Source organism: Mustela lutreola, chromosome 3, assembly GCF_030435805.1.
Source record: "Mustela lutreola isolate mMusLut2 chromosome 3, mMusLut2.pri, whole genome shotgun sequence".
Lineage (NCBI taxonomy): Eukaryota > Metazoa > Chordata > Mammalia > Carnivora > Mustelidae > Mustela > Mustela lutreola.
In genome coordinates, this window is record NC_081292.1 from 195,467,288 (window position 1) to 195,539,376 (window position 72,089).

At 41.9% G+C, this 72,089-nt stretch overlaps 2 long non-coding RNA genes across 2 annotated transcripts; both read right to left on the bottom strand.

Annotated features, from left to right (window-relative positions):
- Nucleotides 1-7,368: 7,368 nt before the first annotated feature.
- LOC131828206 (uncharacterized) lies at nt 7,369-24,474 on the bottom strand. The gene is made up of 3 exons (XR_009352286.1): nt 24,383-24,474; nt 10,291-10,402; nt 7,369-8,152 (listed from the first exon to the last, which is right to left on the bottom strand). It is a non-coding gene; the product is annotated as an uncharacterized LOC131828206 (long non-coding RNA).
- Nucleotides 24,475-24,496: 22 nt separating this feature from the next.
- LOC131828208 (uncharacterized) lies at nt 24,497-39,075 on the bottom strand. Its single transcript, XR_009352287.1, has 3 exons — nt 38,856-39,075; nt 29,981-30,098; nt 24,497-24,575 (listed from the first exon to the last, which is right to left on the bottom strand). It is a non-coding gene; the product is annotated as an uncharacterized LOC131828208 (long non-coding RNA).
- Between the last annotated feature and the right edge of the window lie 33,014 nt (nt 39,076-72,089).

Consider the following 72,089-nt stretch of genomic DNA (forward strand, 5'->3'; position numbering starts at 1 on the left):
TGTCTGGACTAGGTGGGGGAGAGGTTACTGAGCTATGAACGCATTCCCCATATTGGATAGCAGCTAATGTACTGTGTATTCAAATGAGACTGTTTAAAGCAGAGCTGACTTGAACACAGATGCAAATCGCGGTGGCAGGAGCACTTTCTGCTGCCCTTTGTCCCCTCTGTCTGTGTCCTTAAGCACACAGTCAAGGACTCCTAGCTGAGATGCTTAGCCTTCTGAGAAAGTAAACAATCTTGCCCTCCCCCGCTTAATACAGACTCGGTCACGATGTGTCCTGCCTACTGAAAATGTGGTGGCAGGATTGTTCTCATCGGACTCGGGCTGTGGTTGGGGGATGGTCCCTGCAGGACTGACCAGATACAGAAAAGGAAGGAAAGCAAACACTCTGCTGTGGAGTAGAGAAGCACTGGAAAGAAAGGAAAGAAAGGAGAGCGATCTGAAAGTCATTAGAGATCAAGGAAAAAAGAAAAAGTGGGAAGAAAGAAGACTCCCTTGAACACGAATAAAACGTTGCATGGTACCTACAGCTAGCCATAATTCACTTCTCTGCTCCTTACCACCCCCACTGCGGGACTGAAAGGCAAGGCCCACACCCCAGTGAAAAGGAAGGACCCTTTCCCACTTGGGATGCTCTGAGACACGAATCAAACAAGATAATTTGCCCTGCCCTCTTCCTCTTCACAAAAGGTGGTTTATTTTTATTTCGGTGATATATTGGGCTTCAGTGTGGCTCCTGAGGGGAAAAATGTTGTGTCCACTCAGCTCACTCTCCACTAATTCCTTCATTTCTGAAAAAAAATTCCTGCCTAGCAAGTCTTCTCCATCATATGTGGTATCCCCATTTGACAAGGAAGAGACGAGCCTGCGCACACTCACCAGAACCGCACACCAGCCATCAGGGTGAAGCCAAATGAAAGTGTCTGATTCCAAATACTCGCTTGGTCTCTTGTCTTTTCTGCCCCCTCCTCTGCTTATCCCCTCTCTCACATAGGTCAAAAATTCACTGGCAGAGTGATGCTTGGCACTGAGAGAAAATTATCCCGGTCATTTGGCTGGAAACTGAGCCCTAAACATCTATTTCAGGGGGCAGTGGGAACCGTGTCTGTGTACTCTATTAGTAACTGAACCAATGTCAGAATAAAAAACCATGTGATCTCCTTAAAAAATTGCTGAAAATAATTCAGTGGGCTAATTTAAATATATGAGCTAATTATCTGTTGCATGTGAGTTAAAAATACAGAAAGTTTCACAAAGCATATTGACTAAAGAAAAAAAATAACCTTCCTTCCACTGATGAAATGTCAACACCAATGGCAAGATCCCATCATATTCTTTTCAGTTTTCACAATTCTGTTTATTATTCATAAGAGAGCTTCCTATTTCATAATTCTGAAATGAGAACTGTCCTCCTCTGGGTGGACATGAAAAGCAAAATTTTGGAAGGATGGGCCCCCTGCCCCCCGCCCCTGCCCCTGCCAGGGCTTCAACTGTTGTGCTCAGTGTGTTGCAATGTGGAATGAATTTGCAGTGTGATATCAGCTCACAGGGCATGCATATAGAGTCAGTATATACTGAGCATGCAAGACACATGGTCATCATGGGATTTAGCAAGATCCCTGTTTCTTATCCAGCGAGTTTCGGTCATGTTGTCAGGTCCGTCTCAGAAAGGGAAACTGCTGTCATGATAGTATAGAGTCTTGGAAGGAGCGCCAAGCTGGCCCTAGCTTCCTTATTTTGCCATTGCTGGTGGCTACTGACCATATTTCCTTCTCTGGGCAGAACTGGACTTCATTGAAAAAGAAGTGACTTCTTATGACTTGTGGTGAGTTAGAGAGTGTATTTTTTATGCCTGTGAAGGAAAGGATCTGCCGTCCTCCATGCCTTGTGGCATCGATGCCACTGCAATTATTTTATCCAGTGGAAATACCAGAAGAGCAAAATACCCACCAACACACTGCATCAACAGAAATCAAAAGAATGTGTATTTCTAGTCCGGGTGGCGGACACAAGGGAGGGCAATGTAATTTAAAAGACAAGTCGTGGGGCGCCTGGGTGGCTCAGTGGGTTAAGCCTCTGCCTTCTGCTCAGGCCATGATCTCAGGATCCTGGGATGGAGTCCCGCATTGGGTTCTCTGCTCAGAGGGGAGCCTGCTCCCCTACCCCCACCCCTGCCTACCTCTCTGCCTACTTGTGATCTCTCTCTGTCAAATAAATAAATAAAATCTTTAAAAAAATAAATAAATAAAAGACAAGTCGCTGACCACCAACTGAAGGGAGCAGATGCACCCCATCTCCTTCAGAGAACCCCAGTTGTAGCTAATTTCAGTGTCAGTAATGGGCAGGAATCACCACCAGCCTGCTCAGCCAAAGATAAGTGATGCCTGTCAGGTGGTACCAAGCCTTTGTTTTTGGAACCCAAGAGGAAACGTGGTGAGAGAGAGGTGGATTTTCACAGGCAACATGTAGGGGTGAACAGATTTGCCAGCTGCCTTTACCCAAATGAGGCTTTCTACTGAGCCAGAAGATGTAGCCGGTTCCCAGGGGGCTTACATACACGGAAGGGAAGCAGCAGTGGGTTCAAGAACATGGGTCTGAACGGTTTTGATAGGCTCTGTGTGTCTCCAGACAATGTAGTTTTTTCCCACTTGTCAATTAATCACCTCTTCCCAGAATCTTTCTTGGGTGAACAAAGAATGCAACAAGATATTTTGTAGGGTGGCCAGGAGATCACAGGTCAGGTACAGAAATAATGTTGAAAAGTAATTAATTAGCTGACATGCTTCAGAAAACTCTCTTTGGGAAAAGTCTCCTGCTACACTCCGAAAAGGATAGGCTGAAGGGAAGAAGAAAGAGACAGGAAAGAACACATAAGGAAATAGGGGGAAGATTTACAAAAGGAAGAAAAAAATCAGATTCCTTTTATTTCCCTTTTCAGAAGCATTTTAAATAACATTTTCTTTCAACCTGCTCCACAATACTCCTCTTCTGTCAGTGTTACCAAGCTGGTTTTTCTCCCCCCAGTGAATAAACAGCAAACTGTTTCTCCCGGAGTAAATTGTATTGACTGCATACACAATTAGCCATAGTCTCACATGTCTTTGGACTTGTTTTCATTCACAGTCTGCTTGTGTGGAGGAACTTGGGGATACACAAATGATCCAAACTCAGCAGAAGTTTCTCTATCCTCTCCTCAAGAAATTCAGTCTGCTTCCAAGGTATCGAAGAGGTCTTACCCCCTCCATGAACAATGAGATCCAAAAGCCAAAGAACAGATTATCTATCTGACTTACTAAGACTTTCCTTTCATTCTGGGGTCCACTATATCGTGATGGCCGAGGAAAAGGATGTACACCTCGGTGTGGATCTTTCCACAGCTCCTCCTGTTTGGATGCCTTGAAGGTGGCCACGTGGCTAGGGAAAGGAGTGAGGTTTAGGGGAGTCAGGTGCTATAGTCTTTCACTTAATATTAATTCTTAAACAATGAAACGGCAGTTATGGAGGTATCCTGTGGCATTTCTGCTATGTGACTTCTGGCCCATGCAGGATAGTTAGCGAAATCATTGCTGACAAAACCTCAAAAATGAGAAGATGATTACTCATGGTTAGAAATGGATTAATATTGGGGTGCCTGAGTGCCTCAGTGGGTTAAAGCCTCTGCCTTCAGCTTGGGTCGTGATCCCATGGTCTTGGGATCGAGCCCTGCATCAGGCTCTCTGCTCAGCCTCTCTCTCTCTGCCCGCCTCTCTGCCTACTTGTGATTTCTGTCTTTCAAGTAAATAGATAAAATCTTAAAAAAAAAAAAGAAATGGATTAATATATTTGACTGCTACCTTGATGGATAGAATGAAAATAATTACGGGTGGTTTAAGGATTTCACAGCTGGAAGAAACAGAGATCCAGGGTTAAGCTTGAAGAATAAGTCAAACCTAAGTGATTCTCAGATGTAAGAAATCAAATATTTAAAGAGGGCATAATATTTCAGCTCTAGTATGGGATCCTGGATTTAGGTTCAAGTAACAGTAATAACAGCAACACTAACATAGCATTGAGGATGACCCACATACTTTATGTATATTTAATTACCTATTCCCTACAATGACCCTGTGAAGAGAGTAACAGAGTTGTTCCCATTTTACAAATGAGATAACTGTGGCCCAGAGAGTTTAAGTAAGTTGAGTTTTACAGCTAGGGCGTAGGAGAGACAGACTCGAACCCAGGCAGGTTGGCTCCAGAGCCCATTACTGAGCGGCCGCGAGGAACCAACCCAGATCGTCCTATCAAGGGGATTTCCCCCACATCTTCAATTACGTTTAGCGCTTATCATTTGCTGCGTTGAGAAGATAGTTGTGACACTTTTACTGCCAAATTTTGAATATTCAATGACAGGAACATGTTATCAAATAAAACGTTAAAAGATGATCTTTTAAAATCCTCAGTGGAACTTCTTGTTCTCTGGGTACCAACTCCCAAGTCCCTTGTTACTCCAAGTCGGCTTAGAGTGACGGCAAGCTGGTACATTTCAGACAGCTCTCAGAGGAAAGACAGTCTGGAATCGACACTCATAATGCCCCATTCCTCTTCTTTAGAGCAGTTATCACAACTGCAGTGAACGAATGATTTCTTTTGCCATTTGTTCAACGTTTACCTCCCTCTCCAAGCTTACTACTGTATTTCCCACGCACAGCCTGGTGCCTGGCACACCTGCTCAAGAAGTATCTGTTGAACAAATGAGTGACTAAATGAACAAATGACCAGCTCAGCGGCAGCTTCCTGGGTTCACCAGAGTCAATTTTCTTCTCTCTAGTAGTTATTACCCTACAGAAATGGGGGCAACATACGGAATTTTTACCCTGTGCTCTTACTTGGCAATTCATCAAGGAATTTTCCTGTTCACCGGTGGATTCACATGCTTGCTTTGTTTAAGAGGGATTTCTGTGTATTACACAGGGGATTTTTTTTTTTTTTTCCTAAGGATGCGATTATTCCTGGCTTGATCCTGCTGCTGTGATACGGCCACGTTTGGCACAGAGCTCACGTGGCATGGGATTAGGCTGTCCTCATTGTGTGAAGTGACTTGGACACGTTGCTGCGCTTATTAGCGTGGGGTATTGTGGATCACTTTACAAAGGCAACAGCTGCAGCCATTACTCCAACAGTGATGTCATAATTTGCTACGTGCCACACCTCTGCACGACACACGCAGCAAAAACATGTATTCTTCTCATCTGTCAATATATTTGTGCCTCTCATCTCTCTCTTTCTCTCTCTCTCTCTCTCCCTTTTTTTTTTTTTTTTTTTGCTTCTTTTCAGAAGTGGCAGAATGCCTCAAATATCCCAAACAATTGGCTTCTCCACAGAAATATTCTTAAGACAGCTGCTTTCTTACGGCACATTTTTGAACGATTATATATAAAATATATACATTTGCTTGATAAGAAAAAGGCTTTTTGAAATGCAGGGCCAGTTTCAAAACATATAATGATATTCAATTAACCAAATACGGTCTATACCTTCGTGGTGTGGGCTAGGACACACATTCTGTTTGACTCTTGAGGAAGCCAAGACTTTCATGGGATTAACCAGGCTGAAAGATCTTGAATCCTTAAAACAGGCTAGAGGAGGGTACTTTTCATAATGTGTCCTCCCAACCCCTCCCCCAAATGATACGGGATCTGAGAGGGTGCGAGATAATCCCCCAATTATGTTCCAGAGGAAACTGAGCTGAAATGGTTTATCTTAAGTCACATAGTTAATCAACAGTAGAGCAGGATTAAGCTCAGGGTTTCTGGATCACAGCCATGTGCATATTATATTTCTTTCAAGCCATTAGTATATGAGTCAACTTGACAATCATTGGTGTGACCAGGGCTGAAACATTAGGTTTAGGTGCCCCAAGTTAGGTGTGACATGAGTATACGGCTGGTGGACAGTGGCACGTTTTCCTGAAAACTCCATTTCTTCCCTGAGAAGTGTGATGCTCTGGCCCTGTGGGCTGGGTGCCTTCCCCCATTTACACAGCCAGAAAGCATTCAAGACTTACTTTGAACATGGCCAGCAAGCTTTTCCTCATATGAGCCCTTCCAGCTGCCAGAAGGTGGGCAACCTCAGGTAGGACCGGCCATCCTGATAAAAGTGGGATCTAATGAGTGCCCAGGGAGAGGAGAACATGGCTCAAAGAGGCCAGCCAAAGCAGTAAGGAGGTAGAAGAAGATGAAACAAATGAGAAACAAAATTTAGTGAGGCACCTGGGTGGCTCTGTCAGTTAAGCATCTCTCTATTTCGGCTCAGGTCATCATCTCCGGGTGATGAGAGGGACCCCTGCATCTGGCTGTGTGCTGTGTGGGGAGTCTGCTAGAGATTCTTTCCCTCTGCCTCTCCCCTTACTCTCTCGTCCTCTCTCTCAAATAAATAAATAAATAAATAAATAAATCTTTAAAAAGACAAGACAACCCCTCCCCCCCAGCAGTATTTACTGAGTTCCAGCAAAGTGCCATGCATAATGTCAGGTGTTATTTTCTTTTCACTACTGAGGCAAGGAGACTTTGAGAGGTTGCATGACATGCCCACTTCCTGGTAAAAGCAACACAGCTTTGAACCTCAGTTTGTCTAATGCCAGTGTTCTTGACCAGGGCATCACTTAGGGCTGTGCCCTCTGTGTCCTGGTGTAGAGATGCCAGGCAGAGGAAGGGAATGGAAGATGAAATCCAGCTAAAGACCCTCTTTGCTACAGTAACCATCTGGAGGCAGAGGCACGTTTTGCTAGTAGCAGCTCCTCCGTGACTTTCATTTTACTCTATTAGCCCCACGGACTGGGTATCTGAAGAGTACGGGACAAGGATCCAAAAGCTGACTGTGACAACGACGGCCCCAGATAAATAAGAGGTTGCCTCGATACTCTGGGGAGGTTTTAACTTGCTGCCTCTATTGTTCCTTATTTTCTCCTGGGTGTGGGTGGCCCGGGGACAGCAAGGGGGTTGATCATAGTGGAAGAAGGTCCAGATCTTTCACATTAATCCTGGTCCTAATGGAAACAAGATCTCACATACCTGAAGTTGCTGGAGAATGTTTTTGCTGAGTTCTGTTTGCCCTTTGTTTTTAACACAAAAGGTTAGGTGAAGTTTGGGGCTGAAAGAAGTAGGTAGAGAGGCCTCGATCAAAATTTGTTTCAGCCACCAAGCAAGACCATCTGGACTTCTGCTCCTGAGTAGAAGCAGCATCCGACATCTGAAAAAGAAATGGAGCCTTTGCCCGAGGGTGACCAGGTTAAGTTATCTTTAAAAAGTGATTTGTATGCAAGGTCCAAAGCAGACTCCAGAGCGACTTGGAGATTATGACAATTCCATCCTGACTGGCTTAAAATACAGGGAAATTTATTATCCCATGTAAAAGGAAGTTCAGAAAGAGGGAAGACTTTATTGATTCCACAGCTCAAAGATACATTCAGACCTAGGTTTTATTGGTTTTTCTCTTTGCTATCAATCGTATCAGCTTTATTCTAAAGCTGGTTCCCCACATGGTCACATGATGGATGCCAACAGCAACTGTTACAGCATACTCTTGTGTTTATTTCCAGTTGGATGAGATAGATTGAATTTTTACTTCCAGAAATCCCAAGCAAGCTTCTCCTTGCATTCTGCCAGCTTAAATTGACTTCATTCTCCCATCTCTGAACCAAACCCTGGCAAGAGGGGTGGGACCACCTGGTTTGGCTTAGACGAATTATCTGGGGTAGGATGCGTGTTGGAAAGTCTTCCAGTTCTCCTCCAAAATGTCACTATACCCTGAAATCCTCCACTGACAAGAATATCAGTCAGGCTTCAATCAGAGAAACAAAACTGCCATGAGTGGCACAGAATAAAGAATTTACTATAGAGATTAGATCCGATGCAGTTGTGGGTGCTGGTGAGGTGGTCTGTGTAGGTTGTTGCTTCTGGGTCTCATGTTGACCCAAAGTCACCATAGGTCAGATAGATTAGCAGTTGGGAAGAAAAGCTGGTGCCCTTCAACATAAGACTCAGGGAAGGGAACAGAGGACATCTGGCAGGTGCTAGAGGGGCTGCAGGTCTGCCACCCGTGCCAACATGGTGAGCCGACAGACCAGTGACAATGTACATGGGTGGCCACGGAGCCCGGTGCTCTCCATCAACTGCAGAATATAACCAAACATATGAGGCTTCAGTCACCTCCCAAATCTTATACAAAATGTCTCTTGTAATCAATGCTAACCTTCAACCATACAACAGGGGGAATTCTGGAGGGAATTTGCTCCAGCTTAATAGCACAAAGCAACCACAGTAAGAATAATCGAGTGCAGTGATTTTCAATCAGGGGTTATTTTGCCTCCCAAGGGACATTTGGGGATGTCTGGAGACATTTTTTTGGTTGTTGCAACCGGGAGGAAGCTACTGGCATCTAGTGGGTAAAAGCCAGAGATGCTGCTAAATATCCTACAATGCACAGGGCAGCCCCATCACAGCAAAGATTTGTCTGGTTCAAAACGTCAGTAGTGCCAACGTTGAAAAACCCTGATTTGGGTGACCACCAGTTGTAAACAAGTTATGATCAAACTCTCTCCATTTCAAGCTCATAGAGCAGGAAGAAGACACTACTTAGGTTTATTTGGGGGTGGAAATTACTGGCATAGGCCTACATTTGAGAATAAAGTACACTCCCAGGACATTTGGCACCTGCCACACATAGCTATTATTAGAAGGCCTTTACCTTAAAAATAAATTTAAAAAAAAGTAATAAAATTTTATCTCCAACTTGGTTGCAAGCCCATAAAGAATATGAGCCCTCCCTTTCCCCTATACTGACTTGTTCGTAAGTTTCTTGACTGATTTTACTAGAGTGTAAGAGCTGCAGCGTTTATATGCAACCACATTTATGCATAAGAGCTACCTGTAGATAGAAATTATATACTGTGCTGCAGATGGGCTCTCAGGCCTCTTGGGACATGGCTTACTGGTACAACATGGTTGCTTATAGGAGGAATTTTATTGTGTTGAAAAGGGTTGGAAGACCAGGATTGGTATTTCCAATTAAATTCTCAGGAAAAGTTTTTTTCTGATGATTTAGTGGCACCATTCATGTCAGATACCACTTGACTGATGGGATGGAAGTTGTTGGAAAGAAATCTAAGCCAAGAAGGGTAGTGTGTCCTTTCAAAGCTTCCATTTTCTCTTAGATTGTTGGTACTTCCATGAATTCTGTGGTATGGCTTCTGTCAACCCAGGAGGCAATAGGTAATAGACACTGGTTGATGGCAAGCTGCTTATGGATCTGATGCTGTAACTCACTGGCACCTTCACAATGTAAGAGGAAAGGATCGACTAAATGGTCACCAATCCTCACCAGACTACCATGGTTGCAGATTTCATCCTAAGGATGTAGGGTTCTGGTGAGCCTCAGGAGTGTAAGGAAGAAAACCAATGAGAAAACTTGAATATATCCTCTGCCTTGCTAACACCAGGTGAAATGTGGAGATCCATTCTAGTACATTCTAAAGAAAATGTAAATATATATATGCATAATATAAAGGATGCATGTGGAATTGACAGGTGAATGAGGCATTGATTCACTGTGTCTATACGAGCTGTATATTTTTTTAATGAGGTATAATTGACATACAACATTATCTTATCTTAGTTGTAGGTATACCATGTGACTCAGTATTTGTATAAATTGAAAAATGATCGCCATAAGAGTCTTTAACGTCCAACACCATATATATTGAGAGAGAGAATAAAAACCATTTTCTCAACTTATTTTTACAATGAAACTCTTGCTTCAAAGAATTCCTATTACGTATTTCAAAACATGGTGTGGGAAATGCTGTACCTTATTGCTTCCTTTGATTTAAAGTAATGTCTCTTAAGGTTTGGGGGCTAATAATGTTGGGGTTTTTGGTTGTTGTTGTTGTTCTGAATGCCAAGAGTTTTAATTTATTATAAACTTTATGTGTATAATTTTCATAAGATTTTTTTTCACATCTTAATTTTTTTGTTTTCAGTGTTCCAAGATTCATTGTTTATGCACCAGACCCAGTACTCCGTGCAATACATGTCCTCCATAATACCCACCACCAGGCTCACCTAACCCTCCACGCACTCCCCTCCAAAACCCTCAGTTGGTTTCTCAGAGTTCACAGTCTCTCATGCTTCATCTCGCCCTCCAGTTTACTCCAGTTCACTTTTCCTTTCCTTCTTCTAATGTCCTCCATGTTATTTCTTATGTTACACAAGTAAGTGAAACCATATAATTGACTTTCTCTGCTTGACTTACTTCACTCAGCATAATCTCCTCCAGTCCTGTCCATGTTGATACAAAAGTTGGGTATTCATCCTTTCTGATGGCTTTAATAATCTTTTCTGATTATAAAGATAATGCACATTCACTTAAAAAATGAAAAAAAAAAAAGAAAAAGGAATGAAGAACAATACAAAAATCAGTAATAGTATTTCTACACAGAAATAACCACCATGAATATTTTAGTATATGTCCTTTGTCTTCCTTTCTCATTTCTTTTCTCTCATACTCTCCATTTCCATACACCTAAACATTAAGCACAAACCTGGAATAATATTTTATATACTGTTTTATAACTTGGTTTGTTTAACCATACATAGTAAAAGTTTTTCTGTGTCAATAGATAGAAATCTAATTTTCTATTATTAATGGTTAGATGAGATGTAATTAATAAAATGAGCCATACTTGATTGGACTAATTTTCCACAAATGAAATTTAGGGTTTCTTTAAAAAAATAGAATCTCCACTGAATACTCTTTTTCCCACTGAATATTCTTAATATACAAATCTTTGCATCATTGAACACTTGAATATTTCTTTCCTTAGGAAAAATTTCTATAAGTAGACTTATTGGCTCAAAGGGCATTCATATTTGAAGGCTTTAGATATTCATTTTGGAGCTAATATTTTCTTAGCAATATTATATGCTTAATTCTGGGGGAGGGGTTGTACATGAATTGCAATCATGAGTTTTATTGGATACAAGGGGCCCTGCTCGGTGCTTTTTTTCCAAAGAGCAAACGTGCCTGCTAGCAGTAAATATGAAACAAAACCTCAGTTCTGCAATCTGGCACGCAATTGTTCATTTCTTCAACAGAGCAAGGGGAAAAAAAGTGGTTTTGATAGTGTAACAAACACATTGATCTATTGAAGTACTACCACAGACATATTTAATTTCTGTGAAAATAATTGGGTCTGTGGGAATAATTATAGCTATCAAATTGTTTCTTCCAAAAAAGAAAGGAAAGGGGGTTTAAATCATTAACAATCAGAGTCATAGCTCTTTTGATCCTCAGGAAAAGAAGCATGAAAGTTGCCCTCAAGTGGGAGGGTAGGCAGGGAGAAAGAAAGGGAAGGGGTAGTCTTTATGGTTCCACCTTCCCCCAGCACACAAAGGGTTGGCAGTATCTCAAGTTCCATTTATCTGTCAGCTGCCATAGCTCTCGGCCTTGGATGAGGGGCTATGGGGGCATAGGTGGGGGTAGCTGCTGAGAGAAGAGGCAGCTTATGGTTTTGTATCTTCTACATTGCAAGGGCAAAAGCCATGTGACCCTTGGTTATAAGGCTGGTTAAGGCATTTTCACATGTTCTCTTAATCATCACAGCTATAGAGTGAAGTTTGTACCATTATATCCATTTTACAGAAGAAAACTGAGGATCAAAGAACTTAGAGGTGGACGTGGTTTGCTGTTGTAAGAGAGTGGGGAATGGAGTTGGAACCCTGACACTGCAACTCCAAACATATAATTGTCTAGTAACTTACCTGTTCCGTATTATTTTTCCTGTTACTCACTAATGATTCCCATGTACCAAGTACTTTCACATAAATAATCACATATATTTAACCCTCAGAAAAGTCCTCTGAAATAGATTTTATAATCTATATGAGTTTGCTAAAGCTGCTATAACAAGGTACCACATGCCGAGTAGCTTAACAATAGAAATATTTTACAGTTCTGAAGGCTAAAAGTCCTAGATCATGGTGTGGACAAGGCCATGCTCCCTCTGAAGGCCCGAGGGAAGATAGTTCTGGGTCTCTCACCTGTTACCTATTTGGTAAAACTTACGGGTAGTTTCTTGACTTGTGGTAGCCTGTCCCCTGTCTTCTCATGGTATTCTGCTTATGTGTGCGCATCTCCAACTTTCTCTTTTTTATAAGGACACCAGTCATGTTGGATTAGGGGCCCACCCTACTCCAGTATGACCTCGTCTTAACTACTTAAAGCTGCAACAACCCTATTTCCAAATAAGATCATATTCTGAGGTACTGGAGGTTAGATCTTCAACATATGAATTTGGTGGGGGACACAATTCAACCCATAACAGCATCTCCATTTTTCATGTGACAAAACTGGTTGATCTAAATTTGCTGAGCATGGAAATGTCAGGGCCAGGATTTGGAGTCAGCTTTTCTGAAGAGGAGCCCACAGCATTTTGCTATTATAGTTCTCTTCCTCACAAATAAATATGGATTAGATCAGAGCCAATGTGACTGAGACATAAACAATTGTCATGCAAATCGTACATTAGAAATGCAAATAAAATGTAATTACAAAGATGATTTAATCCCAGGCCAGCCTACTTGATGGACTTAAAAGGGCAAAAGTCACAGGAGATTCTTGATTTGGGGAATATAGGGCTTGCAGACCCACAAGTCTGCTGAGCAGGAAGATTAGATGATTCAAAGCTGGGAAGCGTATAAACTGATTGTCTGGCCAACAGGTGAAAAGGAGAAAACTGGGGACAGGGTACTAAGTTGGGTGCAGAGAACACACTTGTGAGGCCAAGTATCCCAAGGTGGATGACACCCCGAGACTCAGTAATCCTAAGAAAGGCACTGTTACTGTAGGGCAGTTACTAGATTACTAGAGGGTAGAATGACCAGTGCCTTAGTGGCCGGGGGCTGAGAGGTTACCCAGAATGGGATTTTTAGCCCTAAAACCTAGACAGTCCCAGGCAAATGTATGGTTGTCACTTAATAAGGAGGGAAACCTGGCAGTCTGGCATGAACCTGATTGATTAGTAAGTGGGGCCTCCTGGTTTAAGTACCACACTAGGGAGTCAAAAATTTGCCATAGGAAGCGTTCAACTTCCAGTGGAAATAATGATGTTGTTAGGTATCACACCTTATCAGTACATAGCTTCCCCACCGCCACACACACAGAGTGTACCTACATCGCTTTCCCATTAGCTGAGGAGGTTACATTAGGAGATGGTGGATTCCACTGAAAGTGAAAATCATAGACAGGCTTCGGTCCTTTGTTGGTAACTGAAATATCAAAGGCGAAGACTAGCCTCACCAAAGGACCTTTCTGTTTCACCCCCTTTTCTCCAGTCCCTGCTCTGGTCCCTTACGTGACCAGGCAATGAGAGAAGAGAATTTCTTCAATTTTTCTGATTGAAAAATAACTAAGGCCCTTATTCACAGCACAGATTCTGTGGGGCCCCTGGGAGGCTCAGTCAGTTAAGCGCCTGACTCTTGATTTTGGCTTAGGTTATGATCTCAGGGTTAAGATCAAGCCCTGGGTCTGCTTCAGGCTGGGTGTGGAGCCTGCTTAAGATTCTCGGTCTCCCTCTCCCTCTGCCCCTTCCCACTGCCCTGCTAAAGAAGAAGAAGAAGGAGGAGGAGGAAGAAAAGAGAGAAACAGCACAGATTCAGAAACAACTTTATTCAGAAGCTCCAGGGAAGAGCCTGAGAAGCTATGTGTGTGTGTATTTTCAATCCTATATATACTTAAACTAGCTCCCAGGTGATTATTCAAAGTGGGGAAGAGTTAGGAACTCTTGACCGGGAGCCACACCAGTAGGAGACCACATGCCCATCCTCTTCTCAAAACAAAGTGAGAGATACACAGAGGGGAGAGGAACTGGAAAATACTAGTTTCTGTTCAGTTTGCCTGTGCCTATTTCCAGAGGCATGTTTTTTTGTTTCCCAACAAGCACACCTAGGAAAGAGGGTGGATGGATTTTTTTTTTTTTTTTTTTTTTTTTTTTTCCAATAGTCTGGCTCTGTAGATTTTTCTGACAGCAATGTTTCTGGCAGCCCAAGAGAACTGGGGAAGGATGCGGGTGGTGTGATGTAGGGGTGAGAACAGAACCTCAGCACACGGCAGGTAAGAGAGGCCTCATCTCTCTGCGTCGTGCTCCTGTCTGTGTGGAGGACGAGGAGGGTTCCAGATTGTTAACCAGCAGCAGCTGGCAGCTTTATTGTTTTTTAATTAAATAACCCCCAGCCACAGGAGCACGCACGAATCCCCCACCCCCTCCTCCTCATGAAACCTCATTAAGCAAGAGGACTATAATTAAACCCGGAATCCACGGTTGACACTCCTACCATCAGTCTATTGCTACTGCGTCCGGCTGTGGGTAAAAAGACAGCTCTCTCCTCCACGTTTTATGGGCAGAGGGCAAATAACAGGGAGAGGCCATCTTTATCTGTCACGTAATGGGCAACTCGGCCCTTCCTTGAGGGCAACCAGATGTGCCTTTTGTCCTTAACTACCTCCGTGGTGGATGGGCGGCCATCAAATAAAGAAAGACATCTGCCCGGGAGGGCCAAAGAGCAAAGGAATTTTCCTGATGTTACTTAGTGGTGCGTTTGGGCCCAATATGTCAGGACAATCTCGGTATGATTGGAAGTGATATGGAAAGTGGTAGCCATCAGCACTTTAAAGTAGGCCTATTTTTGTCTTACCAGGGGCGGTATGGCTACACAGGCGCTTGTTTCTCCTACCTTGCCTCTCCTTCTCTTCTGCCCCTCCTTACTTGGTTGGCCCCCTTAACTGTACCTCACCCATCCCCCGCAGTCTCTTTCCTCTATGCCTGCCATTCCTCGGTCTCTGAACCCCTTGTACCTAATGTCTAATTGCAGAGCCTCTCAGTATGTAGTAGCTCTCATTGATACGTGGAATACTGCTGCTTTTTTTTTTTTTTTTAATATTTTATTTATTTATTTGACAGAGATCACAAGTAGGCAGAGAGGTGGGCCGAGAAAAAGGAGAAAGCAGGCTCCCCATGGAGCAGAGAGCCGGATGTGGGGCTGGATCCCAGGATCCTGGGATCATGACCTGAGCCGAAGGCAGAGGCTTTAACCCACTGAGCCACCCAGGCGCCCCCGGAATACTGCTTCTTAACATAGGAGCAGACTCCTTTAAAAAATCTCCTGCATGGGCAGAGGAGTGAGGGAGCAGATGAGCACAGAAAGGCAGAGCTCTTTTCAGATGTAATCAATCCTGAAAAGCCAAATTCCTCTCCCTACCCCCAGCTTGGGCAAAGCCCTGGTAATATTGTTTCCTGTAAAGTCCCCAAACCCAGTGAAAACGAATTTATCATTTACATCATTTCTCTTTGTAGCTCTGACAATTCATATTACCCCAGAACCTGACATCTCCACTTTCCTCCAATTGATAAATAATCTCTTTTTGATTTCTGTAACTGAGACACATCATAAGCCCAACATACAAAGGAAGATTCATTGGTCGTTTATTTCACATGTGAGCTCCTTGAAAAATTGAGTCCGCGTCACCATTTGGGCATTAATTCCTGACATGCCACTTATCATATTTTGATTGTTTCCAGGAGAACACCATACTTTAACTCTTTGGGAATAATTTAACTGATCAAATACACGCATCTGGTTGTTATGGTAACTAAAGTTCTAAAAATAATATAAAGAAAAGACTACCTTTAATTGAAATCACAAGAAGTTGTTATGGTAACTGGAATTTTAAAAGTAACTAGGTTAAACTACATTTCATTTTATCCAGCTCTTTACACAAACAAATTCTGATTAAAATATCAGGTTTAATTTAATCAGTTAATTAATGTCACTAAATGTCATTTATCTTATAACTCTCATTTACATTCACTGCTGAATTATCCCACTTGCTAATTTATAACCATTCTGCCTTCAATTTAACATTCTGGAACCTGGGGCAAAGTGTGTAGTGAGAAAGTGTAGCTAGGATTAGATATCAACCTAAATTCTGCCTCTGCCTCTTATTAGCCTCCTGAACCATCCATTTCTCTATCTGTAAGGTGGGGATGAGATTACCAGCTCTGCTTTTGACATATTCTCTGTATGGCTCAAATAAAATTATGTATATGAACATGTTTGATATTTGAGAACATACCACAATGGAACACATTATTATACCATGTTATTTTGTCTACACACGTTTGGTTACCCAGTTTTTAAAAAAGAAAACCATATGAAAATAAACTAGAACTGTTTACACTTACAACACTGAGTACAGAATTTTAAGTTGAGATAATTAATTCAAGAGTGATACTGATCATTCTCATCTTCCAGGTCAAAACTCTTAAGAATGGAGGGATCTGGATAAGGGTAAGGGTAGTATTAAATCCTTCACTGATATCCCCTATTTTGTCTTTCATATAAGAGGTACATGAAAGGTACTTAATAAGTTTATATTCATTCACCATGTTTTAGTAGTGGATTCCACATGTTTAAGGATCTGTGCTAAAATAAACTCTTACACCATTCAAATTATTCCCATTTTGAGAAGAGATGTAGACATGGAAACAAATGTTCTCAATCAAACTCTGGTTTCCATGAGACGAGAGGAATAGATCAAGTCTGTAGGAAGATGGGTGGTGTGAGTGGGTTTAACAAAAACTTGTTTAGAAGATAAACCTTGAAGAGTGTGTACCAGGCCTGGGAGTGTTTGGGGATAATGGAGGTCATCCCATTCATTGGGACAATGTGTAAAGGCTCACACCTGTTCCAGGAACTAAGCTTGGTGAGAGAGAGAGAGAGAGAGAGAGAGACAGCAGGAACTAAGACTGAAATGTGCAGGGTTCTGGACCGTATTTGCTAATGAGCACTACAGAAACACAGAACTTAGTGTTTGAGACCTGAAGAAAAAAAATGTATTCGCCTCAAAAATAAAACTTCAAAATTGAGTTTAATTCATGTTTAAACATCTACAAAATGTAATGTTGGGCCAACTTCATTAATTATCATATTTACTACTCCTAAATATTTCATTACAGTTAAAACAATTTGAAAGTTAAATTTTTCTAACTTTGCAAGAATTTCCAACAATGCAGAGTAATTGCCAAGAACTCATAGCCAATCTCAAATTAAATTTGCTATCTGTAGCCAAATTATTTCCTCAAGCAAAATTATATTTTTTTACCCCCCAAATAAGTGCGTGTTAATGAGTTAGATATGGTGTAGAATAGAAGCTCCAGAAGCAAGAATTCTGGAGGTCTATATGGTTTTTAATGGAACAGACAGGATTTTTTTGTTGTTGTTTGGTTTGGTTTTGGTTTTGGTTTTAGGGGGTTTCTTGTTTGTTTTTTTGTGACTTAAGGACTTAAAAATAAGAGGAAACAACTAGCAAAACAATGATAGAGACAGGGGTGAGTATGTATTGTCAGAACAATGACAGTACATGTTTAATGAAGAGAAATAAAAAAGTGTAGAAAGACTGGTGAAGATTTTGAAAGGAAGATTTGCGTTCTTTTCTTGGCTCCATTGCCTGGAGCTCAGCTTCCCATGTGCACCAGTGTGGCAGACAGCTATTATCTGTGCCAGCATTTTAAGTTCTTGCTACTTCTTCAGTCTGAAAGCTAGCTGAGGACCTGTGGTGGCTTTCCCTTGTCTTCTCTCCTCCAGCCTGTGCAACAGTTTTATCATTACCCAATCTCCTCCATTACATTCCTTCCTACTTGAAATACCTGGAGTTGACTTTATTTTTCTGACTGAGACCTGATTGGTACACTACAATCATTACAGTTTTTGTTATTGCTAGAATTATTCCCCCCAAGGTCTTAGGAACAGGACCTTATCTTATGCGCTGTAATAGCCCTTGAACCAAGCATGTACCTTCCTGCTACTTTCTCCTCCTTCTCAGTTCAGGGCAGGATTCAATTACAAATCAAACTGGCTGAACCAAGAAAGCATCTTCCTTCTCAGTACAGAGTTCCAATTAGCTACGAACAGTCAATAGGGGATGGCATTAAATATGAAATCTATTTGTCATTCCTGACCTAGATGGGGGAAAAAAAGGTTTGTGGAAAGAATAAATTAATGCATAAATGTAGAACAACCTTTAGTTTAACTCTTTGCTCTTTTAAGGACAGAATATACATCCCTTAGCCTACTGCTGATAGCTGTGCTGTGGATGCTTTTTAGAAGTAAGAAAAAGAGTTAAGAGCCTGGAGAATCATGGACAGAAAAGTCCATGATTTCTTTTTCTTCAAGTACAGAGAAGTAGAGAAGAGTTAATGAGATGGGAATTATATAAGTAAGTAAAATGGTATTTATAATACTGATGTGATTTATATAATATCTTGCAAAAGTTATTTCCAATTCAATTTGAATTTATATCTCTTGATTTGTACATGTCCCAAATATCTAAAGGAACCCTCAGAATGAAGAAAAGACTTTGCCTTTGCCTTTTCTTAAAAACTAGAAACAGGATGTCTATGAGGTGATACTTTAGTTGATGGTTTATAAATGAGGCCTATTAATGTAATGGCTTTTAAAGTTTTTGTTTTTAATCATAGAATCCTTAAACCAGAAAAGTTCCCAAGGGGTCTGAGGCTCTACCCTCTGCCTGTACCTAAATGTTCTCAGACTAATGATCATCATTTCCTCCCCTCAGTGACTTGCTTCAAAGTAGCCAATTTTTGTTTTACTTTTATCTTTAAAAAAAAAAGAAAATACTTTTTTTCACCGTTTCCCTATAATTAGCATATATGTTTTTAATTGGCTTATGTTCTCTCTCTATATTAGATTTTTCTTTTCACTGAGTTTTAAAGGCTAGTTACCCAATCTTGAGTGGAACTTTTCTCATCAAGCCATCATCTCGCCTACACCATTTTTATAGCTAGGCCTCAAATATCTGGGCAAAGGTAATTAACTTTTATGCTTTTTTATTACCTCTGTTACAAAAGAATCTGAATTACTGATATTATATAGTTCTTCTTGAACCATCACATGACCTACTTTTGTGGTAAGATTACCTACTTGTATATTAGCACTGGTAGAATGACTATGTTTTCAAAAGTAACTATCTTGTAAAAATAAAATAAAAGTATCTTGTGATTTTCATTTTTAGCAATATTATAGTTACTGGTATCAGGCTTGCCCTCCCACACTAAACAGCCAGAAATCAAGACATATTTTTCAGTTATTTTCAGACACTTGTAGCACAGGACTGTAATCCATTAGACAAGGCAAACCAAGTGAGCCCAATAATCACACTGGCCTTCTATCTTAGGCACTTCCTGGACTGTGGCTCAGGGAGAGGAAATACAAGCAGAGCAGAGTGATCTTGCTAAGTTAAAAAAGCAGAGATTGGAGTTTGAACAGGCAGAGGCAGCTGGGATTTATAAGACAGAGTACTAAAGAAAAAAAAGGATATGAAGAGAACAGCTCCAAAATTAGCTGCATCTCCGCTACGTCCTATTCTCTAAGCCTCTTTTTTCTACATGTTTTAGTGGTTGCTCTAAGGTTTATAACATGCATCCTTGACTTATTCTTAACATAAGACAAAAGTAATATACACAAAGTATAATATATAATGTCCATGTAGGGATTATCCCAGGATATATGGTTTGTTTAATGTTTGAAAACCTGTTAACGCAGTTCACCATTAATAAAATAAAAAGGGAGAAAAGCAAAGAGCCTCTCAATAGAAGCAGAAAAAAATACACTTTGATAAAATTCAATACCACTTCATGATAAAACCTTTTAGCAAATTGGGAATAGAAGAGAACTAGCTCAATTTGACAAAAGCACCTTAAAAAAAAAGGAGGAAGTATCAGTCTCAGTGATGATAAACAAAATGTCCCCTATGTCAGTGAAGTGAATAAGACAAGGTTTTCTGCTCTCACCACTTCTATTTAAGATTTTACTGGAAGGCCTAGCCAATGCAATAAGACAATAAAAATTTTTAAAAAGACAATGGCCACCTGCTTTCCAAAATGACTATGTTACAGGATTTTTTTCTCCTTTGGTGTCTATGGTTCCTGGTAGGGTTAATCAAATTAAAACGCCCCCCCAACAAGTCCATAAAAACCGGTAGCCTTAGAAATACTGGGGGCGACTCTCTCCGTCCCCTCCCTCTTCAGGAACTTTGTGCGATCCCTCAAACTTTGTATTATCGCTCAATAAACTTTCCTTTGCTGCCTACCCCTCTGTCTGGTCTACCTCATTATTCTTCCAAGTAGTGTTACCAGGAACCATGGGCACCGAAGGAGAAAAAAAATCCCGTAACGCAGTCATTTCAGAAGGCAGGTGGGAAGTTTCTATGCATTTACCATAGAACCCAGAAATTCTGCTTTTAGGTATTTACCTGAGGGGTGAAAAATATGTTCATATAAAGACTTATAAACATATATTTATAGTCACTTTAAAAAATACAATAACAACCACTGGAACAACACAAATGTCCATCAACAGATGAGAGAGGATAAATAAATTGTGATATGGCCATACAAGGGTATAATACCCAACAATATGAAGGAATGAATTACTGGCACATACAGAAATCTGGCCAAATTTCATAAGTCGTATACTAAGAAAAAGAATCCTGACACAAAACAGTATACAATATATGACTGCATTTATATGAAATTTTGAAAAAGTCAAAAGTAATCTATAGAGACAGAAAATAAATCAGTGGTTGCCTGGGGCCAGGGTAAGATGTGGGACACAAATTTTAGGGGGCGATGGTAATGTTTGGTCTGGTTTGTATTGGTTATTAAATGGATGTTGAAATGGGTGTATTTCTTCATATGCATTTAATAATGCACTTAAATGGGCTTACTTTGTTATCTGTAAATTTTATCTCACTAAAATTAATTTATTGAAAAGAAATATTCTTTTTTTTTTTAAAGATTTTATTTATTTGACAGAAGGGATCACAAGTAGGCAGAGAGGCAGGCGGGGGTGAGGGGGAAGAGGCTCCCTGCTGAGCAGAGAGCCCGATGTGGGGCTCAATTCCAGGACACTGAGATCATGACCTGAGCTGAAGATAGAGGCTTAACCCACTGAGCCAGCCAGGTGCCCCTCAGAAAGGAAATATTCTAATCCTGTTATCCTCCCAAACTCATTCTTTCTCTGTTTCAATTTCTATATGAAATCAATTACTGCATATATAGCTAATATACCTATTTGAGGTATGAAAAGTCAGATCTGTTATATATATATTACACATGGATATACATTATATATGGGCATTTCTTTTGGGGGAAAACTTCAAATCATTACTTTCTGTACTGCTGTATTTTCTTACAATTTTTAAAAAGAAGTTACTGTATTGATCTTGCCACATACAACTGAATAACTTTTACCAAAATTAATAAGATCATGTAGGACTTTTCCCCTCCTTTAACATTTGAACAGGGGTGCCTGGGTGTCTCAGTCAGTTAAGGGTCACACTCTTGATTTCAGCTCAGGTCATAATCTCATGATCATGAGATCGAGCCCTGTGTCAGTGCAGCCTGGAGCGTGCTTAACATTCTCTATTCCCCTTGCCCTATGCCCCTCCCCACTCTAAAAAAAAGGCATGAACCTTCAGCTGCATTTTTATCACATGACTTTTCCCTTTTGGCCATATCTGATTGGCTTGACTTAGGTCTTTTTATTTTTATTTTTATTTTGTTAAGATTTTATTTATTTGTTTGACAGAGAGAAGATCACAAGTAGGCAGAGAGAGAGGGAAGCAGGCTCCCTGCTGAGCAGAGAGCCCGATGCAGGGCTGGATCCCAGGACCCTGAGACCATGACCTGAGCCGAAGGCACAGGCTTAACCCACTGAGCCACCCAGGCACCACAACTTAGGTCTTTTTAATTAGTTACAGCTTAAAGTACAGGATTACAGAGTAGAGCCATGACTGCTGAAGAACCCTACTCCCATAGATTGGAGGAGTTCCCTTAAAAAAGATAGAGACCTTTAACAGGTGTATTTTCTAAAATTTCACATATATCCAGAAAGGAACACCCCAAATTTCTGCTATTTCATACCTTGATTGTCTGGAGCACATACACAATTCTAAAGACGCTTCTCCAGATAATTGTACTTCCCAACAAGAAGTAACCCAAGGTCCTATCAAAAGTGACATAGATACCGGACACGTAAATAGGTCACTGCCTTCAAAAAGCATTACCTCCCCGAGAAATGCTTTTCTCCTGTACTTTTGTTATCATTCCATCACTTTTCTCTTTAACTAGTGAATCAAAAAATATTTCAACCTACTTTATATACAATAGTATGTAGAAAAGGAGAAAAAAGATACAAAGAAAAATGACAACTCCTAATCAAAGGAGGAAAGAGAAAAGGGAAAGTGGGTGGAAAAATTAAATCTTTGGGCTCAACTAACAAGACACAGAAGTGGAAACTATAGTTCTTGATGCTACGAATGACCTCCCTTCTCTTACCCATCCCGTCACCTTCTGAGCTTTAGTCAAAACCTTATTTTACTTAGTTTCTGTCCTTGGAAGACTTCTGAGTCCTGAAAGACCCTGTTGGTGGGTTTTTGGCCCTGGGTATGATGGTAAAATTCCAATAAAATCTCCAAATTCCATCAACATTGTATAAAGTAGAAACCTTTTTCTTTCTTTCTTTCTTTCTTTTTTTTAAGATTTATTTATTTATTTTAGAGAGAGAGAGAGAGTGGGGAGGGGCAGAGGGAGACAGAGAAATCTCAAGGCGACTCCTCACTGAGGTCATGATCTCAGGGTTATGAGATCGATCCCTGAGATCATGACCTGATCCAAAAGCAAGTCAGACTTAACTGACTGACCCACTCAGGCACCCTGTAGAAACAGTTTTCTTAAGATAATTTCAGCTAACAGTATATACCTTACATTTAAAAATTAATTTGTGACATTCTACAAATTAGTACTATGAAAGGACTACAAAATTACAAATGCTTATCATAAAAAAATTGGGGCAGTATAGAATTATGTCAAAATAATTCTTAAAGATAGAAATAAAAAGCAAGTCAGTTAAGTGTCTGCCTTCAGCTCAGGTCATGGTCCCAGGGTCCTGGGATCGAGCCCCACATTGGGCTCCCTGCTCAGCAGAGAGCCTGCTTCTCCCTCTCTCTCTCTGACCCTCCACCTACTTGTGTGTGCTCTCTCTCTCTCTCTCTCCTTCTATCAAATAAATAAGTAAAATCTTAAAAAAAAAAAAAAAGAATGTAGCAAAACTCTCTTCAATCCCATCCTTGTCTTCCTCCTATAAGTAGATGTGAACTACTATTGACAGTGTAGTAAAATTTCTTGTGGACTTTTTTTGATGCATATACGTGTGTGTGTGTGTGTGTGTGTATTTATGTCCTTTGGTATATGAGAACATATCAAAGGCTCAGGGCTGGTTGCTATTGCTGCCTATGATGTATGTTTATAAGCACTAAAATAGCCAAAGAGTAAATAGTGAGAAGTAAATATGCAGAGCCAAACACTTGGTTAATTTGGTTAATCAACTCTATCATAAGTAGCCTGGTCCAGGCTACAGAACCTGCTAGAAGTTCCCAGCAGGGAAGAAGGAGGGGCTAGTGACGGGGGAAATGAACTGATCATCAGGACCCGCGGACTGTGATTCATGCTGTTGTCTGTGTCTGATGTGCCTGATTGGAGCAAGTGGGATGAGAACCACTTTACGCCCTTCAGGAAAGTAGCCATTCTTGGTTTTAGTTTGAGTTTATGAAGATTCACCAAGCATGATGCAAAGAGACATTAAAAACATTAATGTGATATGGAGAAAGGGTCTCTGTCCATTTGGCTCTGGTTCAGAGTATCATACTTGTTGGCTTGGGCTCTGCATTGTTTCACTCTGCCCAGTGGCTAGGTAACCTTGGAGAAGGCAAATCCTACCAAAGGAATAGCAATAAAATGGAATCTAGAGATGTTGCACTACAGAGGTTTCAATTTAAATTCTTAAGGACTTTTTAAATAAAATTTTATTTTTAGAACAGATTTCTAAATGTTGATTTACAGAAAGCTTTTGAAAATAAGATTTTTCCTGGGGCGCCTGGGTGGCTCAGTGGGTTAAAGCCTTTGCCTTTGGATCAGGTCATGATCCCAGGGTCCTGGAATCGAGCCCCGCATCAGGCTCTCTGCTCGGTGGGGAGCCTGCTTCCTCCTCTCTCTCTCTCTGCCTGCCTCTCTGCCTACTTGTGACCTCTGTCTGTCAAATAAATAAAATCTTTAAAAAAAAAAGTAAGATTTTTCCTGTATCCCATGCCCGATTTTCCCTATTATTAACATCTTATATTAGAATGATGCATTGTCATGATAAATAAATCAATATTGAAACATTATTAGTAACTAAAGCCCATATTTTAGTTTCATTTCCTTAGTTTTTACCTGAAGTCCTGTTCCAGGATCCCATTCAGGACATTTTAGTTAATCATCATGTCTCCTTAGGCTCCTCTCGGCTGTGACAGTTTCTCAGAAATTCTTTGTTTTTGATGACCCTGACAGTTGTAAGGAATGGCTGGTCAGGTATTTCATAAATGTCCTTCAAGTGGGATTGTCTGATGTTTTTCTTCTCATTACGCTAAGGTTAGGAGTTAAGGGGAGAGAGACCACAGAGGTAGGTTACCATTTTCATCATACTTAACCACAGTTGATGTTAACCCTGATGACCTAGCTGGGGTTACATTTGTCAGGTTTCTCCACTATAAAGTTTCTCTTGCCTCCCTTTCCATAATGTGCCCTTTGTTGGCAAGTCACTCTTCACGGACCACCCTTAAAGAGTGGGACTTGTAATTCATGTCTTCGTTAGCAGATAGATACATACATTGTTTGAAATTCTCTTGGGAGCATTTCTCTTCTCCCATTAGTTATGATTCAATACTGTTTTGTTTACTTCATTGCTCTAAAACTGTTACAGTTTTGGCCATTAAGAACCCTTTTGGGCTCCTATATCTCTTTGACATTGTGCCATCACTGTGTTTTTGAGCACTTCCTTACCCCTGGCATTACAAGACGCTCCAGGCCCATCCTGTATGTTTCCTCTTTCAGGCCTAGAATAAACCATTTTTCTAAGGAGCTGGTGGTTCTTTTCATTGGAGAGTGGTATTAGAAATGGACCCTGAGTGCTAGATATGCTTATTACTACCTAGGAATCATAGTTTTTAGACCCTGTCAGCTGACAGAGCAAATTAATTATATGTATGTATACTAACCCACGTATATGCACATAGCTATAAATACTTCTCTCTCAAGCTATGTGTGAATTCATGTTGATATCTCCAACTCTAATGGCTTTCCACATGGATCATTTTACCCTTCTCCCTTTGTCTGTAATATCACTCTCCAACAGTGGGAAACCTGGCTCCCCTCATCTGCCATCTATTGACTTAATCATTCAGTTCCCATGTACATGGACATTGTTGCATACATCCATGGGCAACAACTTTATCAACCAGCATACAGTGCCTTTGTGCAGTTCCATTTGCTTTAGAAGAGTCCACTAATTTTCAGAGTTACTTATGTCCACATTTTTTCCCCTCTCCCCCATCAGTAAAATTGTTTCGTCCACTTGTAAAACAGATTCTTTTGTCATTAAATCCTGGGATGTCCCAACCACCTAAATGATGTTTTATAAAATTCTCATACATTTAGAGTCACTCTTCCTGCTTTAAAGGTCTGTTGGTTTTGATAAAAGTGTCACATATCCACATTGATAGCACCATACAGAATGGTTTTACTAAGCAAAAAATCCCCCTGTGATTCTCCTATTCAGCTCTCCCCCACCAACAACCCCAATCCTGCTATCTACTGATCTATTCATCATCTCTATAGTTCTTCTCTTTCCAAAATATCTATAAATGGAACCGACACAGTACATTGTTTTTTCACAGACTGCCTTCTTTCACTTACAACATGCATTTAAGCTTCCTCCACTTCTTTGCATGGTTTGATAGCTCATTCCTTTTTATCACTGAAAACTAGTATTTTTTTTTTGTATGGATGGATATACCACAGTTTATCACATGACCTATTGGAGAACATCTAAATTACTTCTAGTTTTGGACAATTATGAATAAAGATTCTATAAACATTTTCATGCAGATTTCTGTGTAACCATGTATTTAAATCCATTGGGTAAATACCTAGGAGCATGAATGCTATATTTCATAGTAATAGTACATTTAGCTTTGAAGAAACAGTCAAATTGTCTTCCGAAGTGATATGGAGTGATATGATATGGAGGCTATACATTTTTTAATTCCTATTGGCAATGGATGAGAGTTTTGTTGTTATGCATTTTCGTCAGCAATTTGTGCATTTATTTTTTTAGATTGTTGCCATTTATCATAAGAATGCGCTGGTATTGTTCTGTTGTTTTATTTTAAATTTCTCTAATGACAAATGATGTTTGACTTTTTTTAAAGACTTTATTTGAGAGAGAGAGAGCAAGCACATGTGATTTGCAGGGAAGGACAGAGGGAGAAGGAGAAACAGACTCCCCACTGAGCAGGAAGCCTGATGCAGAGCTTGATCTCAGGACCCTGGGATGATGACCTGAGCCAAAGGTGGAAGTTTAACCAATTTAGCCACTCAGGCACCCCCACATCTTTTTATATGCTCATTGACTCTCTGTATGTCATTTGTAGTCAGGTGTCTGCTCAGACTTTTGACCATTTTTTTTAATTGGCTATTTTCTTACTGTTTAATTTCAAGATGTTTTTAGTATATTTTAGATAGACACCCTTTATCAGATATATGTTTTGCAAATATTTTTCTCTGAGTCTGTGGCTTTTTTTTCATTCTATCAACATTGTCTTTTTCTATAAATTAGAAAATTCGGCTCTATGCAGAATTTTTTAATTTAATTTGATTTTTTAATTCTAATAAAAATTTAATAAAAATTCTAATAAAATCCAAAATTGTTAAAAAATCCAATTTTAGTAAAGTACAAAGTAAAGTTTTTCTTTTGTGAATTATACCTTTGGTATTATATTTGAAAACTTCTTATCAAACCCAAGGTCATGTATATTTTCTTCTGTGTTTTCTTTTAGAAGTTGTAGTTTTATGTTTTACATTTAGCCTTATTAAAGTTTTAACTTTCTTATGAATTAATGTTTTAGGCAATTGGGCTTGTAGAAAACATTAATTTATTTGACACAAGGCATACTTTTCTTTCTGTGCCCGTTTTATCCCCTCAAAAAAGAATGGAGTAGAGCAGAAAAGACATAATTAGTCCATATGATGACTGATGAGTTCAGAAAGAAACTATTTTCTTTATGGATTTACAAATGGTAGTACAATAACTTCTCATTACTTCTTGCATTTCTCATATACTAATTAAGCTTGATTTAAAACACAAGATAAAAAGTTACATACAAACCCCAAACTTTTCACCAATGCCAGGGATGACAGAAGAATGGCGAGAAATATCACTCCAGCCAATTCTAAGGTTAAAATTTGAATTGACTTTTTTTTTTTGGAAGAAGGAACATAAGAGGCAGAGACAGATCTCATTTAATGAAATCATTATGACTCTCAGCATCAACCTAACCTGCCTTCAGATTAGGACATTGCTCTCATAGCAACATCAGTTGTTTGTAGAGCATTTATTTTGCCTTTTCCTCCTTAGCAAAAAAAAACAAACAAACAAACAAAAAAGAAACCAAAAAGAAAAAAAAAAAAACAACACAACACACACACACACACACACACAACAATAAAACACATTTAAATCTATGACTTTTCTACTGAATACTACTTTGGCACATCCCATAAATTTTTTCATGTACCATTATTATTGTTAATTTCTCAATTTTCTGCAGCATTAATTTTCTCCTTACCTTAATAATGACCTTTCTAACATTTTTAATATAATGACTTTACTTTCTAATCAGTATATCTAATCTATACACCTTCAAAAATTTTTATTGCTGCATAATCCTTTATTTTTGGTAGTTTTTTTTTAGTATTGGAAATAAAGTTACATTCTATACTTCTGTGCTATAAAGTTTGATTTACATTTTTTGTCAGCCATCAAAAAGAGAAAGAGTTATTATTAAAGCTTCCCATTAGTACTGCACTTCTGTCCATTTTTTTCTAATTTATAGCAGATTTCAGTTTTCTATTTTGATATGTTATGTGATGCATAAAATTTCATGACAGTTTTATATTCATTGTGAAATATACTTTCTGACAGGATATCTTCATTTCATTTAATATTTCTGCTTTAGTTTCTATCATATTTGTTATTGGTATTGTGATTATTTTTTTATTGTACTTGCCTGATATATTTGCCTCCTTTTTCATCATTGAGTCTATTTTTATTTAGCAACTTTGTATCAGATGGGGCTTTAGAAAATGTCACATAGATGGATTTCTCTTTTATTCTCATACAATCTAAAGATAATATTTTTAAAAGAAGGACACTTTCACAATCACATTTGTAGGCTTAATAAACTAGTTAATTATATATTTCCAATTTATTTTGTAATGTCTCCCAGTCTCCCATGATGTTTCCTCCCCTCTTCTTCCTCGTCTCTCTCCTCTTCCTCCTCCTCTGTCCCTCTCTCCATCCTCTTCCTTCTTCTTCTTCTTCTTCTTCTTCTTTTTACTGACTTTTACTATATAACGATATTTTCTTTGTTTTCATCATCTCTGATATTTTGGAAGAGATCCATGCTGTTTTTTAAGCCACTAATAGTTACTTTAGTTTCAAAATCTCTTTGAGTCCAGGAATGACAAATGTGTGATGTCCTTCTCTTCCCTTCCAGGGAAGATAGTGTAAATGGATTAGAGCACTTTCCCCTGGAGCCTGGATAGGACCTCAACAAAGCCCTCAGGCAGTCATTAGCAATTAACAAGAGTTGGAACAGGAAGCTGAAATCTTCTTGCCATCCTTGCTTTCTCCAATTTAATGAAGCCAGTGGTTCCCAAACGTTGCTGCACATTGGAAGTAGTGGACGAGCTTTAAGCTGGACTCCAAACCAATTAGATGAAAATGCCAGAGGGTGGAAGTCAGGCATCACTGTTTCATAAAAATTCCTAGCTGATTCCAATGCACAGCAAAATTTGACAACTACTGAGTTTAGGCTTAATTTTATGTCCTACTCCTCTTTTCTTCCCGCTTCTGTTATTATCACTGGAATTAAAACTCTCTCCCTCTTTCTCTCTTCCTCCCTTTCTCTGTCCCTTCCCTTCTTCCTTCAAACCATTACATATTTTCTAACTTGAAAACACATTTGGAAATTGACACCCACTTTTATAACCACACTTTATAAGAACCAATTTGAGTATCTCTCAGTTCCAAATGGTTCAAGGTTTGCAATCAGTCATGTTATACTATTACCTTCACATTTTGAGAATTTTAAAGTTTGTTTTCTCTCTCAAGCAGTACAAATACACCTTTAAATTTTTTTCCCAAATAATTTTTATGAATGATACAAGTATTGCATATTTGAGAGTATTTTCACACACAAAATTTGGCTGGGTACAAAATTATTAGATGACATAGTTTCTCTTAAAAATTCTGTAGATATTGGGGTGCCTGGGTGGCTCAGTGGGTTAAGACGCTGCCGTCGGCTCAGGTCATGATCTCAGGGTCCTGAGATCGAATCCCCCATCGGGCTCTCTGCTCAGCAGGGAGCCTGCTTCCCTCTCTCTCTCTGCCTAACTCTCTGCCTACTTGTGATCTCTCTGTCAAATAAATAAATAAAATCTTAAAAAAAAAGTCTGTAGATATTAACCTATTGTCTTCTGATATTTTATCTCATTTTTAAAAAGATTTTATTTATTTATTTGCCAGAGAGAGCACAAGCACCAGGAGCAGCAGAGGGAGAAAGAAAAGCAGGCTCTCCGCTGGGCAAGGAGCCCCGTGTGGGACCCTTATCTCAGGACCCTGTGATCATGATCTGAGCTGAAGGCCCACACTTAAGCATCCTGTCTTTTTTTTTTTTTTTTTCCTTTGTAATTAACTTTTTTCTTTCTTACCTTTTTTGTTTGTTTGTTTTTGCCTAAGGCCTTGCAAAATTTCCTCTTTATTCCTTTAATCCCAAAGCTGGGCTAGAAGGTGCAATTCATTTGCTTGGATGCAGTTGGTGCTTTCAACCTGTGGATACAAATATATTTTCAGCTCAGAAAAGCCATTATCTCATAGCTTTGGTTATTTTTTTTTTCTCTTCTACTTAAACTGATTTCTCCTTTAAGAGCACTGATGCTCTGAGCTGGCTTTCCATTATGTGCCTTCCTAACTATGTTATATCTGTCGTTTTAATCCCTCTGATTTTGCTTCTGGAAGCCAGGGGAACTTTTCAAGTTCATCTTTCATGAAACGGATTTTAAGTTTCATAATATGATTGAGATTTCTACTACTCGTCATGTGAATTCTATTTTTACAATTCCATTTATCCAAGGATCTTTTACATTCTCTGTTTCTGTGTTTGATTTTTAGAGTATCCTGTTCTTGTTTTATGCATGCAACTTATTTTATCTTTTTTGGTGAGATGAGTAACATTTTAATTTTCAATGATCATTTTTTCCTGCACCATGTCTTTTTCTTTCAGTTTCCTTCTTTTCTCTTGTTTTCTTCTTTGCCTTTTAAACTAGGTACTTCGCAGCTGGGTGAGGGGGTATGGAAAACTTTGATTATTTGCTCATATTTAAGAGTGGGGGTTCTAATGGGCTGATGGGGAGCTCTCCAAGTGCCTTGGTGCTATTTGTCTTCTGTGAATCACTGAAAAGCTTTTACAATACCCGTTGTCAGGATTGGGAGGGGGATTTTGGTACCATAGCATGGTCCTATCCCCTAGAGTAGGCTCATCCATTTCTTTCCTGGAAAATAAAGACCTGCATTCTGGGAGCCAATGGAAGAAGGGACTAAACTCTAGTATTCAAGATGCAAACACGTACTTTTTGCTTTTGGTACAGAACCGGGGGGGAGGGTCTCTATTTGTGTCCCCCAGCCTAGCAATTCTTCATTTTACTCCATCATATAAAATGCAGGCTCCTGCTGGGCTGAAGAAATAGCACTGAGTGACAGCATGTCAGGAGAGAGCAGTAGATGTTGGTATCTCTTAACTCTCCCAAACCTCCTAATTTTTCTGTAATCTTTCCCCCTCTTCATCCTGTTTTCTAGAAATGCTGGTGCTGCTAATTCCTGACTCTCCTGAGGCAGTCTGTGGTTGGTTGGGTTGATTATCAGTTTATCCTACCTATAGTATAGAATTTGGCTTTCTCAAATCTGTTAAGTCAATTTCCACATGTCTGTTTTCCAGTGTCAAAATTTTACTTTTATTTTCTTTTCTATTTTTTCTACCTACATGGAGATATAGGTAAATATATGTCTCTATTGTATAATAGTTTTACAAGGGCTTTGGGAGAGAGCAAAATGGGATGTTAGTTCAAAGTTCCAACTTTACCTGGAAGTCTCATTACCTTTTTAGATCTTTTGGAATCCTTGTCAATTCTGAATTTTAATCTCATTGTTAATCCCAGCTTTCTGTCTCCTTAAACTCCTGAATTACAGTGGCCTGTTTTCTTGCATTGTTTTCAAGGATTCCCAGTGGTTTCCTGATATCTGGTATCTTCTGAATCTTACAGTAGATCATTTTCAGGGATAACCTCCTTCTTCGAGTCAAATGTTAGCATTTCTTTACACTTTGTATTTTTTTCCATGAGTCTCACTTAGGTTTTTAGTATTTTCACCCCTTCTATTAGAAGGGTAAATATATCCAGAGTTGGTGTTTATGAACAGACAGGGAGCTTCCCAGCATCCTACTGTTTGGATCCCATCGGCCACTATTGGGTCCCATGTCCAAGGGAATCTGAGACAGCCGGTTAATATCTAGGATTTTCAGCCCCGGTGTATGTGTCCATGTGATAATAGAAGGCGGTGTTTGAAGCAAGGAAGAAGGTGACAGGGAATGACAAGTCATAAGCAACAAACTTTCTTTGCTTCCAGCTAGTGATAATCATGATTGTATTTTCTGTAAGTAAGCTATGGATACTGACTAGCATACATGAAAGTCCTCTTTATGTGAGAAAGATGTGTGTAGTTTTCCATCCCTGGTAGAGCCCTTCTTTTCTGGAGCGAGATCAATATAGACATTGTCAATCATAGAGTAAACCAATTTTGCTTCTGCTTTTGTGCTGGCTTCCAGAAAGCTCCAAGATAATTTCTGTCCTACTGTTGGTAAGCATTATTTCTTGTGGTACATATTCTCTGAACTTACTTCACTCCCAGCTTCATTTGAACTTGCTCTACCCTTCGTTTTTCCCCAACCCCTTCTCACGTAATCCTATTTTATTTCATTTTAACCTACTGCATGTATTTTTGCAAGTACTCTCCTGTCTTAAATCCTTCTGGAATGAGGCCAAGTCTAAATAATAATTAATTACCTATTGATGTTTTTATAGCCTGATATTAAATTATACTTGAGAATTGGGACTATGTTATACTGATCTTTATATCTCCTCCTATGTTTCCTCATACACAGCAGCACCCAATTATTGTTTGTGGAATTGGATTGATGCAGCCCTAGGGCCGCCTGAGTCCATCAGTTCTCTAGATGTGGCCTGCCTTTTCTTTTCTAAGAGATCTTAGGATTACAGGTATCAACCGGTTGATGTATTCATGGACAGGTAACTGGAAACAAGGCATCCCCACCCATGTAGTTCAAAGTGTGAATTCCCGGACTATTTTGAGATTGTTCTATCAGACAAATGCTTAAAGGTATTGATCTGATTTGACTAAGTAACAGCTCAGCCAAGCCAGCACACAGATGCCAGAGTCACGCTGGGCCACAACAGCTGGAGACAGGCATAGGAAACTAGAAATTATTCAGTTGCTGCCCCTCCAAACTATGTTTGACATGCTATTTATCTTCTCCCACTGAAACTCTCTCTTTCCAAATAAATGGGGGTGGGTGATAGCTTCGGGGTTGTTTACCTTCTACTGAACAAACAAGTCTGAATTAGGAATTAGAAGCAGTGAGTCTAAAATGATGAACGCGCTTACCCTGGCATTACTTAGAAAATGGGAAAAATAAATTAGATTACTACTTGGAAAAACTCATTGGTTTGGAGAGCAGCAGGGACTTAATTGCAGGTCTAAAGCGGCGCAGGCTCAGTTCTCTTCAACGAAGCGAAGACCTTGCTTGGAGCAACAGGCAGAAAGGGGATCCCTCAGCGGGTTCTGTGATGTGTGGCAAGCCAGCAGAGACGCAAAGAGCAGGGCAGAACCCAAGATCTTCCCTCTAAACGACACGGTGATGCTCCATTTTCATGTGCCCGGGGTTATTACCTGGTATCTTATGCAACACATTTCACAGGCGAGGAGAGCCTCAGGGCACATCTTTTTGTCCCACAGGATGCGTAAGGAGTGGCAGGGTGAGAGAGCCTGAGAAGTGAGTGAACGGATTTTTATTTCTTCGGCAGAATAAACAGGATGTTTTACTCCGTCAACAGCTGTCCTTGATGTGGTATAGTCCTTTGGAATAACACACAACAACATAATGCAGTTTGCTGGAAATTCTAATTAAAATGAGGTACTTGTCTCCTGCTTCAGCCAAATGAAATTATGGAACAAGACTTGCAAGCAGCAAGGACTCATTTCAACAGTGCAACTACCCTGAAAAATAGGCGTCCCTAACCGATAAAGTCAGGTTTCAGAAGCATGGGACGTGAGGTGACTAGCGGTCCCAGCCAGAGGCAAGTGCGTGCGTGTGTGTGTGTGTGTGTGTGTGTGTGACTGTGCATATAGAATGGAAAGCTAAGGACTCTAAAATTCAAATAGCAGTAATAGAACACGTGTTAATATTGACATGCAATATAATACACTAGAAGCTTCCCACAAGGCCAGCCTCCAGTTATATGGCGCAGGTTGACCTTTTAGGTAAAACCACCCTATAATGAGGTCCATTTGTTACTTCAGAAATGACTGCTCTGGCTGAGGCCCAAGGTCTGCTGGTTGCATGTTGCCTCATCAATAAAATCCCAACATTTTAATAAGGAATGGCATTCCATGTCTCCAGAGACTTCTCTGTGGACCTAGGTATATTTATAAACTAGACTGTGTAAGAAGCTAAAAGAGAGGGTACAGGAATCCATCGTCACTCACACCAGAAAACATTTGTATGGATGTGGCACAAATATCTTGCAATTTAGTTTACTACAAGTAACATGAACGGATATTGCCTTGACCAGTACTTTCTAAATGCCCAACACTGCGTATTATCCACTGCTTCACTGAAGAATCCCCTGACACCAGTCATCCTTCCCACTGAAAAACGATTGAAGCATATTCAGAAAGGATAAGAAACCTGCTTAAGGTCCCCCAGGTAAAGAGTGGTGGACCCAGGATTAGAATTCAGGTAGCCTGTTCCAGACTCTGGGTTCTCAGATACAAATACCAATAAGCAACATTTTACTGGTGAAATGAAGGAAGTGTACAGAGGCAACAGGTCGAGGTCACCCATCTGGCAAATGGCAAGGCGGAGGGGGCTGGAGGCTGTTTTGGCTGTGATGCTCTTCTCCTCTTTCCACTGTGCCGTTCCGAGCGCCGAGCAAGGCTTCGAGATGCCTGTGCCAAGGGTTGGCTGTGACTGTACCATCTTGTTGGTTTTGAATTACACCTTTCTTCTTAAAGCCATAAAAAATGATTTTTTAAGTAAAAGGATGCATCCTTTTATATTTGTCCCCACTTTTCTTTTGTGGATGGCAGCTGGGCACCGAGAGGAAAAAGTAGGTGAGGGAAGACGAAGAGCGATGGGGACATTACTCGACGTGGAGATTTGGAAATCGTTCCTCATTTATAAGCCCCAAATGACTTCTGGGCAATAGATGAGGGATCCTGCCTTGTCTATGACTTAGGCTGATACGGCAGATATTTCCCTCTAAATCTCAGTGATCGGGTACATGGACAGGTTTACTATAAGAGCTGAATGTTAGGACTCCAATGAGGTCCATTAATTCAAAAATAACTATTCTCTTTGCAGCCCGACCCCCGCCTCCCGCCCCCCAATATGAAGATGCCAGCAATCACAGCGTCATACAAAGCCAAGAAGCCGGGGGAGAGGCAATCGTACTGATGAGCTTGGCCGCAGAGGTGGTGGGAGAGGATGCCAGGAAAGACAACTTTCTTAGTGAAGCAAGAGTGATCCGTTAGGTTGGACATCTACAGCAGTGTGTGTTCGGGGAATGCCAGTTAACCGTCATGTGCACTTGGGAACATGTAATTAACAAAGCACAACTCCTTGCATACACACGCACGTCATATAAAATATCCAGACGTAAACTAGTGGTCCTGTCTGTGCTGAGTTTACTTCTTGAGACGGAAAGGCAGATGGAGATCAAAGATTGAGGAAGCCAACAGCGGCCTTTTGTGGTTTTGATAAGAAGGAGTTACAAATATCGACAAAATTCAAAACCAATAAAATGCGACTTCTATGGTATAGATTCATCTGAATTTCTTTCTTAAGATTTTTTTTTTTTATTTTTTATCTGAGAGAGAGAGAGAGTGAGCAGGAGGAAAGGGGAGGGAAAATCTGAGGAAGCCGGCTCTGGGGTGAGCTCAGGGCTTCATCCGACCATCGTGAAATCATGGCCTGAGCTGAAACCAAGAAACAGGCATTTCATCGACCAAGCCACTCAAGCGCCCCAGAATTTTTTCCTTTTTCTTCTTCTTTGTTTTTAATCTCAGGACATCTCTTCTATTTCTGGGAACTGTTGGTTACTGTACTTCTCCTCTCAAGGTATGCAATTCAGCTTATATATGAACTCATTAATAACCATGGCTCAGGGATGCCTGGGTGGCTCAGTTGGTTGAGCGGCTGCCTTCGGCTCAGGTCATGATCCCAGCGTCCTGGGATCGAGTCCCACATCGGGCTCCTTGCTCTGTAGGGAGCCTGCTTCTCCCTCTGACTCTGCTTGCCTCTCTGCCTGTGCTTGCTCTTGCTCTCTCTCTCTCTCTCTCTCTAACAAATAAATAAATAAATAAATCTTAAAAAACAAAAAAACAAAAACAACAACAAAAAAAAAACAACCATGGCTCACAGTACACCTACTAGGTGCTAAGTGCTTTTTACATGTTATAACACTTGTCTTCCTAATAGCGCTCAAGAATCCATAATATCAGCTTCATTTCCTGAGCAAGGAGACTGAAGCTTAGCGAGTTTAAGTAACGTGCCAGAAGGGACTGAGATGAAAACTCAGCTCTGTTTATTTCCAAAGTGTTGAGCCTACTGTCTCTAGGAGAATATATCTGGAGAGTAGTACCCTGACCACGAAACTACAAAAACCCTGATATAATTGGGGAGCCTTTGGGGAAAGCAAGTGGCTACAGTCATTAAAATTGTAAAACTATTTGTACTCTACAAACACATTCTAAGAATATACTTGCACATGGGTTCCAGAATGTTCAGGGTTTGAAATTGGAAAAATAAAGTAAAATCATAAATAATGGTCAGTAGGAAACAGGTAAATAAGTGATGATTCATCTGTAATAAGATAATTCATCTTTAATATATTAATTCATCTTTAATATAGGGCAGCTGTTAAAGGGAAAGGATCCGTGCTATACGTACTGATGTAGGAAAATCTTCAGATTATATTAGTTAATCAAGTTATAAAACAGGTTGTATGGAATAATCCTATTGCTTAAAAAATTATTTATTTATGTACTTGAGAGAGAGACAGAGAGAGAGTATGAGTGGGGGAGGGGCAGAGGATAGGGAAAGAATCTCAAGCAGACTCCCCACTGAGCATAAAGTCCAATGTGGGGCTGGATGTGGGGCTCGAACCCATGAGATCATCACCTGAGCCAAAACCAAGAGTTGGATGTTTAACTGACTGAGCTCCCAGGTGTCCTGGAATGGTCCTATTTTCTTAAAACTACGTACATACATGCATGGGTCTTATAAAATCATAGGAAAAAACCTGGAAGGAAGCCTCTGTTTTCCTGGAAAGGAGGTGAGAGTCTAGAAAGAATGGAGGGGACACAAAGGGAAACTTTCAAATTTTTCTTTATAAATGCACATAAATGTTTGCCTCTTATAGGAGCAATGACTCAATATTTAGTTACATAATTAAAAAAAGAAATGGATATTTTAGGAACTAAAGTCATCTGGTAGAAGTGTGTTTGTATTTTCCTAAACTTTTAAGATCTGTTAGGGTACAAGATGTTTTCTCTTTTAGGATTTTGTCTGTTACATCCTTTCCACCCCTCCTCCCCAGTCTTCAGCCAATTTCTGTAATTTAAGCATGTTTCAACAATAGATAATGAAAAATTGTTTCAGTTAAGAGTCTGGGTGTCGTTCTGTGATATGTTATAATATAGGATCAACAAACACTGACAGAAATCAGCAAGCTTTGGTCCCCTGTTCAATAATTCCACAAACTGAATGCACCGTTCTGGAACATTATATTGAAGTCTCTAGCAGTCCCCAGCCTAGGCAAGAGCAAGGAGCGATACACTGACCTATGTTTTGAGATGTCAGTGGACAAGTGCTGGAAATTCACTAGAGATCCTGAAGGTATCCATCTGATCTCCTCTGAGAGTCCCCAGTAGAGGCGAAGTAGAGAGTAGGATGGCTTTCCTGCCCTGGGCATTTGCAGAATCCATACCCATGGGCCTCTAATCCTTTGGGAAAGATTTACCTAACAGTTTTGCCTTCAAGCCAGGGCAAAAGTACCATGTGGGCAGGTCCCAGCACCACAGTCAGCATGGAGGGCTGGTGTCAGAGGTACACTCTACCTTAGATTGGAAGATCGTGGGACTCAAAGAAGTTCCTACCATTGCATTTACCAAAAAGAGGAAAATGTGACATTTTCTATCAATCTAAACAGCTGATCCCAGATCTGTCTACAGTGTTGCCCAAGTGACAATCCAAATTGACTAAAACATAGTTGAAATTATGAGGCAGCCTGGGCCACGGTCTCATTATTTTGATAGCACAAACGTGGCCTTTAATAATATGCTGTGTCATAGTCACGTTTGTCTCAGGAACATCAGAAGATGATGGCTATTCGTTTGCATTTTTAAAAATATGTCTGGCTATCTGACAAGGTTTATATTCAAATTAATAATAACAAGAATTCAGGTTAGTGCTTTGTCCTGCAATTGTCCAGGGCAATAATAAAACCTAGGATGACTTTCCCCCCTCTGTGAGCTCCTAAAGCTATGGTAAAAAAGATCTACAGTAATAGTTCCTTTTGCTTTTGAAATGTGAAATCTTTAAACAAACAAATAGAATGTGGTATCTCAGATACACTTGCACAACACATAGGAGACGGCTAAAGCTCTTTCCTCAGGGATAAAGACTTGTATATGAAATTATGTCACTCTTCCACATTCTAACACATCATGCTTATGACCCCTAAATTTGGCTTTTGTTTGGTTTGCTAATAGTATTTCCTCCTAATCTGCAATTATCAATTTGCCCGTCCTGTTTTACTTTATCCCATTATCCGTGTAAGTATCATCTATTTAAGGTTATTATCTCCTGTAGAGCCACCCTGGGCAATGGTTTTACACTGTACGCCAGAGGAGGAACGCTTGAATAGCCCGGGGAGGTGGGGAGAGCAAGTGGTGGTGGCGGGGGCGGGGGGGGGGGGGCGCAGGTGAGGGCAGGTGGTAAAACCATGCAGGGACCAGGCAGCATCATAAACCCGCGTGCAAGACAGGACATCCTTGATACTGCCCTGAACGCTGTCGCCGCCTTCTGCCAACGAGGCCAGGGCCCTGTCTCTCTTCTCTGTTTTGTGCAGTGCTCAACGGCGTGCCATGCACCGGCGGTTGGGTAAAAATATATAGGATGATGGTAAAAACAGATTAATATAAAGTGCTGAGAAGCCAGGCCTATTAACTCACCTTGAGGTCCTGCCCTGATGGAGAAGCCAGGCAGAACAAATGGGCCTGTAATGCTCCGAGCCAAAAGCCCCCAGTGGGAAGACTCTGGGAGCAGCGTGAGCGGAGGAATTAGCGACCCACTCGGTTTAATGTTCATCGGGATTGAACGCTGCTAATTTACAGCACTTCGGCATTTCGGGGCCCCTTAGCGTCTTTCCAATTATGCTACTGGGGAGGTGACCGGCCCATCCAAGGTCCCCATGGTGACTGTGGAAGCAGAACTTAGCAAGAGAGTCCTGGGGTTCCCGGACGCCCGTCCTAATGAAGCCGCATTATTCCCAGGCTCTTAGCCCCCGACCCCGTCCCGGCTCTCAGGGTTCCCTCCGCCCGGGTCTCCCGCGTGTGCGTCCTGGACCGGAGAAGCAGGGCCATCCCACAGCCGGCTCCGGGAGCAGAGTGTGGCTCGCCTTATATCTGTAGTTAAAAAGCAATAAATCTGAGGTCAGGTAATGAATTCCATTTTGAGTAATCTCATTATGGACATCTATTCGAAGCATCTATACAGTGCAAGCAGAATGACTGGAAAACCCGGTATAATGGGCTGGCTTTTTTCCCTGTGCCAAATTAACAGTGAAGGCCTCTAAAAGGATGCTTCATTTAGGCTCTCTTATTATCAGAAATATTATACAAGCTGGAACTGGGGCCCGAGTGGAACGGTACTGCTGAGATAACTCCCACTGTCGGATCAATGGCTGGCTGGGCTCCAGCAGGAGAGCAGCTCTGAGCGAGGCCGCCCGCTGCCCGGCGCACGGCTCTCCGCCAGAGCCGAGAAGAGGGAAGGATGAACGGGGGAACGAAGTCCAGGGAGATGTAAGTGGCAAGCACATTTCCTATGACTGTCTTGCAGGATCTGTTTCACTTAATTAATCGTAAATACGATGATCGACTTTTTCTTCCGAAAGCCCTGTAGCCTTCAGCTGTTCCCCATTACTATCTTAAAAGAGTTCAGCTTGGTCATCCTGAAATTTTTTTTTTTTTTAAAGATTTTTATTTATTTACTTGATAGACAGAGAGAGATCACAAGTAGGCAGAGAGGCAGGCAGAGAGAGAGAGAGGGAAGCAAGCTCCCCGCTGAGCAGAGAGCCCGATGTGGGGCTCAATCCCAGGACCCTGAGATCATGACCTGAGCCGAAGGCAGAGGCTTAAACCACTAAGCCACCCAGGCACCCCGGTCATCCTGAAATTTAAAGCGATCCCCAAACTTTACATACCCATCACCTGAGGATCTTATTAAAGAGCAGTTCTGATTCATAGATGGGCCTTGGCTTGAGGACGAAATGGGACATCCGTCATTAGGTTCCAGATGATACCCGTGTGGCTCGTCTATGCACCACACTTGGAATAGCAATGTTCTAGAGCATGGGTTCTCAGACTTTGACTTACATTGGAATCACCAGAAGGGTTTGTTACACTAGAGATTCTGAGCTCCTCCCCCAGAGTTTCTGATGCAGTGTGTCTCCGGGAGGACTTGAGATTTTGCATTTCTCAGAAGTTTCCAGGTGATACTGATGCTGCTGGTCCCGGGGCCTCGCTTTGAGAATCACTGCTGGAGGGTAGGGGCTCTCAAACCTTACTGCATGCACACACCATCTAATTTAAAATATGAAGGTTTTAAAACATCCTGATTCCCAGCTTTACCCCCCCCAGATCAGTGAAATTAGAATCTCTGAGAATAGGATCCCAGCTTGAAAATCTTTTTCGGCTCCTTAAATGATTTTTTTTTTTTAAGATTTATTTATTTGACACAGAGAGAGTACAGTAGGCAGAGCGGAAGGCAGAGGAAGAGGGAGAAGCAGGCTCTTCACTGAGCAGGGCGCCCCACATGGGGATCGATCCCAGGATCCTGGGATCGTGACCTGAGTTGAAGGCAGCCGCTTTAACCTTTAATGGACTGAGCCACCCAGGTGCTCCTCAAGTGATTCTTAAAAGAATTGAGACTCACTGCCTTAAAACATGGTTTCCAGCATAACTTTCCTCACACCGTCCAGAAGGAAAACAGGACGATGTGCTCATCCCCGAATTAGCTTTTTGTACTATTATATTTCAGAATTTAGGCTTACATCGGTTTTTCTTCCTGAAATAACCTCCTATATCCACTGTCAAAACTCCATCTGTCTTTCATGGTTTATCTTGAACACCATGAAGGCACGAAGCCTTCCTCTAGGCCCATGGCCAGCTGAGATCTTAATATGCTGCCTCCTAATTCCAGTCACAGATGAGCTTCTCACCCACCTCGCCTCATCCCTCCTTTCCGTTGCCACAGCCCTGCTGGGAGGCTCCCCTGTGAAGCCTGAGCCCGATCTAGGGCTCTCCCTGTGGCCACCTGCCTTTCCCCACCAGCCCGCAGGGACACTGTGGGTAGAAGCCACTTGGCCGCTCATCCCTCCCACAGCTTGCAATGCCCTGTCCTGCTCGAAAGTCCCTCACTGAGTGTCCGTTGAGCTGTTCTGCTTCTGTACCTCTGTGGCCTTGACATACACATCCTCTCAGGATATTCTTACTTGCCTGTAGATAGACTCTTCCTGAGAGCAGGGATGGCTGGCGTCATGCATATCTTTATCCAGACCCCACCCCCACCCCCCAAGCACACACTCTCCTCGAAGTTCCTGCCACTCAAAATGGACCAGCAGCGCTGGAAAACGGTGCTGGAATTGCAGACTCTCAAGCCCCACTCAGAACTGCTGAGTTAGAATCTGCATTTTTTAAAAAAGATTTTATTTATTTATTTGACAGAGAGAGATCACAAGTAGGCAGAGAGGCAGGCAGAGAGAGAGGGGGAAGCAGGCTCCCCACTGAGCAGAGAGCCTGATGGGGGACTCGATCCCAGAACCCTGCGATCATGACCTGAGTCCAAGGCAGAGGCTTTAACCCACTGAGCCACCCAGGCGCCCCTAGAATCTGCATTTTAACAAGATCCTCAGGTAATATGCCTACCCCTTAAAGTCTGAGAGGTACGTCTTTGGATGGTAAAATAGTAAAATAATGAAAAGAATGGCTTTTGGACTCCACTTTTAGACTGGGGATACTGAGTGAGTTCCAGAAACTCTCTGCACCCTTGCTTTTCCATCTGTAAGGTGAGAATGTCTTCATCTCACAGAGATGTGGGAGCATTAAATAAGGCAATGTAAATAATTAAAGAATGCCTCCTAAGTCACCACTCCGTGTGTTACAAGCCCTTAATAATAGTCTGAACTATTACTACTCAATTAAAACTGGTTAACTTTAATTGAATTTCAACGACCACCCAGACTGGGTAAGAAAGAAAACGAAGCACTATTCTGCACGGATTCCAGAAACAGGAAATGTAAAAGGCAATAAATAAAAATATTAAAAACCCTTTAGCGGACGTTAAGGAGCATGTCACATCATTCCCGCGTTAAACCTCAGGCAACTCGGTGGTTGGAGCCTTTAAAATTGCCATCCCCCCGATTTCTGCTGCGTCACCAGGTTTTTCTCTGCTGCTCAATTCTTTCAGGCCACCTTTATCCTGCTCTACCTAAAGAACAACTTCATAAGTGAATTTTGTTTCTCAGCCTCCTAAATCTGCCGCTGTCAGGATGACCTCAGCGGCCAAAAACTGAGCGCCTGGCTTGGCTGAAACATGTGCGCACACTGCCCCCTAGGGGATCTATTCTGTCATGACCCTCAAAACCGAGTGGGGGGGAGGAAAAAACCCAGATCTGCTGGGGCGTGTGTGGGGTTAGCTGGGACAGTGTGTCCAGCTTTGAGATGATTGCCGGGCCACTCTGAATGTTCAGTAATAAACAGTGCTCTGCGCCGGCTGGGGCCTCCAGGGGTTTCGCGAAGCCGAATTGATGTGCCTGAGCTGGGTTTGAGTCCCTCAGAGGTTTGGAATAAAGGCCTTGACCGCAGTGACAGTCTAGAAAGACAACCCACATCGAAATGAGACCTTAACTCTACTGTATTTAGGGACAAGGAAATGAGACATCTATGCCCCACATAAGATACCTGCATTTTAAGCTGTTAGGAGAACAACAGGGCAAAATTAGCAGATAAATATTGAGAGGCTACTGGGCGCCCGCCCGTGTTCCAGGCACTCCTGGTCCCCACTGATCAGGACAGGCGAAGATTCCTGCTCTCATAGAGCTGAGATTCTCATTAAGACCAGTGAGCATGGCTCTGTCTCCCTGCTGTGTCCTTCAGCTCCGGTCAGCTTCCCTTGGTTCCCGGTTCCGGGGAGGCAGGGGCTTGCCTTGGAATGAAAGACAAAGGCCATGTGCCCTGCCTCCGACCCTCCAGAGGCATCTCACAGACATCCCTGTCTCTCTGCGATGATCGAACAGGGATTTTTTTTTTCTTTCCTTTCTTCTTCCTTCCTTTCTCTCTCTCTCACCCTTTCTTTCTGTCTCTCTCTCTCTCTTCTTGCTCCTTGCAGGATTTTGTTGTTTGTTTTGAGAAATAAATAAATATATAATATACATTTTATTTTATATAAATATTTATATATAATATATATAATATAATATATAATATCACTATAATATATAATTAAATACAATATATAAGTATATAAAAATATATACATATATGAAATGTAAATAATATAATTATATAAATAATATTATATAAATATATTTATTTATATATATACTTATGTTTGGGGGCAGGTCCTACAACACATCCTGGTGTCTGATCCGTGTCTGGGCCCTATAGTGAGAGACAGAGAGGGTCTGTGAGGCTCCTTAGAACAAGGAAGCTTTTACCGTGAGGCACTCCGGAGACCCAAACTGGCTTCTCATTACAGGAGACCCCCGAAGGTCAACGGTGGCTTCAATTCAAAGGTCCCATTTGAACCCACAAATTTAGTGAGTACTTTTTCCTCTTAAATGGTTATCACTATTCTCATTCTGTGCTCACCTCCTGGGCTCCAAAACTGCCTCCCCTTCGTTCTTAATTCCTTCCCTCCTGCCATTCTGAAGACCCACCTGCCAGGGCGCTTTGCTGCTGATGTGTACGGAGTCCCTTTGCCTGCAAGATGGCAGTGACCACCGAACCCTCCCCCGAGGCCGTCACTGAGAGAGCGTGCGAGCAGACAGTGGGGTCCTCTGAAGGGACATCCCGCAGCCCAGCCCGGCCTCAGGCCTTTCACGTCCCGCGGGTGCTCCTGCCCGGCTCCCTCTTTTTCCCTCCCCTCCGGCTTGCGGGTGCTGGGACTGAGAACTCGGTGAAAGAATGTCTTCTTTCTCAGGGGTCAGTCCCTGGATTGACACTCCTTTCCCACCAGCCGGCCACCCTGGATCCGTCCACCGCACACTGTGTCCTGCCGGGGGTCGGGCTCTGCCAGTCCTGTTCTCCGGGCCACCTGCTGGCGTCGGAGCGCGCCCGTGCCTGGGTACGCACTCATGAAGAGAGCGGGTAGGGTAGGAGCATGGCCAGAGCACTGACGGCGTGCCGGAGCACTGTTTATTTCTTACTTTAATCCCTCTTCAGAACCAGCCCCCGTTTTGCAGCGAGCAACCTGAGGCTTGCAGAGCCCAAGTTAATTTGTTCTCCATCACACAATACTTAGTGAAAACAGAAGTTAAACCCAGGAGTCTGAGTTGAAAGCCTTTATCCACCACTCTGTGCTACTGCCCAGGAAGTGAGATACCTTATTATTATTATTATTGTATACATATTATTATATTATAGTATATATTTATATATTTTACATATTATTATAATATATTATTATCATTATCATTATTATTATTATTTCTCATATCTCCCATCCTTCCCTCTTGGACTAGGGTTTAGACATTTCTTCCCAACTCCGCCTCTGGAGCAGTACAGCTCACCAGGAGGCTCCCCCTGCACCCCCAGGCAAATGATGACATTAGCAGTGGTTTCTTAGTGTGGGGCAGACTATGCAGCGAGCGGAGCGCCCCAGAAACCAGCCGCTGGAGCAGCATCTCTACCACACACGTTAAGTGCCTGTCACTGGCTTCCTAACAAATGGCTTCATTGAGACACTCTCTCCTCCAGGTCAGTTGCTGCATGTCCACTCGAGGCTACTAAAGGCCACGCTCCTGCACTCTCTTTCCTGCTCTGGAAAAATGACACTGAAACCATAATGAGGCCAGAGGAAGTCAACCAGACAGGAAATAAATCCACTTGGGTGCTGGTGCTTGTGGAGGAGTTTTGGAAGGCCACTCTTCCCTCGGGAAGGTGCCTGTTTCATGCAACCGTGGCCAGCAGTTCCTTGCTCTCTTGTTGTTGGGAAAGGCAGGGCAGATGGATTTCCACATGAACTTGAAGTTCAGAGGGCAGGTAGGGCGTGGCAGCGAAAGGCCCCTTTGACAAGGGCTGGCGGTGATGTAAGATGAGCTTCGGTCAGGATTTCCTGAGGCAAGAGCTGTGCTGAGGGGCTTTATTTTTAGATGGTGTTGATATTTTTAGTGAAAGTCCAAGAGCATCTCCATTTTGGGGGGTGAGGAGGTGGGAGGGGGAAGAGATGATTTCCTGAGGTTAGTCATTTCCTCGCTGCTGCCGGTGAAGAGATTTAGCCATGCTCCTATGTCACAGGAAGTGCCCGGTGATGGGAAACACTGCTGACATAATGGGAACTCGCACCGCTGGTGTGTTGGAGCTCACACACTCCTTCCTGGCCCCTGGACCAGGTGAGTGGAGGCTGCTTCCTGTTTTCAGCTCTAGGAGGAACTTTCGACTTCTGAGAGCTGTTCTGGAGAATCAATCACAAGGCCTGCTGGGGTAAGCCGCCAGGACCAGACACCGGAAAGCGCGTTGGTGGCAGGAATCGTTGGCTGTGTCCTGGCAGCTCCCGGAACTGCTGAGTCATTGTGTGCTTTAGGAGGTGTGTATGGAAGCCAAGTAGTTTTGAATGCAAGATCATAAAGCAGTCTTGGTCTGAAACTTGCTTATTAGCTGGAGATCCCCTTCATGCTTGGAGCTCATCCATTCCTAAATTCCCTGAGCAGGTTCTCACGACGTCACCTCTGAGGTTACTGAATCTGGTTCCTCCACTCTACCTCTGAGATGTCAGGGACATCCTCAGCTCAAGGAGAGATCGCTCTTCCCGGCCAGGATCTCTTCCAGGCAGTTCCTTCTCAACGTTGCTGGTAGATATTGCCTGGGGAAACCCACAGCGGCTCTGTCACTGTTCCTCTCCGCCATGTCCACAGTAGACATTGCTAATCGGTCGTGGCTCTTTCACTGCTAAGCCCAGACATGGGTGACCACACCGTCTTTCTTCACGCTGTCCTTCAAGCTCTCATGACCAGTCAGTCGGGACTGGCATTTGACATAAAGTCAATTTGCCATCATGGTGCTTGTGTTATCTTCCTAAAAACTAAATTCGATTGTGTCTCTTCCCTGATGTGACACTTTTTCTGTCTCCCTGCTGCCTTCAGAATGAATTCAGCCTCCCTGGCACGGCATGGTCTCGGTCTCAACTCTCCCTAGCTGTGTGGCTTCATCTTCTCGCCTCCCCTCCCCCAACTTCCTGCCCCCAAACATGGACCCCAGGAAACTTCTTATTCTTTTCCAAAAATGTTCAGCTTTTGCCTGACTCTCGGCCTTCCATAGGGTGTTCTTGTTTTCTAGATTTTCCTTTGTCCTTTCTTCATTCTGTAATCTCTAATTTGTTTTTTCAGACCCTTACTATTCTGTGATGTCTCCATGATTCCACTTTGCAAAGCCAGTGGGCCCTCTTTTGTGTTCTCATTGGCTTCTGTATTTATTTCCCTTAAAGCACTTGTTATTGTAATATCTCATGTGGTATATATGTTATAATAAGTTGTGGTTCTCATAATAATCATATTTGTTGTAATTATGGTCAGATATTTGCTTATTTATTCAATACATTTATTGGCTACCTTTTATGTGTTGGGTTAGTAATAGGTAAATGAACACACGGAATAGATGTTTAATAAACTTTTATTCAATGAATGTTAATTGTTAATCTAAGATGACTTTAGCCCTTGTATTTTATTTATTTATTTATTTATTTATCTGAGAGCTAGAGAGCACATGTAGGGGAAGCAGCAGAGGGAGAGGGAGAGGGAAAAGCAGACTCCCTGCTGAGCAGGAACCTGATGGGGGCTCCATCCCAGGAACCTGAGGCCATGACCTGAGCGGAAGGCAGATGCTTAACCCACTGAGCCACCCAGGTGCTATATCCTTTATATCTTTCGAGTAGCTTCCTCTAAGTTCCAGGACTTAAATCTTTCCCTAAGTCCTATAGAAACTATGAAAATAAATATTTTTTGAAAGTTATTTTTTACAAATATCAACCCAGATGTCCAATTTTACCTGAATGTATATATGATCGTATAATTTCAGTCATATCCTATTTTCTCCTTTCTTGGCTTTCATTTCTTCCTTCCTCTGTTTTATAATTGGTACCTCTAGGTGACCAACCCAGTTTACTTGAGATTTGCCCGGTTTTAGCAGTGAAGACCCCACATCCTGGAAAAGTCCCTCAGTCCCAGGCAAACCACGATGGATAGTTACTCTCCTTCATCGTACCTCTCTGTTTCTTCTTCAAGCATGCAATTTTAAAAAAAATTATTATTTATTTGACAGACATATATCACAAGCAGGCAGAGAGGCAGGCAGAGAGAGAGAGGAGGAAGCAGGCTTCCCGCCAAGCAGAGAGCCCTATGTGGGGCTCGATCCCAGGATCCTGAGATCATGACCTCAGCTGAAGGCAGAGGCTCTAACCCACTGAGCCACCCAGGCGCCCCAAGCATGCAATTTTTAAAGTGTGTGTTCTTCCATATTTTTCTCTGTATTAATATACTACTCTTATAATTGTCATTGCTGTTTTATAAAATGAGGCTATAGTCTATATTGTATTAGATTCTGTATTACTATATTATATTACATTATATTATATCATGTTTAACAGTTTTCCCTTTCCTAACTCACCTACTAACAAAACTAAAAAAAAAAAAAAATCAAATCAACTGATATAGCTAGGGGTCATTCTCTTCATTACTCTATGCTATGAATATTCCATACTAGTTTGGCTGTTCACTTACTGATGGGCATTTATGTTGTTTCCAGGTTTTTTTTTGGGGGGGGGACAATGATGATACACATACACGCACACACCCATATCTTCATGTATCGATGCTTTTATTTTTATGAGATAAATAATTTTCAAGAGTAGAATTGCTGAATTGAATAGTAAATGTAATTTCAATTTTTACAATTATTGCTAAATTGCTTTCCTAAACAGCTATAACACATCACATTTCTGTCATCATATGTAAGAATACCCTTTCTATCACATCCCCACCAGCCCACCATCACTTGGTGTGATAATTCTTACTAATTTGTCTGTTTAGTGGTTATAAAATGGCATCTCATTGTTACTTTAATTTGCATTTCCCTGACTACTAGAGAATTTGAGCATTTTAAAAAATGCATTTGGCCATTTAAATGGGCTCCTCAGTGATTTGTCTGTTTGTATCTTTTACCTACTTTTCTGGGGGATTGCTCTACTTATGGATAATTTTAAGAGGATTTTGCATGTTACAGATGCCACCTCTTTTAAAATCTGTTACGTTTTTCCAGCTGACATTTGCCTGTGATTTTATTTGATTCTCTGTGATCCAAATTCTCTTGATTTTTATATATTTAAATGTGCCTATCTTTTCTTATCTGGCTTCTGAATTCCTTATTTTGACTTGGCAGTTCTCAACCCATGGATTACATGTGTAGTGTTCTTATTTTCTTAAAATTCTTTTTGTTTTATTTTTCACATTATAGTCCCCCATTTTTATCTTACATAGTCTGACTCTGTTACACCTACCCCATTCACTGGGAGAGAGGTCATTTATAGACATTCTTCTAGGTATTTAGAGCCCCAGCTGAGTCTCTCCGTCGATGCCACCTGCCTCCTTGTTCCTACTCCCACACACCTTGCACTGAGTCTCAAACCCAAAGGCTAGTATCGATCAAGACCTCTCAACAGTGCAAGTAACCTTCCTCCAGGTTGTTAAATGACCTTTGAGCTAACACAACCGTAATATCTTAGAACTAAAATTTGTGTGTAATATTGATTTTTGAATTTTGACCATTAGCTTCTATCCTCCCCTCTTTTTTTTTTTTTTTTTTTAACAGTATTCTGATTATCTTCTGGGTAAGAGCTCCTTTACGCACTCACAGTCTTCTGCTTCCAAGTAGAGTTGACTCCATCCCCAGATCCAGGGGCAGAACAAAGGGCACATTCCTAGGCCATTCAGTACATTGTGTTGCTCTGGCCGTCATAATGGCTAAAGGAAATACACTAATCACAGCCAATTAGACATAAGAGGATACTTTGCCAGACTGTCTAGGAAAGAGACGTTTTAACCTTCTCTTCTTCTTGTTGGTAGTACATAGTACAGTATCTGGTAGAGAACGATAGAATACTGGGATATGTTGGCAGCTACCCTCGTACCAACCCACCCAATCACAGAGCCAAGGAAGTGGAGGCAAGAAATGGAAGGTGAGAAACTGTGTCTTGATCTCATTGTCAGAGCCTTGGAGCAAACTCTGTAGAAGTGGATCTCTTTGCCTGTTGAATTTCATGAACCAGCAAATTTCTCATGTTTAAAAAAGCTATTTTAGATCAATGTTTCTACCTCTCATAACTAAGAGTTTTTAAAACATAAGACCTTCCTTCTCAGCTGCAGACACTTAATAAGGCTTCATAAGGAATTCTCTGTATTATGTGCCTAGTTATCATACATGTGGGGTGCAGAGTCAGCTTGATGCCACATCCATCTCAGGGACTGAATTGCCATATGTGTTTGCACCAGGGCTGAGTTACATCTTGGGAGAGAAAGTCCATCTGAGAGATGAGGAAGCCGGGGATAGAAGCTTGTCCTCCTCGGACTTGGAGGGGAGGGCGGGTGTGTCATTTGAGGAATAGCATGGGGTTGTCCCTAGTTTCCTGTGTTGGAGTCTTCAGAGAGATGGAACCATGTGCGAAGATGGAAAGAATTCCTCCCCACAAATTCTGTAAGACCCCAGGGTGTTTGGCACACTCTACAGCCTATGACATAGTTGCAGGGACCAATCCTGATGCTTTCAAGGATTGAGTTCCTAGAGCGATTGAAGGAGAAGGAGAAGTAGCCTCTGTGGAGACAAGATCTTATGAAAGCAACATCATCTTTCAGGTATTAAGAAGTGCTTGGTTGATAAGCAGGGTCTTATCTTGAGTGCAGCAGAGCTCATCCAGACTGGTAGTGGTGCCCACAGACAGCACCGTCCAGCAAATCCAAGGCTGCGCAGCAGCGGGAAGCTGGAATGGAGGGGAGGAAAAAGCAGTGTGTGCCATATACTAGCTCATCGGACTTCTCTCATGTACATACGAGATACCTCCTGGAGACACTGTGAAAAGCACTGGATGGGGGTGGGGTGGTAAATATGGAAGAACCTGCGGTCCTGTATTGGTAGATGGAAACAAGACCTTGCAAAATAAGTTACTGCTATAAATGACCTGTACTAACAGGTGAGACCATGTTGTGATTTTTCCCTTGTTGGCACCATGCCTCTTTCTCTCTTGGCTTGCCTTCCTGAGCCACATTCTTCCAAATCCTACCCTCCCTGGAAAAAGTCTCCCCTGATATCCACTAGGTAAAGTCAAGCTTGCCTTCTACATCCCTTAACATCTTTGAATAGTGCCCCCATTCTTAACACTTCCCATGTTTTCTGTAATTTGCTCACATATGTCTCACCGACTATATTCTGAATACCTACCCTGTGCTCACATTTTATTTTCCCTGAACTGAGCACCATACAAATGGTCATTGAATTACATATATATATGTATATATGTCTAGGTCAGTCTTTGAGGTAGAAAATATTTAGAGCCAGAGTCTGGTTGAGCTGAGCTGCTACTCCATTTCATACATAAGATTTTTATGGGTTCACTATTGAACTTTTCTTATTTCTATTTTACTGAAAAATCACAGTTTCTCTTGTTATTTTTCCAGACAGAAGAGGATGTGGCTAAAAATTGAGGGCATCTGACTAGGTTTTTTGATTTAGTGACCTTAATCTCCAATGCCAACATTAATCTTTCCTTTGTAAAGACCCTTTACATCGAAAAAGAGTTAATACTCACACTGCATCACGAACAAATTGCCTCATTCAGGAAGGAAAAAAAAAAAAATTCTCCCAGAAAATTGGATGTCAGTGGATTATTCCCCCTCAGATCCATGGATTAGTGTACGTGTGGGGAGGGCGTCCAAGTGGAAAAAATGTCATATCAATGTGTTTGAGGGCAATGCCTGCTCTTTTGCCCCACCTCAACTGTGGGTTTCATCCTCAGCATCACGTGATGCGTGTCATGCTGCCTACCTCCTTTACGCCTACTATGGAATTTTGTTTATTAAAAATTTGAGAGCTCTTTGGAATCACAATTCACTTACATCAGCATTGACCAATGATCCATGTTCTCATTTTTCTCACTCAGTCCAAACACTGGTGATGCAAAAATTCTTTTAGATGAGGAGGACCTTAAAATATTATCCCTCACTTTATGGCCTTATCATAAAAAATACATTTTATGCAGTGAGGATATATGGCCTATGTAAACTATATAAACATGTGTTTTTCTTAAGAAGATTCACAATTTATGATGCTCATTGAAAAAGATAAATATTAGGTTTAGTAAGCCAAGAGTGAAGTTCCTGAATCTTTAAAAAGAGAAGGAGAGAGAGGAGAGACCTTTGAGGTACGAGTGCTCATTTTCCTTGATCATTTAAATAGCCCTGGACACTTTGTGGAGATCTTTTAAATGCATTCTTCATCACTAATGACATTTTCATGAAAGCAGATATTTCTTATTTAACAGTTCATCTATTTCTCTAGCATGCTCTTCAACTTCCGTCACAAAAGGCTGAGGACAAGTTGAAGTTTTCACAGTGACTAATAAAATTATGGGCCTAATGAATGGTCCAGGATCATGGGTTTTTCTCTTAAGATCATGGATCCAGAAATCCTCAGAACGATGATCAGAGGAAATGTCTGCCAGTTTGGAACTAGACAGGGGATAGAGAACACTCTAGGAGGAGCCAGACCTATTGGTCTTTGGGCCCCGGAACGTTTCAGTTGGAGTAAATGTCTTGGTTATGCCACCTCTGGTGTTTGAAGGTCACGGTCAGGGCAGCAGGTGTGATCTTGTGATGCTGTCTTGGGATGACGATGACACATAAAGAAATCAGGGCTTCCCTATGGAGGTGGCAAAGGAGGGGTTAAGATGAACTGAGAGCAGGGCTTTGGCCAACATGGTGCTCTTGGATGCCCCTAGGGCTGAGCCGGAAACATGTAACCTATTTTACATAAAATGTTTTTTTTCTAAAGATGTCTTTAATGTGCCAGCTGTTCCATGTATGGGCAGGAGAGTGGTTTCTCAGGTGCAGCGTCCTCCAAATCGAGGAGGTTCTCCGGTAAAATGCTTCAGTAGCCATTGGCTGTTGGCACCAGGAATGCCTACGAGCCCCGAACTAACGGCCAACCCAATTTCTCACAAGGCATACTGCCCTGTGGAGGAATGGCACGTTACCAGCTCCCTGGCATCTGAACGGGTTCAGACACAAATCTCACCAGCAAGAGGAGATGAAAGCGAAAATAAAGTGTGAAGAATCAAAAGGAAGTTGCAGAACGCATGGCAGATGTTGCGAGATTTGTCTAGCAAAACCCTTGTGCCAACCGCATGATTGATGACATTCGCGCGAGAGGTTAATAGCTCTGGACGGGGCTGCTTGGGCTTTTTAAAAAGTAAGCACAGAATAAATGGTAAGGCCGCAGCAGGAACGGCGAGCTGAAGCAAGTGGGGTTTTCAAAACAAATAGCATGTCATCTGCTTACATAACATCGATGGTTGAGGCAAACGGAAGGCAAAAAGTGGTCAGCGGTCCCCGCGGTGGTCGGGGAGAGAAGGCCCTTCGCCCGCCGACTCCCTTGAAGGTGGCGGATTTTGAGTGACAAGCAGGTTCTAGTGAATTCTGCAGGAGGCAATGACATGCCTAGTTTACATCGTGAATATTTTGGCCTTAATTTATGCTGCGAGCAATGGCTGGGTCCAGGTCCATTACGTGCCCACTGAAGATGATTTATGTGAGTTTCATGTACTTGGACTTTAATTATTCACATGGTTATCAATAAAAAATAAGGGCAGAGCCGTGTTGAACGTGAACAGGTTGGCAGGGGCAAAGCGCCGAGTGCAGGGACGAGAGGTGGGTAAGGGCAGGGCAACGCTGCCTTTTTCTTCACATCAGGGCTGAGAACAAATTCATAAGCAGGATTCACACTTTTCCTCCCTTTTTCACAAACATACAAACTGCCAACCTGTTAATCAGCTCCCTGATGGCAGACAAATGTCTCTGGGAAACATGTGCCAAGTATCAATTGTTATTGGCTGAAACTCAATAGGATGAAATGAATTGATGCTGCCGTTCTGCCCCGTGCAACGCAATCACGGATCAATAGTGAGTAATTGGACATCAGTGAGTGCGGAGAGAATGCTGACCTAGGGATAGCGCAATGAGTTATGGGGCATATTAATCACTGTCTAACCGTTTCATCAATATAATTTCTGTCCAACAACCTGCTATGGTATCCAACTCGGGGGCTCCCACCTTCCCCGCAAGTATTAATTTAAAGGGCAAAGCTGCATGATCCGAGAGATCCCAGTTTTGTGCCCCTTACCCTTGATGTGGTGTGAGCCTCGTTCTCTGTTGGGCTGGAACTCCATACAGGCTGCAGAGAGGGCTAGAGCACCTCTGTAACCCCGGGAGAAGGAGAAAAAAAAGGGGGGGGACAAAGTAAGCAACAGAAATTCATGTGGAAGGGGCTCTTCCCCAGAAGTAGCATTTGGTTTAGCTCTTGTTCTCCCTCTCACACCTAAGAAACTGCCAAGGGACCAGCAGGAAGAGAAAAAAAAAAATTTTTTTTTTCAAGATTCAGGCCCTAGAAAAAAATAGAACTAATCTAGGATAAAAATAAAAATCTTCAAGAACGTTCCCTTTGGAGAACGTTCCCTTTGTCGGCGGCATCTGCCCGTTCCGGCGGTGGGGACAGGTCGGGGGGTTACTGCTGCCCGTTTCAGGAGGAGCTTATGAACGCTCTTCCCCATGGCTGCTCGCATGTTGAACTTGGTGGGTTATGCAGCACAGTTGTGGCCAAGAAAACACTGCCCTGTTCTTCTTTTACTTTGTGTTTTAGGGAACAGAGTTTTCCTGAGCTTGAAGATTTAATGGCAATTCTCATAATGGTTATGATGCTATTAGCCAACTCCTTCCATCGGGGGGAAAAAAAATTTTTCTTGTTTCTTTGCCTGGTGTTTTTAGGATAAAATAATTTTCCATTAGCAAGAGGAAAGCCTGGAAATAATTGAGATTGGATTTTTCTGGAGAAGAATCTCAACGAAGTTCTTCTGGGACAACACTGCTAAGACTTCAGACAGAGCCAATACCAGGATTCCAGGAAGTTGTCTCACCAAGGGAGGCAGTTTGGGGAAGGGAAAAAAAAAAAGCAAAGGTAGCAGGAACACATGGTAGGAGGTAGGAGAGCAGCTTCCCTTCTGTGTGAAACCCAGGCCTGCTGGGAACAGGACCCGAGGCAGGGATGTGGTTTCTTAATCAACACTTTCCCAGTTAGTCAACACGCACCAAATGAAGGAGACATTGTAAGAGCAGAGCAGAGAAGGCTGAGCCTCCAAGGGCACATCTGCAGCCTCCTCCAACAGCTTCTCAGCCAAGCAAATGGCGCCGGCATGTTGTAACGTGAGCCATTTTCCACAGCTTGTGTTAGGACTGCATCCATTTTCTCTACCTGCATCTTAAGCCATGTGACCCACCCCAACTCTTTCCTTGTAAGAGTCATTTGGGAAGAGTTGGAACGGGATGATAGCCTGTTCACCTGGATCCAGCTGAGCCAAGTGGTTGATTGGGAGCTCAGATGTCTGCCCAGGTTTGAAATTCTAGTTGGAAGGCCTTGGGTTTGTCAGACGACTGGGAAATATTCCAAGACCAGACTTCAAAGTGCAGTTCTCTAAACTTTCTTCTTGACAGTGGGCCAGAGGTGTGGCAAGAGCAACCCAGCTGTACCTTGAGAGTTTAGGATTTCCTCTGTCAGAACTGACTCTTAGGTCTTACAGAAATAACAGAGAAAGAGAAAAGTTGAGATGTTCATAGAAAAATACCCTTCCCTAATGGTGTTTTACATTTGCATAAAATAATTATGTTCACTGTTAAGAGCACTTCTATTTCTGATTGGATGTTCATAGTAACTTTGTAATGTAAGCATTATGGGTATTTGGGACCCCAATTTACAGATGAATAAATGGACCCTTGGATAATTATTCTGTCTTCTCAAGCACAAATAGCTCAAAATGGTTAAAATTGTTTGCCTTGAATCCTGGTGTTTCCTCCTTTTGTAATGTGTCTTCAACACAAATTCCATACTACATTGACAAAGGAGGATCATAGAGGATATAAGTCAACATTTAAATGTCTTAGTAAAAATAAAACATGCTTCTGAAAATGGTTCTCTAGTTTTTCAATGTAAAAGATACTCTGCAAGAGATTATCTGGCCACTTTGCCTCCACCCCCCCGCCAAGTGTTAGGCAGGGTCTTTAAATCACTCAAGACAGCTAAGAAAATCTCCTATTTTTAAATACCCCAAGAGAAAGAGATTCCTCAGCCTTTGTGGGTAACTTTTCCTGATGTTTAACATTTCTCAGTCAGGAAATTCTTTCTTGTGTCCTAAATCCCTAATGCATGTAGCTTGAACCTGCTTCCTCCAGTCGGACTTGGGTGGAGACGCTGAACAGCTGGCTGTGTTCCTTAGTGTGAGAGATCATTCCAGAGAGAAGGTGAAGGCTGTTAAACCACTCCTCAGCCTTTTCTTTCACGGGTTCAATCATCTTTACTCCTTTCACTATTTCTCAGAGGTCTCATTCTCCAGCCCTTTAATCGTCTCTATGCTTTTTCCCACATAACTCAAAGTTTCTATTGAGATACGGGCTGGGGGAGAGGTGAGCCTCTGTTCTTGAGATAGGGGCTCTGGAAAGGGGAGTAAACCACTCACTAGGATTGGCCGGCACCCACTCCCCACTCTGAATACTGATGATGCCTCTGGCACTCAGATATCCAACACTCTCAGGGACTTGAATGGATGATTAGAGAAATGCCTTTAGAAAACACAACAGGATATTTGGCAAAACCCGTCTTGAATAGTCTATTTGTACCCAATGTAATCCCTTATTCATGCTGAGAAAGTCTCTAAAATGATCTCAAAAACTATCTAAAAATGACTTACTAAAGAATTTTTCTTGGGTAGAAGGGTGCAGAGCGCCATTAGTTATTTAATATTTCACATGCTTTTTACATCCTTACTATAATACCACGTGGACCTGCTAAGGCACAGGCTTTATATAGCTCCATGATTTTGTTCCTGCATTTGATATTTAGCCATTGACTTAGTAGGTAATTATTATAAAATTCATGTGGTGAATAGGACCAAGATGTCAAGCAGCTTTATATAAAAGAACAAAAACTATGGGATAACTTTGAACTTGAAACCATTTCATGTTCTTGCTGATCCTTGAGAAATAGCTACAGGTGTTCCTTGAGCAAGGTCAGAATGCCACATGAAGGATATGGTGATGGGAATGTATCCTTTAGGGGTAGTTCCTAAGCACGGTGTGCATCTGTTATGCATCTAGGGTTGGCTGGGTAGGTAGCAGGTCTAGAAGTCTTAAACTAGGTGATTGTGAACAGCCACCTAATAACTATGGATGGGGATCAAATTGGCACCAGCCAATAAACTAAGCCCAAAGACCACTGGCATAGTGGTTGGGGTAAGATAATGGAAGAAAAATGGGCTGTGGAATGTCTAAGATTCCAGCTCAGAATGATCCCAGCTGACCTTGATAGTTGGTGATAATTTTCAGCAAAATATGCCCTCTCCCCCAACACACACATTGAATTTATTAATTTATTTAGCCAAACATGGTTGCTGAAAGCTTTTTGAAAAAGGAAAATACCATGTGCCATATAGAATTTTTATTTTTATTGAGAAAGGTAATTAATTGTTAAGGAAGACAAAATGAAAGTTAAAAGAATATCTACCCATAAGACGTATTCACAAGGTCACCTAAGTGACCTTTCTTTAGGCAGGAAACCATTACCTACTTTGTTTATCTTTATCATTAGGACCAAATGACCCTCTTCAAATGGTGTCATCTCATTTCCACTGCCTCTTTGTTCCCCCCCCCCCAGGGGATTCAATAGAAGTAAACCCCTAGAGTAGGCTGTTAACAACCTGAAATCTTATTCACATGACCCTCTCCCCACTTCCTCCTCCAGTCTAAGACTATCAGTGGGGAACTAGACTGTGAGGATAGGGCCTTGCTACTTCTTCTCGACTTCCATATTTTAAACTTGCTGCTGGGGTCCTGGCTATACCAGGTACTGAACACAATGCAAGGTAGTTTCCAACCAAAGTTGAGGACTTGTCCCACTGCCATAGAAAACAACACTAAGGACAGAAAACTTATGGAGACACAGGAGTATCATCAGAAGAGGGAGCATCTGCTGCCCCATGGACCACTGCAAATGTTGCCAACCTGGCTGAACACTGAACAACCTGGGAACTTATAAAAATCACCCATTCCCCAACCACACCCCCGGCAATGGTAATGGGAGTACCCTGCAGCCACGCTTGGGAATCACTAAGGGGATAGTGACTGTCAATGGGGTTGCTCTGCTTGGGAAGCTCCAGAATTTGGGGGTTGGATATAGGGAAGCATTGGAAGATCTCAAGAAACAACTAGATTTTATAAATCTTTAAGTAGAAAAAAAAATGACCATAAACCAAGGGGAAAGCCCAAGGCACCATCTAGGATGCATGGACATTTGACTGTTAGTGAGCATTAAGAGGCCAAGCCTGGGGTCTAGCTGCCTCCATGTCACCATTCAACCACTAACTACCATTGTGACTTGACCAAGTTACTTAACTGGTCCAAGCTTCAGTTGCTTCTTTCATTAAAGGATCTAGTAAGACTGCCCGAGAGTTGTGAGAACAAATCAAGGCACTCCAGGTAAAGTTCTTAACACACTGCCTGGTGCAAGGTAAGGGCTCAGTAACTATGTGCTATTATTATTAAAAGGTCTGAATCTAAGAACATATATCATCTGGGCCATGCCTTCCCTCCTCGGCAGCCCCTACCTCCACTCAGGTAATACGGATAAGGATGGCCTTATCCTCTGAATGTAACAACCTTCTTATCCTCAGTGTGTTCCTTGCTTAGGGGAGGTGTCCTTCCCCAAAACAGCTACGTTGACCCTCAATTCCTTCTGCTTACAGACATTGTTCACGATTTCCTCATTTCAGGCCAGGTTCGGGTTTTATCTGAATTTACCCGAATAAAACGGCTACTGTGTGGAGAAGGGGCACTTAGATTAGCTTACTCTGGACCTTGTCATGATGCCGGTGGCCAGACTGGCTTTGGAATCTTCACGTGATGCTACATCTTCAACTATTCCTTACTTCTGTAGCGTTGACTTGACACCCACGGCACCGTAGTAATTGAGATAAGTATCTCTTAGGTATTCCCAGACTGCTGGTAGGCAGTTTTGATGATTAAGAAAAGGGTCCTAAGCCGTCTGAAGGAGTACAAGGTTGGTGCTAAGTCAGCTGATCAGGGGCAAAGTGATGTGAAGCCATATATCTCCCCAGAAATTTCCTCTTAAACAATGCATGTCTTTCCTGACTTCTCGGAAGAAACTCAATATGGTATTTCCCGTCTAAAAGCAAGACACAGTTAGGAACACTCTGGGTCTTCACAGCTTCTTTTCTTGCATAGATCTGTGATCAAAGCAAGCATGGTGTCCCTGGAGTTTGGGGCTCATGGGGTGCTGGAATTTAGGAACAAATCTCTCCTTAGAACTGTCTTCTCTAGGCACTTCCAGTGGAAATCATTTATTCCTGGTATAAGTGAAAAGCTTGTTTGGGTTTGACCTGCTTAATTCTTCTTGAGTTAAATTGCATGTGAATAAAGAAGTTTTAAAAGGTTTTAAAGCAGATCCTGGCTATATCAGGAAACCACAGCTCATTAAAGAAAAAGAAGCCCCTGACAAGATTCCCTCCCACCACTCTTTTTTATAAAAACCTCATTTTAAAGGTAATAAGAAAGTGACTTTTCAGGATAACTTTACCCCCCCCTTGGGTGTAAAGGGGACAAAAGGTTAAACCTTTTGAATAGGAAAAAAATAAAATAAAATCCAGTATCTTGGACACAAATGCAGTTTTTTTTCTTTTTCTTTCTGGTGTAACAGTGCTTCAGAAACACATTTTAATGGGGTGAGGAAAAGAGTAGGAAAGAAAAAAAAATCCTGTCTGTTATTACTGGAACACCATTAGCAGTTCACTGGTTTCCCTCAGATTTGCATATAACTTCTACTTAGTGACACTCCCTCTTTCTTTATAGTAGCTTTTATTTAATTCTCTCACATTGTTCTCTCTCTCTCTCTCTCTCTCCCTATATATATAGAAATGCGTGCACACACACACACACACACACACACACGCACACACACACACACTGTTCTCCCCTCCATACATTCTCTATCCTAGGGATTCATTCCACCTAAAAGCAAGGGAACATTTTCTACACATTCCACTAAGAGTTAAGAACAAACGTACACACATACTTTTTAAAGTCTTTGATCTAGGGGCCCTTGGATGGCTCAGTCAGTTAAGCGTCTGACTTCCGCTCAGGTCCTGCTCTCAGGGTCCTGGGATTGAGCCCCACACAAGACTCCACGCTCAATGGGGAGAGTCTGCTTGTTCCTCTGCCCCATCTCTTCTTGTGCTCTTTCTCTCTCTCTCAAATAAATAAATAAAACCCTTCAACAACAACAACAACAAAGTCTCTCATTTTCAGACCACTCCAAACAGAACTCATGGGAAAAACATGGAATTTGGACTCGGAGAGATAGAGGTTTGGATGAGATAGCGGTTTGGTCTAGGCTCTCACCTTGTACAAAGAGCGCCATCTTTCCAAGCCACGGTTTGGGGGTAAGAGTAGTGCTGCTTGAGTCAGGATTCTGAGATCATTCTAGCCTCCTGCCCTCCATCCTCTCAGGGTTGGTTGTGAGATGGCTGCTGCTGCTCCAGACCCCTTGGCCTCCTGTCAAGCAAAGAAGGGTCTAAGGTTAACAGGTGGGAGGCTCATGCCCACTGACTCTGTCCTGCTGTGTCAGAAAAGCAGCAGCTCCCTGGAGAATCTTCTCTGGTCGACTTCCACCTCCTGCTCTCTGACCAGAGTGGCGTCCCGTGGTGGCCCAGAGCTCCCTGGTGGCCGGGGGCATCAAGTGGTCAGCCTGAACAAGAGTAACCTGTTAGCCTGGGGTGGAAAATACGGGGGCGTGGATGCTGGAAGCCAGGCAAGGCAGTGTTGACATCAAGCCACTTCACAGAATGACTGTGAAGATTAAACAAGACATGTGTGTGTCCTGCCCACTGCCCCTGAGGGGCTCGGGACCGGGTCCCTCCAACGCATGACGGTGATGGGGCTCTATCCCTCAGATGGACGTGAGTGTGTGTGTTCAGGAAGAAAATCAAGCAGGTTCTGATGGGCTCCATGCAGACTCTGGTGCCTTTGGTCCACACTCCTGACCCTTACTCCTGGACACAAGGGGTCTCCTGTACAGGTGGTTAAGTCCCCCAGCCCCTACCCCGTGGCAACCCCGTGGGTGCAATACCTCAGGGCCTGCCAAGAACCTGGGCCCCCAGGAAGGCCCCCACCCACCCTCTGGGCTCTCCTCTGTCTGCGTATAATAATAAATTGATGGAACACCTTGTCAGGCTCCACAGCAGTTCTCTGCCACACAGTCTCATTACACTCCTGCTTCATAATTAAAGTTGAAAGAACACAAGCCCGCTGGACCTGTCTTCAGCACAGGGCGGCTGCCGCAAAGGGAATATCACATTCGATTTCTGGGCCTGGTCCCATGAGCGGGCAAGGGTCTGGGGCCTTTGCTCAATGTGGGAATTCAACCTTCTCCAATTTCTTATCAACAAATGTGTGTGCCAGAAGCACTGTTTCCCCCACTCTTGCCAGTGAGGCATAGGGGAGAGGGACCTCAGGATGGATTGTGAGGGTAGTGGGCAGTTAAAGAGACTATGAGAAAGAACCACCCAGGGAAGAGACTCGACTAGACTCTCAGGAACCGGAACCGCAGTGCCCCCCACACTCCCATGCTCTTCGTTCAGAGGCCAAGTTACTTGGACAATCTTAAAGCTCACATCTCTGAAGGACCCAGAGAGCTGGGAAAGGAACAGAAAAACACACATGCACACATATTTGGGGGAGCTCTTCATTTCTAGCATAAATTGTATACCACTGGGACATGAATGACCCTTCTAGGTTTAGAACCCATAAATCAAATAAGAAGCTGCCAATCCTATACACTCAGTTTGGCTGGCTGCAGCCTGCCCCTAGGAAAAAAGAGAAAGCTGAAGTCTCCTGCATCCGTCTACAGCTCTCTGTCCTGCCAAGACCCCGGGAAAGTTCGAATCTGGTTAGTCTTCTCCAATGACAACAAACTCTGCCCCAGTAGTGGATTCCTAGCCAGACCCTTTGCAGCAGCGTTCAGTGTAAAAAGCAGGGAGGACAGAGGTGACAATCTATGTTTCTGAGAAAACCTCAACTGTAAAATCTTTTTTTAAAAGATTTTATTTATTTATTTGACAGACAGAGATCACAATTAGGCAGAGAGAGAGGGGGAAGCAGGCTCCCTGCTGAGCAGAGAGCCCGATGCGGGGTTCGATCCCAGGACCCTGGGATCATGACCTGAGCCGAAGGCAGAGTCTTAACCCACTGAGCCACCCAGGTGCCCCTCAACTGTAAAATCTTTTATACCTTCTAAAGAAGGTATAAAACTGGCTCCAAGCCCATTATTCAGGTGCTAGAAAAGCAGTGTAGACAGCAGCGAGGAGTGAACTCGAGAAGCAGGGAACCCATCGGACCTGGTTTACACAACACAGGTCTAGGCTTTTCTTGTTTCAAGTGACAGAACCATATTCAAACTCAAGATAAAAAAGGAAAAAAGGAAAAAAGGAAAAAAAAGGAATTTGTCACTTCGCCACTGGAAACTCCAAAGGTATATCCAAATGCTTTAGGCAGCCGCTAGATTCATGGGCTCAAATGGATTTGTTTCTCTGTCCATCTCTGGGCCCTACTAGCACCTGCTGGGCTGGACTCATTCTCAGCTGAACTGTGTCCTTGAGATGACCACTAGCAACCTGGGTTTATGTTCTCCTGGCTTAGCAACTCCATGGAAAGAAGATATATGAGTTAGCTATTGTTTTTTTTTTTTTTTTTTTCAAGTATTTCTTATGAATTGGGAGGTTGAGGAGACTTTGCTTTAGTCTGAGGTAGCCAGGAGAGCTCTGCTCCACATGCGTTCCTTCCTGAGCCAAGGATGAAGGGGCAGAAGCTACTTTGAGGAAGCTGTTGTTAGGACAAAAGTGAAGTACAAATGGGCAGGTTCCAAGGTGCAAGTCATGTTTCAAGCCCTGGCTTGCATCTTGTTCCTTAACATCGCACTGGGCAACAAGCCTCATGACCAGATCCGAAGTCAAGGGTTAAGGGGATACATTCTACATTTTGACATTCACATTGCAGATTACATTACTAAAGAAACTGCAAAGTTACATGGCTAAGGGTATGACTATAAGGGGAGACAACGAATTGGAGCTAATGATTCAATTAATCCCAGAAGACATCTTTTCCAGGCTCCACACAAATGGGTCTTGTTTTGGGTCTTGTTTGAGTGACATGCCCATCTCCGCGCTGGAAATAGGAACTTGATGGCCAGCCCGAGTGACCCGGTGAGCCATGCATCCCATGGAGGTAACAATTAATGGCAGGGCAATGAGGCATAACAACGGACAGTTCCCTCAGACCGCATGAAGCGCAGAAGGAATTCTCCAGAGGAAGATTCAGGCAAAGCAACAGCATCTTAGCAGGGCCATGGCTGTCGCCGTCAACTGGAAGAAAAAAGGGGTCTGAACTATCACATGTAGGAGAGTCTTCAATTCTAACTCTTCTGGAAATGTCTCTCAGAGGTGGGGGGGAAGGGGGATAGAATCCTATGCTTATGCTTCTTGTCACGAATTCTACCAGTGCATTCACATTACGCATACATGCACTACACACACATGTGTATCTGTGCATGTGGGCGTGGCCTTACCCTCTATGCCAGAATCATGATTCAGGATGAGGTTGATATATTTTCTGTGATTGTCACTATGACTATGTATGGGTGCTGGGATAACACATTATCTCAAGTCATAGTGGCTTAAAACAACAACATTTTTTTACTCACGGATCTGCATTTTGGGCCTGGCAGGGGGAGTTCATCCCTGTCCCATGTGGGGCCAACCGGGGGTAGCTCAGAGGCTGCAAGCTGAATCATCTCAAGGCTCTCTCAGAGGGGACAGCGAATGCTGTTGGCCTTTTATGAGCCAGCCTCGAACATTCTATGGCATCTCTTCTGTCCAGCTCTTCATCAAAGTGGCCACGAAGTCCCACGCATGTCCAAGGGGAGGGAGCATAGACTCTACCTCTTGAGGGCAGGGGCAAGGCTATGGAACGGCATATGGGATTAGAAATACCGTTGTGGCCATTTTTGGAAACTACAATCTGCCACTGTCACTTTCCCCTTCCTGCTCTGACCTGAGTATGAATAGGACAGGGGTTTTGAAGCCATTCAGATGAGAGTTAAAATTCTTTCCCTGTCATTATCTGGCTATGCGATTTTAGCCAAAGTTTTCAGCCTGTCTGAGCTTTCGTCTCTTATCGCAAAATGGAAATGCAAATATTGGGCAGTTGTGAAAAATACATGATTTCGGTAAAGATCCTAGCCTCATAAGAGCTATCCTCCTAGACCTGCCCTCACTGGTTTTCTTGAGTCATTTGTGGCTGCTGGAGTTAGGGCCACAATTTGTCCCTGGAAGTCGAGGGATGCGGAATGTGACACCTGCATGAGTGAGTCAGGAACTCTAATCTGGCCGTTAGCAGACCCAATCTGATGCCCTTTCGATCTATAGATCTTTACACAGACATCAGTGAACTGTAACCTAGTAAGTGTGAGAGGGACACACGAGGTGCTGGGAGGTGAGTTTAATTTAGTACTAATTTCAGTACAAAAGTCAGTTCAAAGTTGAATTATAGCTCTGTCCTTAATATAGTCCTGTAAAATTATAAGAAAACAGAGATATCACAAAAAAGCAATTCATCCAAATAAAGTCTTGATCTCAAAAGTATTCTGACTTTCAAACACTTTTTTTTTTTAAAATATATATAAGTCAGTATGAAAATGCCGTCTATTGGAAGAAAACAGCATCTATTTTTGGGTGTTGCTTTATCTCCCCTACAAAGAGCCTTACTTTTGAGACTTCTCAAAATATTTTTTTTTTCCTCAAAAGATACCGTTTTCTTTCATGGGAAATAAAATCTTATTGCCAATTCCTTCCCAATCCACTCTCCTGTTTTAATGAAGAATTACATTTTTTTCCAGCAAAGTGTAACTAAATAAAACTATGGATTCCTATGGATGTAGGTAAGTAGGACTTTGCAGAGCTCACAGTCCAACTCTTTCCCTGGACCATCATCCTTGCAAAGCCAAGCTTCTAGGTGACAGCCCTTGTCTGACCCATTCAGACCCAAAGGATCTCAAAGAAAAAATAGGATTTTCCCAGGGCATCTTGGGATTTTGGTTCAAGACCTCCAGGTAGATATTCCAAGTTACTCTGAAAACTAAATACAGAAACTGACCTGGTCCCTTTAAGGTCTTTAGTTTGGGACCTATTTAGAATGGGCTTAGACCCCAAAGGCTAACAGTCAAATTGAGGGTAAGGGATGCTTGGAGTCAATGAAAAGGAATTTGCCTTGTTAAATCCTCCCCTAGACAGAATCCCTATTTTTTTTTTTCCCAGCAGGAAGGTGAAGCCCCACTGGGGAGGCTGGCTAGTTGGGAAATGACATACATGCAGAAGAACTGTTTTCCAGATATCCCTCAACAACTAATTTGTCTCCTGAAGCATGAAATTTAATTACCCGTATTGGACATACTTGCATAATCACATATTTTTATTACACAAACCCGATCAGTCTTTTAAAATATAGGGACCAAATTCTGGTTACGGAGATGTCTTTGACAGCAGAAATTTCCACAAGCAAATACTTGGAGCACACAATTGTTTCCTGGTATTGATTCTCATTTGCTGCCCTGTGATATTGTCGAACATTCACTTGCACTCATATTTTGCCGTTATGTTGACAAGGGGGGACCAATGAGTTTTTATTAAATCCCCATAATGCCGAGTCCTGCTATCAAATTCATCCTAATCTTTAGCTAATCCTATTCTTCGCTGCTTCTCATACCCCATAAATCTTCCTCAACCTCTGCATGAGATCATGCCCTTCTCCAGCATTTTTCAATCTCAACTCCACTTCTCTTGAAACAAGGTGACCAGACATGAACGTGAAACTCACCACAAGGACAGAGGCACACCGCCTCTTCAAGGGGAAGCCAATTAACTGTGAAATAACCAGCCATCTTTTTAGTACTCTCCTCGCTTTTATAAAAGAGATTGAGATGTCACATTTACGTGGCTAATGGCTATTGTTCTTAGTAAAGGCTGATTTTAACTTCAAAGTGGCTAATGATGACTATCAGGACAAAGGGGCAGGAGACTTACCCCATGAGGATGCCATGATGCCCATTTTAAGTTTACCTTCTAAGGCTCTTTGGGAAATCCTCTGTGGATATTAGGGGAGACAGCCAGAGGGCCCAGCAGCACTGTACTGGGGGTGGGGGTAGGGGTGGGTAAGCAGAGGAAAAGCCAAATAGTCCAGGGAATGGCATAATAAGGAAGATACACATATTCAATATGTAGGTAGAGCACACTATATGTCAGGGACTATTTATAGGCCTTATTTATAGACTAGTTCATTTAATCCTCCCAACAGCCTTAAAAATGGAAATTATTAGCATAACCCTCTTACAGAGGAGGAGAGGCAACCTTTGAGAGATTTTCTGAACCCCTCTAAGCCTATGTTTTTAACGTTAATGTCTTTGTCTTATTTTAATAATTAATTAACTTTAGCTTTAATTAACTTTAATGTCTTTGTCTTATTTTAATTAATTAATTAATTAAGAGCTCATGTTCACGTGTGCGAGTGGGGGAAGAGCAGACAGAGGGACAGGAGAGAGAGAATCCTCAAGCAGACTCCCCACTCAGTGTGGAGCCCAATGACTTGGGGCTCAATCTCACAACCTCTTGAGATCATGACCTGAGTGGAAATCAGGAGTCCGGAGAATAATCAACTGAGCCACCCAGGCACCCCTTGGGCCTTTTGTTTTGAATGCATTTTCTCCCCTCGTCTCCACAATAATCCAGGAGCTCCTTACACAGATGGAAACCAAGTTCCGGAGAGGTTAGAGAACTTCCTCCAGCTCACGCAGGTGGCCAGCAACAGAGACGAGGTTGAAATCTCATCCCATGTGACGTACCAGATAGCCGTTGGCCAGCACTGGCCTCCAAGGGTGCTGGGTAGTGGTCACCGATCTAAGTGCCTTCTACCATCAAAGGGCCATTTGCTTGTAATGCAGAGTGTCAGAGCAGCGTGAGACCTCAGAGGCGTGGGGACGGGGGAGGGGAAGCGCCTGACCTAAGGACATATGTGAAACCCTGGAGTGTCAGTAGATTTTCCATCTTTCTCTGTTTCTTGCTTTTCTGTCTTAAGCCTGCTTTAGATTTGGACTGACTCATGCCTTTGGCCTTTTAATCACCACCCTGCATTCTTAGGAAGCTCAAATTAGCTTGTTAGTTCTTGGGGGAAGCTGAGTTTGTAAGCAATCCCTGAGTCCAGCAGCAGAATCCTACCAACAGTCAATGAAAAGAGAGAAACCCAAAAGCAACTGGAGTATAATTGTCTGCAGACATCCCAGCTCCACCCCTGGCCGTTCTGTAGATCTCCAGCTCAGTTACACCATCACAGCCACGTCACTGTATGCCGCCGGTGTAATAAACTCGGACTCTCAGATGTTAGGGAGTAGAGGGAGAAGTCGCCCTTGGTAATTTTCACCACGCTGGGGACACTGATATGTACAGTTTTACATAAGTTAATTATTAGGACTTCATTTGATGAGTGAGAAGACAGCGTCTGTGAAATCAAATAACTTTCTCCAAGCCAATAGTGAATAGTCAGTATTATGTCACATTGTCCACGCTGAGGGTGTCACTGAGTCAGCAGTGGAACCTTGGCCCAAGTCCTAAGCCTGGTTTCTGTCACCGGGCTACCGATTAAAGCAAACCTCAAAGTCCTTTCTCTACTTTTCGCCACTTTGTCTTTGGGGGACAGCTCTCTGTATCTTCTGTCCTCTACTTCCATACTACCTGGAGGATTTGCCCATACTGAAAAATGAGACAAGAACAAAAGCCCTGTCACTTATCAACGCTTTCCATAGATTTCTGCTGTCATGGAGGGTATAGTTACCAGCGCTTATTTGCTGTGGTGGCCGCTGAGTTTCCCCAGCCTGCTAATAGAAGTCTGTGTTTGGCTTGCCCAGTGACCAACAGAACAAAAAGCTACAAATTAACTCTATAGAACATTAATCGAAGGTCTCTGTGCTATAGAATCCTTCTCTCAATTAGAGAGCTGTCTCGGGAGTAATGTTCTCTCTAAAAATCATGATATCCACAGCTTTATAAATCGATGGAAGACTTGTGACCATTAAACTTAATTGATACTGAATTTAGCGGAATGCATTTCAATCATGTTGCCATTTTATTTGAAAATGAGTTTCTGGCATTCCCTCGTTCCTTCGCTCAGCATGCGGGGTCACGTAGCCCGCTCGAGTGAGGTCTCTAGGAGCCAGGGAGAGGCAGCTCGGAGTGCGAGGCCTCAGAACCAAGCAAACAGGAGATGTTGCAAGGTGCTGTGAAGAAATAGACATAAAACAGGAAATAAAAACTGATTTTAAGTAAAATCAGCAACAACTTGGTTTTATATAGTACCCCATATGTTCCAAAGGAATAATACCCCATGGCACTTTACAGTGAAACAGGGTAAAAAAAAAAAAAAAAAAAAAAGCTGCTCCCAGGACCATGGTAGGAAAATAATTAACTTCTTGAATATGTTCTCAGGCTGGAGTAGGTGCAATTCTTTCCTTGAGATTATTGTCGGCAATAGTGCTAGGGAGCTGTTGTTTTCTGTAATTGGCTCTGGACAGAAGCCATGCTGGAAGGAAAGAGCAAAGCCAGCATGTAGTTACAGTGCTTGGAGAGAGAGAGAGGGAGAGTGTGTACGCGTGTGCCTGTGCACAGGGGAATTGCAGGAACTAGTCTTAAGATATAGAACCCCTCCCACAATGTGGTGAGGCTATCTAACCTAGAACCATCATGGACGCATTGAGACAAAATAATAGAAGAGATCCTCCAGAATCGATGATGTCCAGAGTATATATATACATATATATATGTATATATATATATATATATGCGTTTAGAAAACGGCAAAAGGGTAAATGCATATATGTATATATATAGAGAAAATATATAATATGTATATACATATATGCATACATATGATAATATACATATATATATATATGTATGTGCATAAACTGGGAGAAAAACGTACTCTTTAAAAAAACCTACCCATAAAAAGTAAGCTTTGCACAGAACCTTCCAGAAATACCTTATATTTCTGGTAATTTTTTTCCAAATAGATCATACTTATACATCTCAGCAAAGACCTTTCTAGACACATGGATTCTTTTTCTAGCCTTTCTTTGCTATTTAGCAACTCTATTTTATCTAGATTAGTTATTAATGGCCTGCAAGTATGCTCTCTTTCAAACCTTTTGCCTTTGAGAAATGAAACACATCAACATGGATACTTGATTTCCTTAAATTTGCCTGGTATTCCTTTGTATCCTTCTCTAAGGGTCTGTGTAGATCAAAGAACAATGTGGATATTACTGACTAGAAACAACCTCATTATGGTAAACATTTGCCATAAGAGCAGTGCTTTTTCACTTATGTAGACTGCCCCCAAAACTCCTATAGACATCGACTGTTTGCAATATATCTAAAATATCCAGTTAAATAAATTTAAAAATATATATTAATTTCTTATTTGACTAAGCACCTAATTACTAATTTTTAAAAATTTTTAGTATATTATTTCCTTATTTAGGTAGAGTTCATAGCATATATTTTGAAAAATCATAATATTTTATTTTTTTAAGTCAGCCAATGGAATTTGAGAGACATAGGAAGTTGCATATTTAAAGAGTTGTATTAATCCCATTTGCATAAGAAAGACGTGTGTGTATTGATTTTGTTTTTCAGCTGACATTTATGAATCAAAAGGTCTCTGCTAGAAAATGTACAGATATAAAAACAAATAAGATATATCTTCTAGTTTATGCATGAGAGCTCACAATCTAGAAGATATTGCATACAAAAACAAATGACCATTTTTTTCTAGTACTGAAAGTGATATTCAACATAAGAAAAATGTAAAATGGTGTAAGAGGTCAAGGAAGACCAAGGTTGCATCTGTTTTCCGTGGGCTGGGGACTATCAGGGAAGTCTGGAGGAGGGAGTTGGAGTCCGGAGCAATCTGAAACCACTGCTCCCTTTATTATAACAGCAGATACTAAACATGGCCTGCCTCCTAGCCAGATTAACACGGACCTGAATGATAGGTGGGCTTTTCGTAAGCAAGGAAATTGAAGTACATTGAAGCATCTGATTGGAAATCGTGGTTGGAGAATATTGGCTGAGAAGTAGAAAATGTGAAGACATTCCAGTCTGGCTGGAGAATAGAAAATGTAAAGAATAAAAATAGAGTCACTTATGGTTTGTCTCCCTCCCAATCCCATCTTGTTTCATTTATTCTTCTACCCACTTAAGCCTCCATGTTGCATCACCACTTCCTCATATCAGGGAGATCATATGATAGTTGTCTTTCTCTGCTTGACTTATTTCGCTAAGCATGATACGCTCTAGTTCCATCCATGTTGTTGCAAATGGCAAGATTTCATTTCTTTTGATGGCTGCATAGTATTCCATTGTGTATATATACCACATCTTCTTGATCCATTCATCTGTTGATGGACATCTATACGTTTATAAAAAATAAAAAATAAAAAAAAAAAAAAATAAAAAAAAAAAAAAAAAAAGAATAAAAATAGAACTTAAAGTGAGGAAGACGTTCATTTCTTCTAAATTGCTAGGATGAAGAGGTATTTATCTTAACACATGATTGGGAGTGTGAAGTTTTGCAGGAGGTGACGTAATCAGCACGGCAGCTTACTATTTGCAAACAAACAAAACATTGGTTAACTCAGGTTCAAAAGAGCTTTATTGGAAGTACACTTGGTAGCTCAGAGAAGCCACAAAAAGGCTGAGAAGGAGACTGGGAGGAGGGGCAGTTGAGGAGGCTGAGACACAGCTGATCATGCCGGAGGAATTGTCTGCTTAGAACGTCTACACTATGACTTCCCTGGTGGGTGTTGCTGGACTCCTGAGTCCGTTGTCTCCACCGCTCCGAACATGGTTGTACAGCCCCTGCTTCCACCACAATGGATGGGAATGTGTTCTTCCTCTTCCTACACTTTGCTTTAGGCTCAGTGCTCTAGACGGATCACTGTATACCCTCACCCTTTCTCTCAGGGTTCCCAAAAAACACCTCAGCACTTCTGCACCTGCCGTGCATGTCTCTGAAAGGGATTTCAGTCATGAGGTCAGAAAGAGAAAAACCCAATGAACTCTGCCCATCACAGGTAGAGTCATAGATAAATCCATGCTTGGGGAAGGTCAGCTAAAGGACATAACTCTCAGGAGAAGAACATCAAATCTTTCTGTGACATCAAGGACGTGGGAAAATGCAAAAAAGAAAAAAAATGTCACTGGGTATTATCGTTGGGAAGTCATCCATGCCCTGGAATTTTTCATGAATTTCATTAGCATAGACACTTGGAGCATATAAAGGCAGAATCCATTATGTCGTTATTTACTATATAGATTTACACTTTGAGAATTTGTTATATCATTATGGGAGGACTACTCACTCTTTCAGGACAACATGGAACCAAACATCTACTACTTTTATGTGTGACGGGGTCTGAGTTTTGAATGAGAGTAAGTTGAATGATCCATCCAGACAGGACTGTAGGAGGACACCCGATGTGGTCCTCCGTCATCAGGCTACACATAAAACATGCAGGAAGGAAACTCTGCTTTGAAAATAGCCTCCAAAGCAGTCTCCACAATCTCCCTTACCAGTCATATAGCTATTCTTGTACAGTTAAGCATCCTTTGTGACTATAAATTTGGATCTTAAGAGAGACAAGCAAAACTTTGTTAACGCTTCATAAATTGAATGGAAAGTGAAGCTGATGGCGAGAAAAAAAACTCCTCAGCATGTTCAGAAAACTTACAACATGAAACATCTCCGCAATTGCCAATATTTAAAGGTTATGTCCATCATGTTGGAAAGTGGCATAAAGTTTTCACCCTTTTCAAATAATTGGGCATCATACTGATGGGTAAAATTGTGCATGTCAGTGATTCCTATGCTGATGTAGGGAAATTGACAGACACTGTTTAAAGGAAGCCAAAATTTTTGTGCATCAACATGTCATGCTGGGAATAATTATACAACTGTTTTGTTACCTTCAGCCCTGTACCATATATTATGATATTCACTGATTCTTCTAGAGTTTTCTTTTGTTTGTTTTGCATAGTAGGGCAGCTCTGGAAAATGTATATTTGTGAAGTGGTTGAGGCGATTGCACTTTATGGATTAAGACCAAAGCTCAGTAGTACCGATAGATGTTGCTGTAATTGCTGAGGGTGGTGCGTTTGGATGTGGTCCTCCCTCTGTATCCATTAGGTTTAGCATCATCAACAAGAAATTGCAGGCTCATAGGTCTAGAAAGGACCTCAGAAGGTCAACCAGTGTTTGCGGCAGGCATCAGGTAAGTCTGAACTCAAGTCAAGTCATCTATCCTCATGAGAATCATGATCAATAAATTCTTCAGAAACCACTGCGTGTGAGTCTGAGTGTTTTTATGTGCGTATGTTCGTGTGTGTGTCTTCCAAGTGCCGAACAAAATAAGGAAAGGACCAGCTGGCTCAAGATC